At 42.5% G+C, this 72,089-nt stretch overlaps 2 protein-coding genes and 1 long non-coding RNA gene across 4 annotated transcripts; all 3 read right to left on the bottom strand.

Moving 5' to 3' along the window:
• Positions 1-25,039: 25,039 nt before the first annotated feature.
• On the bottom strand, positions 25,040-31,743 carry LOC124259483. 2 transcript variants are annotated; one of them, XM_046693615.1, is made up of 6 exons: positions 31,632-31,743; positions 30,409-30,632; positions 27,993-28,053; positions 26,458-26,630; positions 26,001-26,149; positions 25,040-25,137 (listed from the first exon to the last, which is right to left on the bottom strand). In XM_046693615.1, the coding sequence occupies exons 2-6, from the start codon at positions 30,620-30,622 to the stop codon at positions 25,087-25,089; spliced, it is 648 nt and encodes a 215-aa protein (XP_046549571.1). In that variant the 5' UTR covers positions 30,623-30,632; positions 31,632-31,743; the 3' UTR covers positions 25,040-25,086. The 2 variants fall into 2 exon arrangements, with proteins under 2 accessions (XP_046549571.1, XP_046549570.1); XM_046693614.1 differs by lacking the exon at positions 31,632-31,743 and adding an exon at positions 31,056-31,093.
• A 13,868-nt stretch (positions 31,744-45,611) lies between these two features.
• Positions 45,612-46,718, bottom strand: LOC124259479 (proline-rich extensin-like protein EPR1). The gene has a single exon (XM_046693611.1). The coding sequence runs from the start codon at positions 46,716-46,718 to the stop codon at positions 45,612-45,614; it is 1,107 nt and encodes a 368-aa protein (XP_046549567.1).
• An 8,225-nt stretch (positions 46,719-54,943) lies between these two features.
• On the bottom strand, positions 54,944-57,613 carry LOC124259484. The gene is made up of 3 exons (XR_006893849.1): positions 57,526-57,613; positions 56,308-56,531; positions 54,944-55,004 (listed from the first exon to the last, which is right to left on the bottom strand). It is a non-coding gene; the product is annotated as an uncharacterized LOC124259484 (long non-coding RNA).
• Between the last annotated feature and the right edge of the window lie 14,476 nt (positions 57,614-72,089).

Genomic DNA, 72,089 nt, shown 5'->3' with positions numbered 1-72,089 from the left:
TTGGAGAGTTATGGCGGCCTGTAAATATCAAATCTAGATTGGAGAGTTATGGCGGCCTGTAAATAATCAAGTCTGGATTAGAAAGTTATGGCGGCCTGTAAATAATCAAGTCTGGATTAGAGAGTTATGGCGGCCTGTAAATAATCAAGTCTGGATTGTAGAGTTATGGCGCCTGTAAGTAATCAAGTCTGATTGAGAGTTATGGCGCCTGTAAATAATCAAGTCTGGATTAGAAAGTTATGGCGGCCTGTAAATAATCAAATCTGGATTGGAGAGTTATGGCGGCCTGTAAGTAATCAAGTCTGGATTGGAGAGTTATGGCGGCCTGTAAATAATCAAGTCTGGATTAGAGAGTTATGGCGGCCTGTAAATAATCAAGTCTGGCTTGGAGAGTTATGGCGGCCTGTAAATAATCAAGTCTGGATTAGAGAGTTATGGCGGCCTGTAAATAATCAAGTCTGGATTGGAGAGTTATGGCGGCCTGTAAATAATCAAGTCTGGATTAGAGAGTTATGGCGGCCTGTAAGTAATCAAGTCTGGATTAGAAAGTTATGGCGGCCTGTAAATAATCAAGTCTGGATTAGAGAGTTATGGCGGCCTGTAAATAATCAAGTCTGGATTGGAGAGTTATGGCGGCCTGTAAGTAATCAAATTTGATTGAGAGTTATGGCGGCCTGTAAATAATCAAATCTGGATTAGAGAGTTATGGCGGCCTGTAAATAATCAAGTCTGGATTAGAAAGTTATGGCGGCCTGTAAATAATCAAGTCTGGATTAGAGAGTTATGGCGGCCTGTAAATAATCAAGTCTGATTGAGAGTTATGGCGGCCTGTAAGTAATCAAATTTGATTGAGAGTTATGGCGCCTGTAAATAATCAAGTCTGATTGAGAGTTATGGCGGCCTGTAAATAATCAAATCTGGATTGAGAGTTATGGCGCCTGTAAGTAATCAAGTCTGATTGAGAGTTATGACGGCCTGTAAATAATCAAATCTGATTGAGAGTTATGGCGGCCTGTAAGTAATCAAGTCTGGATTGAGAGTTATGGCGCCTGTAAGTAATCAAATCTGGATTGAGAATTATGGCGGCCTGTAAGTAATCAAGTCTGGATTGAGAGTTATGGCGGCCTGTAAGTAATCAAATCTGATTGAGAGTTATGGCGGCCTGTAAGTAATCAAATCTGGATTGAGAGTTATGGCGGCCTGTAAGTAATCAAGTCTGGATTGAGAGTTATGGCGGTCTGTAAATAATCAAATCTGGATTGAGAGTTATGGCGGCCTGTAAGTAATCAAGTCTGATTGAGAGTTATGGCGGCCTGTAAATAATCAAGTCTGGATTAGAGAGTTATGGCGGCCTGTAAATAATCAAGTCTGGCTTGGAGAGTTATGGCGGCCTGTAAATAATCAAGTCTGGATTAGAGAGTTATGGCGGCCTGTAAATAATCAAGTCTGGATTGGAGAGTTATGGCGGCCTGTAAATAATCAAGTCTGGATTGAGAGTTATGGCGGCCTGTAAGTAATCAAGTCTGGATTAGAAAGTTATGGCGGCCTGTAAATAATCAAGTCTGGATTAGAGAGTTATGGCGGCCTGTAAATAATCAAGTCTGGATTGGAGAGTTATGGCGGCCTGTAAGTAATCAAATTTGGATTGGAGAGTTATGGCGGCCTGTAAATAATCAAATCTGGATTAGAGAGTTATGGCGGCCTGTAAATAATCAAGTCTGGATTAGAAAGTTATGGCGGCCTGTAAATAATCAAGTCTGGATTAGAGAGTTATGGCGGCCTGTAAATAATCAAGTCTGGATTGGAGAGTTATGGCGGCCTGTAAGTAATCAAATCTGATTGAGAGTTATGGCGGCCTGTAAGTAATCAAGTCTGGATTAGAGAGTTATGGCGGCCTGTAAATAATCAAGTCTGGATTAGAGAGTTATGGCGGCCTGTAAATAATCAAGTCTGGCTTGGAGAGTTATGGCGGCCTGTAAATATTAAATCTAGATTGGAGAGTTATGGCGGCCTGTAAATAATCAAGTCTGGATTAGAAAGTTATGGCGGCCTGTAAATAATCAAGTCTGGATTAGAGAGTTATGGCGGCCTGTAAATAATCAAGTCTGGATTGGAGAGTTATGGCGGCCTGTAAATAATCAAGTCTGGATTGGAGAGTTATGGCGGCCTGTAAGTAATGAAGTCTGGATTAGAAAGTTATGGCGGCCTGTAAATAATCAAGTCTGGATTAGAGAGTTATGGCGGTCTGTAAATAATCAAGTCTGGATTGGAGAGTTATGGCGGCCTGTAAGTAATCAAATTTGGATTGGAGAGTTATGGCGGCCTGTAAATAATCAAATCTGGATTAGAGAGTTATGGCGGCCTGTAAATAATCAAGTCTGGATTAGAAAGTTATGGCGGCCTGTAAATAATCAAGTCTGGATTAGAGAGTTATGGCGGCCTGTAAATAATCAAGTCTGGATTGGAGAGTTATGGTGGCCTGTAAGTAATCAAATTTGGATTGGAGAGTTATGGCGGCCTGTAAATAATCAAATCTGGATTAGAGAGTTATGGCGGCCTGTAAATAATCAAGTCTGGATTAGAGAGTTATGGCGGCCTGTAAATAATCAAGTCTGATTGAGAGTTATGGCGGCCTGTAAGTAATCAAATTTGATTGAGAGTTATGGCGGCCTGTAAGTAATCAAGTCTGGATTGGAGAGTTATGGCGGCCTGTAAATAATCAAGTCTGGATTAGAGACTTATGGCGGCCTGTAAATAATCAAGTCTGGATTAGAGAGTTATGGCGGCCTGTAAATAATCAAGTCTGGATTGGAGAGTTATGGCGGCCTGTAAGTAATCAAATTTGGATTGGAGAGTTATGGCGGCCTGTAAATAATCAAATCTGGATTGGAGAGTTATGGCGGCCTGTAAATAATCAAGTCTGGATTAGAGAGTTATGGCGGCCTGTAAATAATCAAATCTGGATTGAGAGTTATGGCGGCCTGTAAGTAATCAAGTCTGATTGAGAGTTATGGCGGCCTGTAAATAATCAAGTCTGGATTAGAGAGTTATGGCGCCTGTAAATAATCAAGTCTGGATTGAGAGTTATGGCGGCCTGTAAATATCAAATCTAGATTGAGAGTTATGGCGGCCTGTAAATAATCAAGTCTGGATTAGAAAGTTATGGCGGCCTGTAAATAATCAAGTCTGGATTAGAGAGTTATGGCGGCCTGTAAATAATCAAGTCTGGATTGAGAGTTATGGCAGCCTGTAAGTAATCAAATCTGATTGAGAGTTATGGCGGCCTGTAAATAATCAAATCTGGATTGAGAGTTATGGCGCCTGTAAGTAATCAAGTCTGATTGAGAGTTATGGCGGCCTGTAAATAATCAAGTCTGGATTAGAGAGTTATGGCGCCTGTAAATAATCAAGTCTGGATTGGAGAGTTATGGCAGCCTGTAAATATCAAATCTAGATTGGAGAGTTATGGCGGCCTGTAAATAATCAAGTCTGGATTAGAAAGTTATGGCGGCCTGTAAATAATCAAGTCTGGATTAGAGAGTTATGGCGGCCTGTAAATAATCAAGTCTGGATTGTAGAGTTATGGCGGCCTGTAAGTAATCAAGTCTGGATTGGAGAGTTATGGCGGCCTGTAAATAATCAAGTCTGGATTAGAAAGTTATGGCGGCCTGTAAATAATCAAATCTGGATTGGAGAGTTATGGCGGCCTGTAAGTAATCAAGTCTGATTGAGAGTTATGGCGGCCTGTAAATAATCAAGTCTGGATTAGAGAGTTATGGCGCCTGTAAATAATCAAGTCTGGCTTGAGAGTTATGGCGGCCTGTAAATAATCAAGTCTGGATTAGAGAGTTATGGCGGCCTGTAAATAATCAAGTCTGATTGGAGAGTTATGGCGCCTGTAAATAATCAAGTCTGGATTAGAGAGTTATGGCGGCCTGTAAGTAATCAAGTCTGGATTAGAAAGTTATGGCGGCCTGTAAATAATCAAGTCTGGATTAGAGAGTTATGGCGGCCTGTAAATAATCAAGTCTGATTGGAGAGTTATGGCGGCCTGTAAGTAATCAAATTTGATTGAGAGTTATGGCGCCTGTAAATAATCAAATCTGGATTAGAGAGTTATGGCGGCCTGTAAATAATCAAGTCTGGATTAGAAAGTTATGGCGCCTGTAAATAATCAAGTCTGGATTAGAGAGTTATGGCGGCCTGTAAATAATCAAGTCTGATTGAGAGTTATGGCGGCCTGTAAGTAATCAAATTTGATTGAGAGTTATGGCGGCCTGTAAATAATCAAGTCTGGATTGGAGAGTTATGGCGGCCTGTAAATAATCAAATCTGGATTGGAGAGTTATGGCGGCCTGTAAGTAATCAAGTCTGGATTGAGAGTTATGACGGCCTGTAAATAATCAAATCTGATTGAGAGTTATGGCGCCCTGTAAGTAATCAAGTCTGATTGAGAGTTATGGCGCCTGTAAGTAATCAAATCTGGATTGAGAATTATGGCGGCCTGTAAGTAATCAAGTCTGGATTGAGAGTTATGGCGGCCTGTAAGTAATCAAATCTGATTGAGAGTTATGGCGGCCTGTAAGTAATCAAATCTGGATTGAGAGTTATGGCGGCCTGTAAGTAATCAAGTCTGGATTGGAGAGTTATGGCGGTCTGTAAATAATCAAATCTGGATTGGAGAGTTATGGCGGCCTGTAAGTAATCAAGTCTGGATTGGAGAGTTATGGCGGCCTGTAAATAATCAAGTCTGGATTAGAGAGTTATGGCGGCCTGTAAATAATCAAGTCTGGCTTGGAGAGTTATGGCGGCCTGTAAATAATCAAGTCTGGATTAGAGAGTTATGGCGGCCTGTAAATAATCAAGTCTGGATTGGAGAGTTATGGCGCCTGTAAATAATCAAGTCTGGATTGAGAGTTATGGCGGCCTGTAAGTAATCAAGTCTGGATTAGAAAGTTATGGCCCTGTAAATAATCAAGTCTGGATTAGAGAGTTATGGCGCCTGTAAATAATCAAGTCTGGATTGGAGAGTTATGGCGGCCTGTAAGTAATCAAATTTGATTGAGAGTTATGGCGCCTGTAAATAATCAAATCTGATTAGAGAGTTATGGCGGCCTGTAAATAATCAAGTCTGGATTAGAAAGTTATGGCGGCCTGTAAATAATCAAGTCTGGATTAGAGAGTTATGGCGGCCTGTAAATAATCAAGTCTGGATTGGAGAGTTATGGCGGCCTGTAAGTAATCAAATCTGGATTGGAGAGTTATGGCGGCCTGTAAGTAATCAAGTCTGGATTAGAGAGTTATGGCGGCCTGTAAATAATCAAGTCTGGATTAGAGAGTTATGGCGGCCTGTAAATAATCAAGTCTGGCTTGGAGAGTTATGGCGGCCTGTAAATATTAAATCTAGATTGAGAGTTATGGCGGCCTGTAAATAATCAAGTCTGATTAGAAAGTTATGGCGCCTGTAAATAATCAAGTCTGGATTAGAGAGTTATGGCGGCCTGTAAATAATCAAGTCTGATTGGAGAGTTATGGCGGCCTGTAAATAATCAAGTCTGGATTGGAGAGTTATGGCGGCCTGTAAGTAATGAAGTCTGGATTAGAAAGTTATGGCGGCCTGTAAATAATCAAGTCTGGATTAGAGAGTTATGGCGGTCTGTAAATAATCAAGTCTGGATTGGAGAGTTATGGCGGCCTGTAAGTAATCAAATTTGGATTGGAGAGTTATGGCGGCCTGTAAATAATCAAATCTGGATTAGAGAGTTATGGCGGCCTGTAAATAATCAAGTCTGGATTAGAAAGTTATGGCGGCCTGTAAATAATCAAGTCTGGATTAGAGAGTTATGGCGGCCTGTAAATAATCAAGTCTGGATTGAGAGTTATGGTGGCCTGTAAGTAATCAAATTTGATTGAGAGTTATGGCGCCTGTAAATAATCAAATCTGATTAGAGAGTTATGGCGGCCTGTAAATAATCAAGTCTGATTAGAGAGTTATGGCGCCTGTAAATAATCAAGTCTGGATTGAGAGTTATGGCGGCCTGTAAGTAATCAAATTTGGATTGGAGAGTTATGGCGGCCTGTAAGTAATCAAGTCTGATTGAGAGTTATGGCGGCCTGTAAATAATCAAGTCTGGATTAGAGACTTATGGCGGCCTGTAAATAATCAAGTCTGGATTAGAGAGTTATGGCGGCCTGTAAATAATCAAGTCTGGATTGGAGAGTTATGGCGGCCTGTAAGTAATCAAATTTGGATTGGAGAGTTATGGCGGCCTGTAAATAATCAAATCTGATTGAGAGTTATGGCGGCCTGTAAATAATCAAGTCTGGATTAGAGAGTTATGGCGGCCTGTAAATAATCAAGTCTGATTGGAGAGTTATGGCGGCCTGTAAGTAATCAAATTTGGATTGGAGAGTTATGGCGGCCTGTAAGTAATCAAGTCTGGATTGGAGAGTTATGGCGGCCTGTAAATATTCAAGTCTGGATTAGAGACTTATGGCGGCCTGTAAATAATCAAGTCTGGCTTGGAGAGTTATGGCGGCCTGTAAATATCAAATCTAGATTGGAGAGTTATGGCGGCCTGTAAATAATCAAGTCTGGATTAGAGATTTATGGCGGCCTGTAAATAATCAAGTCTGGATTAGAGAGTTATGGCTGACGCCTGTAAATAATCAAGTCTGATTGGAGAGTTATGGCGCCTGTAAATAATCAAGTCTGGATTGAGAGTTATGGCGGCCTGTAAGTAATCAAGTCTGATTAGAAAGTTATGGCGGCCTGTAAATAATCAAGTCTGGATTAGAGAGTTATGGCGGTCTGTAAATAATCAAGTCTGGATTGGAGAGTATGGCGGCCTGTAAGTAATCAAATTTGATTGAGAGTTATGGCGGCCTGTAAATAATCAAATCTGATTGAGAGTTATGGCGGCCTGTAAATAATCAAGTCTGGATTAGAGAGTTATGGCGGACTGTAAATAATCAAGTCTGGATTGAGAGTTATGGCGCCTGTAAGTAATCAAATTTGGATTGAGAGTTATGGCGGCCTGTAAATAATCAAATCTGGATTGAGAGTTATGGCGCCTGTAAATAATCAAGTCTGGATTAGAAAGTTATGGCGGCCTGTAAATAATCAAGTCTGGATTAGAGAGTTATGGCGGCCTGTAAATAATCAAGTCTGGATTAGAGAGTTATGGCGGCCTGTAAGTAATCAAATTTGGATTGGAGAGTTATGGCGGCCTGTAAATAATCAAATCTGGATTAGAGAGTTATGGCGGCCTGTAAGTAATCAAGTCTGGATTGGAGAGTTATGGCGGCCTGTAAATAATCAAGTCTGGATTAGAGAGTTATGGCGGCCAGTAAATAATCAAGTCTGGATTGGAGAGTTATGGCGGTCTGTAAATAATCAAATCTGGATTGGAGAGTTATGGCGGCCTGTAAATAATCAAATCTGGATTGGAGAGTTATGGCGGCCTGTAAATAATCAAGTCTGGATTAGAGATTTATGGCGGCCTGTAAATAATCAAATCTGGATTGGAGATTTATGGCGGTCAGTAAATAATCAAATCTGGATTGGAGAGTTATGGCGGTCTGTAAATAATCAAGTCTGGATTGGAGAGTTATGGCGGTCTGTAAATAAGCAAGTCTGGATGAGAGAGTTTCAGGATAAACATTGTTAATATCGATCCATGCATTTGGCATAAATGCGTTCAGTCAAAACAAGTGAGTGAGTGAGTTAATATCGTGACGTCAGTCAAAACAAAGTCACTGAGTCTGCTTATTATGTACAGCGATTTGAAAACTGTCGTGAAAAGTTATAATTGGGATCTTGGGCCAAAACATAACTGTGAAGTATGATTTCTATATGTTGTTCCTTTGGTGAGTTTTTAAGGCCTCAAATGTAAAGATAAAGGCATGTGAATAATCAAGTCTGGATGAGAGAGTTTAGGGATAAACATTATAAATATCGATCCAGGCATTTGGGATAAATGCATTCAGTCAAATCAGTCACTGATCCTGAAATCCCGATCCACCTCATAGGAAGTATAGTTTTATGAGGAACTACGCTCTTGAAATGAGTCCCCTCGATCAAAGTTCTGTGTCTGAAAAATAAATTTAAATGTGGAGGAAATCATTACGGCACATTGTTCCGGTCATCTATAAAGTACTAATATTGATCATGTTAAAACTTTTTCTGAATGGATGAGGTTGTTTGTTTATTGGCATATGTATATATTGGGACAGTTCAACCGTCCTCCGGTCCCTTTTACATCTGTTTCTCTAATTCTCAATTGAGGCAAGGTTTGAGACTTGGTTTAGTGAATGCTTTTTACAGAGTTGTGGCCTTTGATCCAAGTTTGATGCATACTGCTTGAGACTGGGACATGTTTTCTCAGAAACTACTTGAGTTACAGGAATGAACCTTTCATGCTTATCTTACAGTAAATTGTCAATACTGATGAAAATTATTTTATGAAGCCTTAGCATTTGATTGATGGTATTCCACCCAGTAAGTCCCATCTCATTCAAAGTATTTTCTTTCTCCGAATTTAAATAGTAAATAGTTGTTCCTTACACGTATGGCTGGTTTGGTAAACGATCGCCAACACTTGAAGTCATGATGTAAATCCAGCAAGGGAGCATGCACGTAGCACTGTAAGCCCTGTATTGTATCCATGTCCCCATGGTTACCAGCCTGCTTCTATATTGTATCGTTCTCTTTAACAATAACGTTTTCTGATAAAATGCTAGCTTTATTTTAACGTTTTGTTTTACTGTTTGTCAACAACAGGTTTTTATTTCTTTAAATTTTATTGATCTTTCATATGTTATTTAGTTGTTCTCGTCACATTATGGCTGAAATATTGCCGATGTGACGATATACATTAACTCACTCACCCTCACTCACTCATTCACTCATTCACTCACTCAGATAATAGAGTCTACAACTAACACGTATTCTCAGAAAATGATGAATTGTGAAAATAATGCCGTTTAGAAGGTGGTCAAATGTGAGACATGTTACATTAGTGACAACACTTTCTTATCATGGTTTCTTTTGTCCCATCCTGGACTAAACATAATTAGAAATGTTCATTATTCCCTGCAGTATTTCCGCACCATCCTGTCTAAATGTTAGAATCACATTTCACTCAAAATAATGCCAAATTTATATCATGTCCGAAGCAATGCTACGTTACACATGGAAAGGGAAGCCCTTAACGTGGCTTTAAAGGTGTTAGGAAACCCTAGGACGGGAACATCCGACATCACTTTTCATCAATGTTTAAAAACTTACGTTTATGATGTTATTGTACTGACTGACTGAGTTTGGTCTTACGCCGCTTTTAGCAATATTCCAGCAACACCACGGCGGGGGACACCAGAAATGGGCTTCACACATTGTACCCATGTGGGATTCGAACCCGGGTCTTCGGCGTGACGAGCCAACGCTTTAACCATTAGGCTACCCCACCGCCCGATGTAATTGTAACGTACGTTTACAAAGTATCACGTGTAAATAACATTGTAAACCTAATCATAGGGTGATGTAAAGGTCAGTCCAGTGAGTGAGTTAGCATTTTACGTCGCATCGTCATTATTTCAACCATAAAGCAACCAGGCCACGTCTGCACATATACACCAGTCCTTTTAAAGTAAATATTTAAAAAGAGTAACTTAAAATACATGAATGTCTTCACTGTTTATTCTATAAATTGTTTTCGTCACGATATGGCTGAGATATTGCCGATGTGACGTTAAATATTAACTCACTCACTCACTTAAAATACATATATCTTGATAAGAATATTATGTTCAAATAAAAAAGTCATAATAAGACATTTAGAAACAGGACATTTGTCACACACATTATATAATTACAATTCGTGGTATAGACCAAATTCTCTTAAGTAGTGCACAATGAGATGCCCGTTCACGCAGAAAAACAGATCTTTCTGTTTCTTCATTATATGAATAACTTGCATTTGAAAGGCTCACCCAGTCAAGCAGAATATGCTAGATGGTGAACACATCTTCGCAAGAGACACATTTACGAGGTTCATCTCCCACTGCTTTAACCAATGACAACTGTGTTCATTCAACTTACTCAACAATAGGTTACAAGTGCATCTGTATTGTACTGTCATGAATCGCGGTATAAATTTAAAGCTGCATGCTAGTTTTAAATCTCTATCTGTGTTATTCTAAGTAGTGGTATGATTTTGAAGGTACAAGCTAGTTATTAATCTACCCGTCAAGATCCGAGGTAGAAGAGGTCTTCAGCAACCAATTCTTGTCGTAAAAGGCGACTATGCTTGTCGTAAAAGGCGACTAACGGGATCGGGTGGTCAGGCTCGCTGACTTGGTTGACACATGTCATCGGTTCCCAATTGCGCAGATCGATGCTCATGCTGTTGATTACTGGATTGTCTGGTCCAGACTCGATTATTTACAGACCGCCGCCATATAGCTGGAATATTGCTGAGTGCGGCGTAAAACTAAACTCACTCACTCACTAGTTATTAATCTACATCTGTGATAGTCTAGTTATTTTACTGTCCTTTGTCAGACAACATTTACATTTATACCTATCAATGAATGACTTGTTTCGGGCACGATATGGGTGAAATAATGCTTGTTGTGAGTACGAATCTTTATTCACCCACCCACTCATGCAGCTATATGTCAAGGCAGCACTCAACAAATCTGTGACACCACTTCTGATCCCGTACTCTGATTGCAAAGCTGCTATTAGATCTTATATCCGTGATCTGATGCAAAAGAAGTGGGACACCCAAGTTGGCATAAATAAATTGCATGCTATAAAGCCAACTATCGGTTACGCCTACTTGGGTTGTCAGTCCAGATTTGAAGAGGTCATCATACGACGATGTCGTATTGGCCTCACACGATATACTCATGAGTACCTATTAAAAGGTGAGGATCCTCCGTTTTGTATCCCTTGTGATGAATGAATCACGGTCAAGCATGTCTTGCTTGACTGAGTTGAATACTCCATCACAAGGGATATCTATTTCAAATCCCGAACTATGAAGGATCTTTTTACTAATATCAGTCCTCATTTAATTATTGGTTTTTTAAAAGAATTAAATTTGTTAACAGATTTGTAAATAGCTAAATATTTTATGATTGAAAGTTTGAATTAGTAACTGAGATTGTTAGTGGCTGTATCCTCGAGGGGGGTTAAAGTACTGTAAAATTATTGTCCTCCTGAGAGGGTACGTAAGTCCCAAAACATTCAAAGTAAATTTCAACTTTCCGTTTTTTAATCGTAGAATATGTGTAATTTTAATGTATGGCTAGATATATCTCAATTGCAAACAGCTGAGGGGATGATGTAAATCCAGCTAGGGTCCATGCGGGAAGCAAATGTACTGTAAGTCCCCATGGTCCCTAGTGTGGTGATCTACCTTCAGTTGTTGGCAATCTATAGCCTGTTTTTATATTGTTTTGTCATTTATAGTTCCAATATTTTAGATTTAATTGCTAGTATTAAATGGATATCTGTGATACACTAGTAGTTTTACTGTTCTTCGACAACAGGTTTTTTTAATGTCCTACTTTATTGATCTATAATATAATTATAAACTGTTCTCGTCACTCACTCATGAAGCTATATAGTTACGTTACTTTCTACTGTTTTACCTTTAAATGAGGTGGTGAACGAGCGGATGATCGATGGCGCTGGAGTACTTGGGAGGATGAATACTAGCAGGATTGACTTTATCAACTGATTAACGATCGCTGGAGTGTAAACTCCATCCACTGTGTCAGAAAGAGGATTATCATAAAGCATTATCTGAATATTTTTCCTTCATGCAAAAACATAACCACAAGAATCTACTGACGGTGACTAGTATTATATTGCTGTTTAATGGGGTTGAAGTATCGTAAAAAGATGTCCCCTGATGATTGCATAATAGTGTTATAGTACATTGGAGACAACCGGAATTTCATTGCTTTAATTGTATTGTTTTAATGTCTGGCTAGCTTTGTAATAACTACCAGTGGCTGAAGTGATGGTGTAAATCCTGCTGGGGATTCGTGCAGGAAGCTGAAGAACTGTAAGCCCCCATGAACCACAGGCCCTCGTGTCTTTGCGAGGAGTAATGATTAAAAACATATTGTTTTTGAGATGACCCCCGACTCGAAATGCTTCACAGTACAATACATCATGACACTCCGGTGCACCCCACCCGACTGCTTGCCGATCGCTACGCTACTATCGCATGCAATCGATTAAAACTTAATGTAAACATAATCATGGATAATTGGCCTATCGAGCAGCACTCATGACACCTACCTGTTATTTATTGTTATTTCTGAAAGTCGACTGAAACCCGATTTTGACCCTCAACTAAATGATCTTGACACAAATGGCTGACGATATATCAGCACAAAACGGGTGTGTGGTCGAAGCAAGCCCCAAGTAGGAAAGGTGTATCTACCATCACTTACATTTTCATTTTGTATCCTTCTGGGTACTGATTATGTCAAAATCTGTGATACTTTGTCCATGTACGAAGTACGACATGTTTCATCCTATAACTGTATTCATTATTTACATGTAAGCTGTTCTTGTCACGATATGGCTGTAATAATGCCGAGGTTACATTTATATCATGTGTTTGTGAATCAGCACAGTACACGTGTTCACAATACGGTGCGCAATGTATTGTGCCTTACTGCTTGTACTCATCGCAAGCCCGTGTAAAACGGCACGTCCTTTCTTCACGTGCACGAAACAGAAAAGCAAACGTATTCAGAAGGAAAAAAGTTAATTGCAGGAAATAGCTCATTTGTTTATTTTGTGGCAAATTTGAAAGCGACTCCACATGTCAGCCATAAGACTTTTGAAAAGGTTTACTGAGGTCTTGAATATGGTAACCTTGGTATAAAGTGGTCGTTCTTGTATAGTTCTGTGAAACTATACCAGTTGTGCTCTTTGCAAAGTCATTTCTTCTTACCCACACACCATAAACACAGCAGAACATGAGTCAGAAGGGAAACACATAACATTGCTGAGCATGTATGGGAGGTTGATGATGGATAGGTTGAAGGTATCCGACTTGTCTTGATACAGTCTGAGTCTTAATGTCATTATTCAGCCAGTCATGGCAACCTGCTTTTAACTTTACTAATGCTACCACCGCTACACCATTCAAACTCATTTATTGGAATCCTTAAGTGAGAGATCGAGAGCAGAGTATGTTCTGAAGATCTAATTGGCGGGAAGGAGGAAGACAGAGTGAACATGGCGTAAACCCTATGTTTCAGAGTCATGCGGAAAGCAACAGTTTGTAGGTTGGTGTAAAGTGGAACAGGGCTATGGAGGATGCCCTGCCTCACCAGGATAGAAGTGCCTCCCGGGGGAAGAAAAGGAGTGATAGGAACTATCCTGACGGATGTCAAATCTAACAGTCCTTTTTAGGTAGTTTTCTTGGAGACAAAACGCAGATGGTTTTTAAGTCTTGGATCAATAAAGTGTTCATTAAAATTAGTCTTAAGTCCTCTACAATCCCATTGAATCAGGTTTTGCGGAGTCATGGTGCTTCCACCGGTGACATATCACATGAACGTGAGGAAGCATTGGAAGTACTCCTTATGGTGTCAGGTGGAGATTGAGTGATCTCCATAACCCAGAGGACGAAAGGGAGTTATGTTCATGCTGCTTTAGTCTCTGCAGTTTCTTTTCTTTCCTGTTTTGGCGCACAATTTCTGTTTCTGGCTTTGTCATTGGTTCTTTTGTTTGTGATTCATAAGTTTTCGTTTTTGGTTGTAGAGATGAAGTGGTTGAGATGGGTTGAGAAGAGCTGACCCATGTCAGATCGGTCTGGCACGAGATAGTTGTAATAGTGACGGAAGGACGGGAGACAGCAGAAGAGTAGGAGATAGTTGAAGGGACTGTAGTTGAACTGAGAACCCTCTTTTTAGCTTCATGAAAGGAGATGTTCTGTCCATGTTTGATCTTTATGATCTCTGATTCACGCTGCCACACAGGACAAGATTTGGAGGAGGCCATATGGTTACCATTACTGTTTGGACACTTCCCTTCCTACCAAACGACGGGGACACGACAGGACTTGGATCCATGTCCGAAGTTTGGCAGTTGTAGCACGGAAGTTGGTTGGGTATGTACACCTCCCCACTGATCCTACAATAACCAGCTCTAATAGAGTCGGGAATCTTTGATCGGGCAAACGTAAAGAGATAGGTGTTTGTGGGTTGAACCATGCCGTCCTTATTAATAGTGAATCGCTTCACAGCTGTGACAGACTGCTGGGAAAGCTCCTGGACAATCTGTTCCTGAGTCATGTCAGACAATGCCTCTACACGTGTTCAGTGTTTTGTGCGCTGAGACTGCAACGTTGACATTGACAAATTCTTGTATTTTGAGCAGATTCAGGGATTGCTGTCTTCGAGCACATTCTACTAGGAGAGAACCAGATCTGAGCTTGGTGACATTTCCAACCTCTCCGCAGATACCAGCAATACCTTTGCAAATGGATTTAGTTGTAAAGGTTGCTTGTCACAAGCTTCAATGATCAGGAAGCGTGGCCAGTAGTCAGGTCGGGTGGGCGTACGATCGTCAGACCAGGAGTTGTCTGTATCCATGTGTCTTCGTTTTGAACCAGGGTGTTGGGAAGCCATGTCGTTGGGAATATGGTTCTGCACCCCTTCTCCATATCCACCATGGTGCGTCAACAAGGACGATCTTATACTGCAGCGGATCTCAAGACCGGAAAGACCGAGGATAAAGTGGTGTTATACGCCAGCAAGGTTGACACGAAAACATAGCTGTCTACCAGATCAAAGGTCAGGATGGTTCGGCCCATGACAGTCAATTAGAGACGTACAGAAATCGGAGGTTAGCATCTCCAGATTGGCACTTGAACCACCGCCTTCTGTACATAGGGTTTAAACATATTCAAAAGAAGATACCATTCTGAAAATCTCAAAAGATGGTTTTATGATATCATTTTTTGGAGACATCCTCTGCCGACACAGGGGCGCAATACCTTTTTTATTACACTGAAATGAATTTTCGATATCCAACTTTGTATTTTACTGAGATCTGACTTGCAATTTCTGCACCTACTTTTTTTGGCTAGTAAAGAGTTATCCTGGCCGAATGTTCTGGCGTATTCCTCAGTGGAAATTTTAGTACACAGAGTAAAGAACTTCAATACAACAGGGTTTTTTGTACTTGGTCCAGGTGTTGGGGTAGGACTGTCTGGATAAATTACATTGTCGTTAGCGTCGAGGTAGGAGAATAACGAGGCACTATGATTCACACACTTAATATTTCGCGGTAAATCACTATCAGAATTAGAATGGAACAAGTAATCCAGGGGTGATGACGAGGAGGAACTGTGATCTGGAACCTTCTCTTTAATTTTGTTAGGTTCTATATAACAATCGGAATCGTCACAAAAGTCTAGCCTTCTTTTAGACATAGCTTATGACAATGACAAACAAAGCACTCTAATTCCACCTTATAAGCCTTAAATGTCATCAAAATCATGCACAACTTTATAATGCATGACATTTACCAGCAACACGGTCCATGAAGGAGGCGCACAAAGTTTTCCAACATACATACTCACACCTATAACGACCCACTAGTATGCTATTATCAAACGGAAGTATTACATATCAGATCCAAGACGTCATCAGTGGCTGTAGCGCAGTCGGTAAAGAGGGGCCTCAAGCTACAGAGTACCCAGGATCGTATCACATCAGATTCTGCAAGAAAGGCGAGTACACATTCATAACACTGTAAGGTAAATAGTATTCCCCCACCCCACCCCCGCCCAAACTTCTAAAAAAAAACAACAAACCTATATTAAACAACAAAACCATTCCAAAAACTTCATTATCTTTTCAGACTCATTATCTTGCCTTCAGGCACTTCAAAATGTCACTTCGAGTCACCCTATCATCTTGGACATTTTAGAAATTTACAATGATCTTTCTACAAGCCAATGTAACATCGTCCTCTGCTGGTTGCCGGGTCACGTCGGCATAGTAGGTAACACAAAAGCCGATGCTTCATCTAAAACCGCGGTGGACAAACAGTTTTCCTCACTACTGATGCCGTGTAGTGATTTCAAACCCACCATCAAAAGTTATACTCCGGACTTCATGCAAAAGAGGTCAGTCGGACAGTCAACATAAGAAGTAGTGAGCGGGAGGCTACAGCGGGGTAGGAGGTAGGTGATGAAGTGGTGGTTGCAGTCAGACTTGTAACTTTCTTTTTAGCCTCTTGGAACGAGATATTTTCCTCATGCTTAATTTGTAATACATGTATTTTATATTCTCTTTGCCACACAGGGTAGGATTTTGAAAAGGCCATATGGTTCCTATCACAGTTTGCACACTTCGAGTCCTTCCCACACTCAGAGCTCTGATGCTTGGTACCTGAGGGTAACTACACTGGGAAAAAAGTCCACATTCATATTGACTGATTGCAGGAGAGAACCGGATCGGAGCTTGATCACACTGGCAACCTCTCCGCAGATACCAGCGATACCCCTGGAGCTTGGTCACACTGGCAACCTCTCCCCAGATACCAGCGATACCCCTGGAGCTTGGTCACACTGGCAACCTCTCCACAGATACCAGCGATACCCCTGGAGCTTGGTCACACTGGCAACCTCTCCACAGATACCAGCGATACCCCTGGAGATTGGTCACACTGGCAGCCTCTACGCAGATACCAGCGATACCCCTGGAGCTTGGTCACACTGGCAACCTCTCCGCAGATACCAGCGATACCCCTGGAGATTGGTCACACTGGCAACCTCTCCGCAGATACCAGCGATACCCCTGGAGATTGGTCACACTGGCAGCCTCTACGCAGATACCAGCGATACCCCTGGAGATTGGTCACACTGGCAACCGCTCCGCAGATACCAGCGATACCCCTGGAGCTTGGTCACACTGCCAACCTCTCCGCAGATACCAGCGATACCCCTCGAGATTGGTCACACTGCCAACCTCTCCGCAGATACCAGCGATACCCCTGGAGATTGGTCACACTGGCAACCTCTCCGCAGATACCAGCGATACCCCTGGAGCTTGGTCACACAGGCAACCTCTCCACAGATACCAGCGAAACCCCTGGAGCTTGGTCACACTGCCAACCTCTCCGTAGATACCAGCGATACCCCTGGAGATTCGTCACACTGGCAACCTCTCCCCAGATATCAGCGATGCCCCTGGAGATTGGTCACACTGGCAACCTCTCCGCAGATACCAGCGATACTCCTGGAGATTGGTCACACTGGCAACCTCTCCGCAGATACCAGCGATACCCCTCGAGATTGGTCACACTGGCAACCTCTCCGCAGATACCAGCGATACCCCTGGAGATTGGTCACACTGGCAACCTCTCCGCAGATACCAGCGATACCCCTGGAGCTTGGTCACACTGGCAACCTCTCCCAGATACCAGCGATACCCCTGGAGCTTGGTCACACTGGCAACCTCTCCACAGATACCAGCGATACCCCTGGAGCTTGGTCACACTGGCAACCTCTCCACAGATACCAGCGATACCCCTGGAGATTGGTCACACTGGCAGCCTCTACGCAGATACCAGCGATACCCCTGGAGCTTGGTCACACTGGCAACCTCTCCGCAGATACCAGCGATACCCCTGGAGATTGGTCACACTGGCAACCTCTCCGCAGATACCAGCGATAGATTGGTCCACCAGCCTGCAGATACCAGCGATTGGTTGGTCACACTGGCAACCGCTCCGCAGATACCAGCGATACCCCTGGAGCTTGGTCACACTGCCAACCTCTCCGCAGATACCAGCGATACCCCTCGAGATTGGTCACACTGCCAACCTCTCCGCAGATACCAGCGATACCCTGGAGATTGGTCACACTGGCAACCTCTCCGCAGATACCAGCGATACCCCTGGAGCTTGGTCACACAGGCAACCTCTCCACAGATACCAGCGATACCCCTGGAGCTTGGTCACACTGCCAACCTCTCCGTAGATACCAGCGATACCCCTGAGATTCGTCACACTGGCAACCTCTCCCCAGATATCAGCGATGCCCCTGGAGATTGGTCACACTGGCAACCTCTCCGCAGATACCAGCGATACTCCTGGAGATTGGTCACACTGGCAACCTCTCCGCAGATACCAGCGATACCCCTCGAGATTGGTCACACTGGCAACCTCTCCGCAGATACCAGCGATACCCCTGGAGATTGGTCACACTGGCAACCTCTCCGCAGATACCAGCGATACCCTGGAGCTTGGTCACACTGGCAACCTCTCCCCAGATACCAGCGATACCCCTGGAGCTTGGTCACACTGGCAACCTCTCCACAGATACCAGCGATACCCTGGAGCTTGGTCACACTGGCAACCTCTCCACAGATACCAGCGATACCCCTGGAGATTGGTCACACTGGCAGCCTCTACGCAGATACCAGCGATACCCCTGGAGCTTGGTCACACTGGCAACCTCTCCGCAGATACCAGCGATACCCCTGGAGATTGGTCACACTGGCAACCTCTCCGCAGATACCAGCGATACCCCTGGAGCTTGGTCACACTGGCAACCTCTCCGCAGATACCAGCGATACCCCTCGAGATTGGTCACACTGGCAACCTCTCCGCAGATACCAGCGATACCCCTGGAGATTGGTCACACTGGCAACCTCTCCCCAGATACCAGCGATACCCCTGGAGATTGGTCACACTGGCAACCGCTCCGCAGATACCAGCGATACCCCTGGAGCTTGGTCACACTGCCAACCTCTCCGCAGATACCAGCGATACCCCTGGAGATTGGTCACACTGGCAGCCTCTACGCAGATACCAGCGATACCCCTGGAGCTTGGTCACACTGGCAACCTCTCCGCAGATACCAGCGATACCCCTGGAGATTGGTCACACTGGCAACCTCTCCGCAGATACCAGCGATACCCCTCGAGATTGGTCACACTGGCAACCTCTCCGCAGATACCAGCGATACCCCTGGAGATTGGTCACACTGGCAACCTCTCCGCAGATACCAGCGATACCCCTGGAGCTTGGTCACACTGGCAACCTCTCCACAGATACCAGCGATACCCCTGGAGCTCGGTCACACTGGCAACCTCTCCCCAGATACCAGCGATACCCCTGAAGCTTGGTCACACTGGCAACCTCTCCGTAGATACCAGCGATACCCCTCGAGATTGGTCACACTGGCAACCTCTCCCCAGATACCAGCGATACCCCTGGAGATTGGTCACACTGGCAACCGCTCCGCAGATACCAGCGATACCCCTGGAGCTTGGTCACACTGCCAACCTCTCCGCAGATACCAGCGATACCCCTCGAGATTGGTCACACTGCCAACCTCTCCGCAGATACCAGCGATACCCCTGGAGATTGGTCACACTGGCAACCTCTCCGCAGATACCAGCGATACCCCTGGAGCTTGGTCACACAGGCAACCTCTCCACAGATACCAGCGATACCCCTGGAGCTTGGTCACAATGCCAACCTCTCCGTAGATACCAGCGATACCCCTGGAGATTCGTCACACTGGCAACCTCTCCCCAGATACCAGCGATGCCCCTGGAGATTGGTCACACTGGCAACCTCTCCGCAGATACCAGCGATACCCCTGGAGCTCGGTCACACTGGCAACCTCTCCGCAGATACCAGCGATACCCCTGGAGCTTGGTCACACTGCCAACCTCTCCGCAGATACCAGCCATACCCCTGGAGATTGGTCACACTGGCAACCTCTCCCCAGATATCAGCGATGCCCCTGGAGATTGGTCACACTGGCAACCTCTCTGCAGATACCAGCGATACTCCTGGAGATTGGTCACACTGGCAACCTCTCCGCAGATACCAGCGATACCCCTGGAGATTGGTCACACTGGCAACCTCTCCGCAGATACCAGCGATACCCCTCGAGATTGGTCACACTGGCAACCTCTCCGCAGATACCAGCGATACCCCTGGAGATTGGTCACACTGGCAACCTCTCCGCAGATACCAGCGATACCCCTGGAGCTTGGTCACACTGGCAACCTCTCCCCAGATACCAGCGATACCCCTGGAGCTTGGTCACACTGGCAACCTCTCCACAGATACCAGCGATACCCCTGGAGCTTGGTCACACTGGCAACCTCTCCACAGATACCAGCGATACCCCTGGAGATTGGTCACACTGGCAGCCTCTACGCAGATACCAGCGATACCCCTGGAGCTTGGTCACACTGGCAACCTCTCCGCAGATACCAGCGATACCCCTGGAGATTGGTCACACTGGCAACCTCTCCGCAGATACCAGCGATACCCCTGGAGCTTGGTCACACTGGCAACCTCTCCGCAGATACCAGCGATACCCCTCGAGATTGGTCACACTGGCAACCTCTCCGCAGATACCAGCGATACCCTGGAGATTGGTCACACTGGCAACCTCTCCCCAGATACCAGCGATACCCCTGGAGATTGGTCACACTGGCAACCGCTCCGCAGATACCAGCGATACCCCTGGAGCTTGGTCACACTGCCAACCTCTCCGCAGATACCAGCGATACCCCTCGAGATTGGTCACACTGCCAACCTCTCCGCAGATACCAGCGATGCCCCTGGAGATTGGTCACACTGGCAACCTCTCCGCAGATACCAGCGATACCCCTGGAGCTTGGTCACACAGGCAACCTCTCCACAGATACCAGCGATACCCCTGGAGCTTGGTCACACTGCCAACCTCTCCGTAGATACCAGCGATACCCCTGGAGATTCGTCACACTGGCAACCTCTCCCGAGATACCAGCGATGCCCCTGGAGATTAGTCACACTGGCAACCTCTCCGCAGATACCAGCGATACCCCTGGAGCTCGGTCACACTGGCAACCTCTCCGCAGATACCAGCGATACCCCTGGAGCTTGGTCACACTGCCAACCTCTCCGCAGATACCAGCGATACCCCTGGAGCTTGGTCACACTGGCAACCTCTCCGCAGATACCAGCCATACCGCTGGAGATTGGTCACACTGGCAACCTCTCCCCAGATATCAGCGATGCCCCTGGAGATTGGTCACACTGGCAACCTCTCCGCAGATACCAGCGATACTCCTGGAGATTGGTCACACTGGCAACCTCTCCGCAGATACCAGCGATACCCCTCGAGATTGGTCACACTGGCAACCTCTCCGCAGATACCAGCGATACCCCTGGAGATTGGTCACACTGGCAACCTCTTCGCAGATACCAGCGATACCCCTGGAGCTTGGTCACACTGGCAACCTCTCCCCAGATACCAGCGATACCCCTGGAGCTTGGTCACACTGGCAACCTCTCCACGGATACCAGCGATACCCCTGGAGCTTGGTCACACTGGCAACCTCTCCACAGATACCAGCGATACCCCTGGAGATTGGTCACACTGGCAACCTCTACGCAGATACCAGCGATACCCCTGGAGCTTGGTCACACTGGCAACCTCTCCGCAGATACCAGCGATACCCCTGGAGATTGGTCACACTGGCAACCTCTCCGCAGATACCAGCGATACCCCTGGAGCTTGGTCACACTGGCAACCTCTCCGCAGATACCAGCGATACCCCTCGAGATTGGTCACACTGGCAACCTCTCTCCGCAGATACCAGCGATACCCCTGGAGATTGGTCACACTGGCAACCTCTCCGCAGATACCAGCGATACCCTGGAGCTTGGTCACACTGGCAACCTCTCCGCAGATACCAGCGATACCCCCTGGAGCTTGGTCACACTGCCAACCTCTCCGCAGATACCAGCGATACCCCCTGGAGATTGGTCACACTGGCAACCTCTCCCCAGATATCAGCGATGCCCCTGGAGATTGGTCACACTGGCAACCTCTCCGCAGATACCAGCGATACCCCTGGAGCTCGGTCACACTGGCAACCTCTCCGCAGATACCAGCGATACCCCTGGAGCTTGGTCACACTGCCAACCTCTCCGCAGATACCAGCGATACCCCTGGAGATTGGTCACACTGGCAACCTCTCCCCAGATATCAGCGATGCCCCTGGAGATTGGTCACACTGGCAACCTCTCCGCAGATACCAGCGATACCCCTGGAGATTGGTCACACTGGCAACCTCTCCGCAGATACCAGCGATACCCCTGGAGTTTGGTCACACTGGCAACCTCTCCACAGATACCAGCGATATCCCTGGAGCTCGGTCACACTGGCAACCTCTCCGCAGATACCAGCGATACCCCTGGAGCTTGGTCACACTGCCAACCTCTCCGTAGATACCAGCGATACCCCTGGAGATTGGTCACACTGGCAACCTCTCCCCAGATACCAGCGATACCCCTGGAGATTGGTCACACTGGCAACCTCTCCGCAGATACCAGCGATACCCCTGGAGCTCGGTCACACTGGCAACCTCTCCGCAGATACCAGCGATACCCTGGAGCTTGGTCGTACTGCCAACCTCTCCGCAGATACCAGCGATACCCTGGAGATTGGTCACACTGGCAACCTCTCCCCAGATATCAGCGATGCCCCTGGAGATTGGTCACACTGGCAACCTCTCCGCAGATACCAGCGATACTCCTGGAGATTGGTCACACTGGCAACCTCTCCGCAGATACCAGCGATACCCCTGGAGCTTGGTCACACTGGCAACCTCTCCGCAGATACCAGCGATACCCCTCGAGTTTGGTCACACTGGCAACCTCTCCGCAGATACCAGCGATACCCCTGGAGCTTGGTCACACTGGCAACCTCTCCGCAGATACCAGCGATACCCCTGGAGCTCGGTCACACTGCCAACCTCTCCCCAGATACCAGCGATGCCCCTCGAGATTGGTCACACTGGCAACCTCTACGCAGATACCAGCGATACCCCTGGAGATTGGTCACACTGGCAACCTCTCCGCAGATACCAGCGATACCCCTGGAGATTGGTCACACTGGCAACCTCTCCCCAGATACTAGCGATGCCCCTGGAGATTGGTCACACTGGCAACCTCTCCGCAGATACCAGCGATGCCCCTGGAGATTGGTCACACTGGCAACCTCTCCCCAGATACCAGCGATGCCCCTGGAGATTGGTCACACTGGCAACCTCTCCGCAGATACCAGCGATGCCCCTGGAGATTGCTATGACATTTTCTGTTTGTAAATAATAATGTTTCGTTGTTGTTGTTGTTGTTGTTAAAAAGAAATCATTTAAACACTAATACTTAAATGGAACTCCCGCCGTGGCACTATTCGGCGCTGATACATGGAATGCAATATTTCTTGCCACCGGTGCTGTTAGAATGAAAACATAGGAGCCATACTAAAAACAAAGTTCAAAACATTATAGCCTGAAATAGACTGTCACGCCTCTTGGTGTCTGAGACTGGGTATATTTTGGCAGTTTGTCCTTAACGCCGTACTCAGCAATAATGATGGAAAAAAACCACCCAGCAACTTGGCCTAGGAGTCTTCCCAATGTTAACATCTATTTTACAGATTTGTACCAATGTTTTTTGCAGTGGTATAACTTATGGGTTATAATTAAAATTATCAAATCTATTTACTTGGTGGCAGAAACCGAGTGGTCACCAAGTTCTCAAAAGAAGAAAGTGAGGTGATTAAAGCACAAAGAAATTGGGATAACTTTGCTTGGCTTCATACCGAGTCATTTATGTGTGGCGCTAATACCTTTTGTTATTCGGACAAATCAAAATAGATAGTGAGTGAGTGAGTGAATTCAGTTTTACGCCGCACTTAGCAATATTCCAGCTATATGGCGGCAGTCTGTAAATAATCGAGTAAGGGCCAGACAATCCTGTGATCAACATCACGAGCACCGATCTTCGCAATTGGGATGGCATGACTCAACCAAGACAGCAAGCCCGAACCCCTTAGTTTCCTCGTACGTCATGCACGTGCTGCTGAAGACCAGTTGTAACCCGGATGTTCCCCATATATCTGAAATATTGCCGAGCGTGGCGTTAAACAACAAACCAACCAGCCAATCATATTTCAAAGTTCAACACTAGCAAATCCGTGAAGGTCTGGGTTAGAATGAACCTTCAGTAACCCATGTTTGTCGTGGGATCGGGTGGTCAGGCTCGCTGGCTTGTTTGACATGTCATCGGTTCCCAATTGCGCAGATCAATGCTCATGCTGTTGATTAATGGATTGTCTGGTCCAGACTGAAATATTTACAGACCGCCTCCCTATAGCTTGAATATTGCTGAGTGCGGCGTAAACTAAACTCACTCAACGCTAGCAGATCATACATACTGTTATTGTGTGCCGCTTTGCTCAACTGAAACTCTGTGAGTGGTCTGTAGATCACTATTTGTGACTTGCAGCTCGGATTGAGTCGCCTTGAGGTTCTTCTTGGTTACATCTTACTCTGATGTCAGGTCTGATGTTGTGCTCTTGAGACTTGCTACGGTTTGTTCAAGCAAGCTGATATGTTGTGCGGGCATGGGCGTGTCAATGATGGTTTTGTCAATGATAACAGTAAACCCGGAAATAACGGTGGCAGAGTGAGACACTAAAATAAAACAGACAAATACATGTTACCTTCTCCGTCCAGTCAGCTTGAACCAGTTCTGTGGTTGCCTCTGTTGTATTTATACTAAAGGTCACATCACAGACCAGTCCATTCTGTGTGACCAGGGTCGGTTGGGTGTTATAAATTATACAGCAGATAATTCATATTTTGTATGATAGCATTTGTTACGTGTATGTATGTACATTATGTATATCCTTGTATGATTACACTCACCAGGTTTACCATAACTGTGCCAAGATTACATTGTTGGGACGTTTACAAAGAAACTATCGTGTAAGATAAAGGTGCTAGCGCCGCTATGACCAGGTCTCTCAGGTCATGTGAACCAACATGTGTATGCTACGTCGTGGCCGAAAAGACCGCAATGTTGTCACACATTCTGACACGACGTCCCCTTACTGATACATCACAAAATATACTGTTTGATTACTGTTTTTTCTTAACTAAAAAAACTCCAAAAATTGTCACTACATCCAAATCTTCATAACATGGATTTATTGTGTGCTAAGATATCAACATCATACATTACTGTTTGATTCGCTTCTGCTCGAAGAACTTCATCAAGTTCATCATATGCTGAAAAAAAATATATTAACGGCGTTTTTATTAAACCCATTAAGGATCAGTTGCTGATGGGAGAGGATATATGATGAAGATGATTAACAATTATCATCAACAATTGTCACATTTTTTTGAAGACGAAGGAATGTTTAATTCAAATTCAAATTAATATTTTGACCTGGGGCATCCTGACATGGTACTCAGTTGACACACCTGTCACCTTTCCATGACCATTGCGACACTAATATAGAATGGGGTCGAAAAAGATATAGTGAACCCGACTACATTTCCGTATTTTCAACTTGGTAATATAACCATTTGTGATCTTTTACATGTGAAATCAAATGTGTACGCAGTAATGGCCATCTTTGTTCAACATTCTAAAATAACACCAATCACAGGTTGGATTTAACAATATTAAACAAAATAAAGGCGTTTAGCTATGCAGATGTTTCACACTACCGTTGGTTTGTTTTACGTTTAATGCCGCACTCAGCAATATTCCAGGTATATGGCAGCGCTTGTAAATAATCAAGTCTGGACCAGGCAATCCAGGGATTAACAGCATGAACATCGATCAGTTGGGATACGATGACATGTGTCAACCAAGTCAGCGAGCCTGACCAACTATATCACACCAGTCCTGGATACGGAATCAACTGCTCGGAACGTCATCGATCTACGCAACTAGAATACAATGACATGGTTGTGTCCACCGAACCATCGACCCTGACCACTCGATCCCGTCACTCGCCTCTTACGACAAGCATGGGGTCCTGAAAACTAATCCCAACCCAGATCCTCACAGGTGACAAGCATGGTTGTCTGTAGACCAGTAACAACCGGGATCCTCACAGGTGACGTCCATGGGACCTTACCTCAGTAATGTTACGAGCGAGAGACTCCAGGTGGGCCCTGAAGGGTCCAGACAAAAGGTTCTGGTCGTCCTTCGTCATGGAGCTTGTCAACCTTTCCAGTCCTTCCAGAACCAGCTTCTTAAAGGAGTCTGTCACCGAACTGTGCACACCTATCAATGTAAGACAAATAACGCTTAGGAACTATATCTCACCTGGATATGGAATTGACTGTTCGGAACTCATTCATGTTGCTGTTGAACTGGATTAAATTTCTACAATGTTTCATAATTTGCATACAATGCAGTGATCAACATAGTGCGCATCGACCTATGCAATTGGGATACGTGCCCAACCACCCGATCCCGTTAGTCGCCTCTTACGACAAGCATGGGTTGCCGAAGTCTAATTCTAACCCGGATCTTCACGGGTCTCCCCGGTACCTACGGTGTAGAAGTTGATGACATAGCTGCATCCTTACCAACAATACTCTTCAGTTTTGCTAGGGCCTCGTCCGGAGTAATGTTTCCTTTAGCACCCTGTACAAGAATATTACTGACTTGGCCTTCAGCCCATGTAATCACTTGTTTCAGATCATCTCCTGCCTTGTCGAGAACCCCGTGGAGGTCCGCCTCGAGACGTTGGAACGTTGAGCTGTAATTGAATTATTTTTATATCATATAGGAGGAATATTGTTCAGCCTTATTTTTTCATTTATTTATTTCACGCCACACTCAGGCAAATCCAAGCTATATGGCGCCGGCTGCAAATAATCGAGTCGGGACCAGACAATCAAGTGACCAATATCATGAGCATTGATCTATGCAATTTTGATGCAAAGACATCAAGCATGCTTGACCACCTGCTACTGTTAGTTGCCCCTGGTTTTCTGAAGATCAGTTGTTCTTCACGGGTCTCAAAGTAGCGTTTAACTCAATTTGGTTAAAGTATGGGAGTTACGATCATCTTAGCGCTACGATCGCTTTGAGGAACGGGGCCCACATCGCCTTTATACATTACTCGGACATGTATCGTGCGCTGCTGTTTACTTACTGTAACGGCCAAAATCACATTACTTTTACATTAACAGTTGTGTTAGTGCTTTTTTCTTTAGCGGTATGCATTTTAACCTTTGAGTTTGGAGTAACCTGCCTTGAGCACGGACTTTTCAAATCTGGCAGCGCACATGGTCATTAGCACGACAAGTTTCGATGAGACAAGTTGAAAATGCCACCGCAAACAAACGGTAACTATTTTATCACCAATGTTTTCTTTGTTAATCTTTCATAAAAGTAGGGAAAGTTAGAAGTAAACTTCATTCATTTTAGCTTTCATTTTGTATTTGAACTGGACATGTGTTAGCATTGTTTATGCTATTTTTCATAACAATTTATAGGCAATTACCGCAAACTTACAAATTATGTTTGTGTAATTTCAACTGTAATGTAGTGGTAGTGCTAGTTATATTTGGTGTGAATATTTTCAGTGAAGGAAACTTTGTTTTGCCTTTTTTGTAAGAACTACCGTAAATGCCCTAAATATTTGCATCAATTTATTTTCTAAGAAATACATTTTATTTTGGGCTTTTCTTTGTTTATAAGTTGAAGACATTTTTCCAAATAGCTTTGGCATAAGGCCATTGATATTTTATTTACAATATTTCATTGCATAAGGCAATTATGTTCTTTTTCCTAATTGCATAAGGCAGTTGTAGGCATTATCATTCATTGTCTAAGGCTGTTTCAGGCTATGTTCTCATGTGACTGGATATAAACGCTTTTGGTTTTTTTTGTGTATATGATATACTATAAGTTACTATTATTGCTCATGTTAGTAATTAAGAATTTTGTTATGCTTTTTCAGTCAATCTGAATCTGTAACAGTGAAAATGAAACTGAACTGTAAGGATGCAAGGTTAAGAATGAAGAAGGAATGCAATAATAAAAAAAGAAAATCACAAGAATAAAGAAATTATAACAAGAAACTGAGTTTGTGCACTCTAGAACATACACTTACCTTAAGTCTCGCTTAGTGTTATTTCTGTCGTGGAGTGCGTTTACAGTGTTCAGAGCTAAAGCTGAAAAGATCGAAAACTAACGTTAGCATTAATCATAAAACGCCACGCCAAGTATACTGCGCTTTCCAAAGAGACGTACGACCTGTACGTAAGTAGATGTAAGTAGTCGCAGAGTTGAGGATCTGTGTAAACAATCCGTATTCCGAGACGATGTGGTGATGAGCGTGTGCTTCTTATGTTTGATTGTTTGCTGTTTACTACCCAAAGGTACTGTAAATCCCCATGGTCCCTGGTATGGTGACCTACTGCTGTTTACTACCAAAAGGTACTGTAAGTCCCCATGGTCCCTGGTATGATGGCCTACTGCTGTTTACTACCCAAAGGTACTGTAAGTCCCCATGGTCCCTGGTATGGTGACCTACTGCTGTTTACTGCCCAAAGGTACTGTAAGTCCCCATGGTCCCTGGTATGATGACCTACTGCTGTTTACTACCCAAAGGTACTGTAAGTCCCCATGGTCCCTGGTATGATGACCTACTGCTGTTTACTACCCAAAGGTACTGTAAGTCCCCATGGTCCCTGGTATGATGGCCTACTGCTGTTTACTACCCAAAGGTACTGTAAGTCCCCATGGTCCCTGGTATGGTGACCTACTGCTGTTTACTGCCCAAAGGTACTGTAAGTCCCCATGGTCCCTGGTATGATGACCTACTGCTGTTTACTACCCAAAGGTACTGTAAGTCCCCATGGTCCCTGGTATGATGACCTACTGCTGTTTACTACCCAAAGGTAATGTAAGTCCCCATGGTCCCTGGTATGATGACCTACTGCTGTTTACTACCCAAAGGTACTGTAAGTCCCCGTGGTCCCTGGTATGGTCTGCTGTTTACTGCCCAAAGGTACTGTAAGTCCCCATGGTCCCTGGTACCTGTTTACTGCCCCATGGTTGGTACCTGCTGCTGTTTACTGCCCAAAGGTACTATAAGTCCCCATGGTCCCTGGTATGGTTACCTACCTTCAGTGGCTGGCGATCTATAACCCATTTTAATGTTGTAATGTCCTACATAGTATCTAATTTTAAGTTACATACTAGTTTTAAATCTCTTACTGTGATATACTAGTTGTTTTACTGTCCTTTGGTGACGGATTTTTAATTCTAAAGTATTAACTGCTCTGGTCACGATATGGCTGAAATATTGCCAAACTGACATTAAATTTTAACTCACTCACTGTTTACTGCCGCACACGGAAATATTCCAGCTGTATGGCGGCGGTCAAGTGACAGGTCAGTGATCAACAACAAGTAAATCTATCTTCGTAATTGGGATGAGGTTACATGTGTCAACCAGCCTAACCATCCGATTCTGTTTATCGCCCCTTACGACAAGCATAGGTTACTGAAGACCAATTCTAACCCGGAAATTAACGGGTAATTCTATTTGAAATAAGGAAAGTGTTTTTCAGTAACTGAGCGAAATATTGTGTCCCCAACAATTGTCTGCCCACAGGATATCCACTGGTTGTTCCCAACTGCTGTAAAGTGGAGTACTTCTATTTTCAGCTTGTGTCTCAATATGCAAATTATTTTAATATTATTTCGTTGCTGAGGCACAGTTTTTGTCCTGAAGTGATTGTCCTGTGGTCATTGTTCATTTGTGGAGTGGTTGTTCCGTGTGGAGCGTTTGTTCAGTTGTGGAGTGATTGTACGGTGTGGAGCGTTTGTTCAGTTGTGGAGTGATTGTACGGTGTGGAGCGTTTGTTCAGTTATGGAGTGATTGTACGGTGTGGAGCGTTTGTTAAGTTGTGGAGTGATTGTACGGTGCGGAGCGTTTGTTCAGTTATGAAGTGATTGTACGGTGTGGAGCGTTTGTTCAGTTGTGGAGTGACTGTACGGTGTGGAGCGTTTGTTCAGTTGTGGAGTGATTGTACGGTGTGGAGCGTTTGTTCAGTTGTGGAGTGATTGTACGGTGTGGGGCGTTTGTTCAGTTATGGAGTGATTGTACGGTGTGGAGCGTTTGTTCAGTTGTGGAGTGATTGTACGGCGTGGAGCGTTTGTTCAGTTGTGGAATTATTGTGAATTGTCCTGTCTTGAAGCGACTTATGTTGTTGAGTAAAAGTTCTTTCGTGGAGTCATTGTTCTGTCACAGACTTATCGTTTGGTTGCTGACGCACAGTTGTGTCGTGGAGTGATTGTTCTGTTGTGTGGTGAGTGTTCACTGATTGTACGGAGTGGAGTGTTTGTTCTATCCTGAAGTGTTTGTTCTGTCGTGTGGTGATTTGTTCACTGATTGTACGGAGTGGAGTGTTTGTTCTGTCGTGTGGAGATTTGTTCACTGATTGTACTGTGAGGAGCGTCTGTTCTACCACGGAGTGTTTGTGCTCATGTGAAGTGATTATTTTGTCATACAGTCTCACCCTGAAGGCCCTGTGATAATAACTGTTTGCCCGCTGATACGCCTGCGTTGAGGAGATCCACTCCGGTTGTGTCCAACTGGTGTAGCAGGGAATGGCCGACAGTGGTGAAGAACGAGCCGAGCTTGTTACCAACATTCTTGAAGAAGTCCGTAAAGGCGTTTCCATGGATAGAGGACACAAGCGTCAACAACGCGAAGACAGCTGCACCCTTCATCGTGAATAGGCTGTAAAATACAAACTCAATCACTGGGAAACAAACGATTATAAAATACGATTTCAAGAAGCCCTCAGAGATCACACTAATTTTTTTTCTGACAAATTCAACTGAAAACACTGAACTGACTGACATGGTAGGGTAGCCCTGTGGTTAAAGCTGTTGCTCGAAGACCCGGGTTCGATTTCCCACGTGGGTACAATGTGTGAGGCTAATTCCGGTGTCCCCAATTTGATATTGCTGGAATATTGCTAAAAAAATAGTCACCCAGTGAACCGACCATCAGGTCTGTATTTTGTTACGCAACTTTCGGTAATATTCCATGTGTGTGGAGGAGGCCTGTTAATAGTTCAGTCTGGACCAAACAATCGTGTGATTCATAGTATGGGAAATAGTGCATGACGTCAGGTAGGTTGACCCTGGAGTCACCAACCGATTCCTTCCGGTAGTCAACATGGGTTCATGCCAGTGTCCCCACGGTGATGCGGTTTCAGTCAAGTCTGTAAAGTTACCCCCTGACGATCCGGGTAAGAGTTGATCTTCAGTAACCCATGCTAACGGGATCGGGAGGTCAGGATCGCTGATTTGGTTGACAGTCGTCAACCTATCCCAGTGGCATGGATCGATACCCATGCTGTTGATCACTGGATTGTCTGGTACAGGCATATTTACAGACTGCTGTCATATAACTGGAATATTGCTGAGTGCGGCGTACACCTAAACTCACACTCTCACCGTAGAGTTAATGTCCGCAAAAAGAATGAATGCAGGTTTCTAAAGACCGTACTTAACACGTGAACCCTATCCTTCATGACAAAGGAATTAATGCACACATATTTAGTTTACATCAGGAATCATGGTCAGTACATACTACAACAGAAAGATAAAATATATTTGAAATTAGAGAACCATATATTTAAATGTCCAATATCAAAGTCAGTGTCACGATTGTTGCAACCAGAAGCTTAATATCACATACAAATCGTCTACTTACATGACTGAAACCGACCTTAGATTCTCTGTGAGTTAGCACGCAGTTTATATCTCTGTTGATCTGTGAAAGCAACATATGTTGTACTTGCGATCTGCGCGGTGCAACACGGTGACTTCAGTGTTTGTCATAGTGCCATAGATAACCTTCAGACAGACCCAGTGAAATCGCTGAAAAGAACTTTGGACTATTTCGGACACCTTGTGTCTATTTAGGACCTGATTTCAAAACTATCTGTGATCATGTGTGTCGCTTAGCCAATTTTATAGCCAAAACATATAAAACACGTGATATTGTTTCAAATCATAAGTCCAAATGTAAACACCTTCTAATATTTATATTTTTTTGAGACAGTGCATTTTGATTTTGATTTTCAGCAGCCTGATTCAAAATTAAAATTATAAGCATGGGACAAATTGGTGATTTTCATTAACATGATTTCAATTACTTTTGTGTTGAATTTTGCGTATTGCTTAAATTTAATACCTTACCTGTACTGGTAACTGTATCATTATTGGCATATTATCTAGAATACCGACGCCTCTCAGCCATGATCGTGTCAATCACGTGACGGGATTCCTAAGCAACGTTGAGACGGATTTACAGAGACGGACACGGATTTACATACAATTGCATTGAGCTGAGGAATAACCAAGTGTTTAATGGTATCTGCTACTTGCCTAATATATCCGTAGAAATGCGAAAACGAAAATAAGATTATATAGAACTAAAATTAGTCAAATCGTAGTTTTTACTATTTCTCGCAATGGCGATCTGCACGGAGCTGGACCAGAGATTCCAGACAAAAGAACCATCGTTGAAAGATTCCAGATCAGTACTGTAGTACCTCGATGGGTAGGACATTTAGTAGAAATAGATTAAAGTACTGTTGGTGGCTATGCAGTAAGGCACTTTTGATATGATTGGATCAAAGTTTCATTGGCATTTTATAGTCCAATCCCACATCGAGGAAAACAGAAATGGGTATGAGTGATGGGTATGAGCGTGGCCAGTAGTCAGGTCGGAAGGGCGTACTCTTGTCAGACGAGGAGTTGTCGGAATCCATGTGTCTTTGTTTTGAACCAGGGCGTTGGGAAGCCATGTCGTTAGGATTATGTTTCTGCACCCCCTCTCCCCACCAGCCATGGAGTGTCAACAGGGACGATCTTATATTGCAGCGGATCTCCAAGCTGCAAAGACCGGGGATAAGGGGGTGTTATACTCTAGCAAGGTTGACACGAAAAGCTGTAGCTGTCTACCAGATCAAAGGTCAGGATGGTTCGGCCCGTGACAATCAATTGGAGACGTACAGGAATCGGGAGGTCAGCATCACCAGATTGGCCCATGAGCCACCGCCTTCAGTGCATAGGGATTTAAACCGATTTGCATTTTGAAAGAAATTTACATTTTGAACATGCCGAAGGGCATTTTACAATATCAACCTTTTGTATAGTATATTTCATGCACAGGGCATGGCGTGACCAGCCGATTGGTAGAATCGGGCCTATTCTATCACCCGTCTAGGCAAAGTTAGGGCGAAGTGTCATGTTGGATTAAAGAAAGCTATGGCCGGTTCCGTCATCCTCAACCACCAGATTGCCTTCCTCTGCCGACACAGGGATGCAATGGGGTGCTGCAACGGGGTGCTGTGGACCTATTCAACCCCGGGTCCACGCGGGGGGCGAAGAGCCATTAGCGTTACCCAGCACCCACCACGAGGAGGCTGCTCTTCAAGGGTGAAGTAGGGGAGCGTTTTTTGGGTCCTAGTTCTGTTCTATTTTTGTCTTGTTTTTGGGGGAACATGTGAATGTCAGGTTCACCAACCAGAAGTATTTGGAAACGAAACAAATATATTGTGCCTGCAGTTCAGTTGGAGACATACCACAGCCAACTGAATATGACAATAGTTGCCCTGTGCAAGAAATATGCTTTACAAAATTTTTACTTGATAAGTTGAGGAGTTAAGTTCGGTTTAACGTCACATCGGCATTATTCCAGCCATATAGTGACGAGACGATACACATTTTAAAAATATGTTCTAGTATATATTGGACGATGGCTTGTCAAGAGCTGTTTTAGCTTTAGCTGGGTTACCTGCTATGCCGACGTGACACGGCAACCAGCAGAGGACGATGTCACATTGGCCTGTAGAAATATCGTTGTAAAGTTCTAAAATGTCCAGGATGACAGGGTGACTTGAAGTAACATTTTTAGGTGCCTGTAGGCAAGATAGCGTTGGCCTCAGCAGTGAAAATGAAGCTATTGCTTAGGATTCTGGAGGACTTGGAGGCAACTTGGCCATCGTCCTTGGATCGTCTGTACAAATGGATCTAATGGTGTTATACTTGGAACGTAACTGGTTTCTATTCTTGTACGAACATCAAAGGATTTGTATCGGACTTTTTGAGTTTCGTCAGAGTAAGATGCACCTGTGGATTCACCATCTGCCAGAAGCTGGCAAGGTGGTATGATATTGAGATCAGTGTTAGCTGCAGATAAGAAGTGGAACCAGGCTTGCCATATTAGAAAACAGGTTTTCATAGAGAGGGTTGAAAACACAATTGTATGCTTGATTGGACTGATTTAAACGTAATTTAATGATATACTGCAGTGAAAGTTTAATGCAGCGTTGTTCAAGGGAAGGTTCGTTAGCCTCTGCATATAGACTGTCTACCGGAGAGGTCCTAAAAGCTCCCAGGCAGAGCCTTAGGCCTTGGTGGTGGATAGAATCTAATTTTTCTAAATTCCTTTTGCATGCTCCACCATAGACAATGGAGCCGTAGTCTAGTTTAGAGTGAATTTGAAACGACCTTTAGTAAGTCCAGAGCCTTCAAGCACTTGGTTTTCTAAATGTTTTATGTGTGGTAAGAATGTCAGGTGACGGTCGAATATGAGTCCCAGGAATTTGGCCTCTTTTACTACCTTGCTGGGAGTACTATCTAAAGACAGGTCTGGATCCTGCCAAACCTGGTTCCACAACTTGGAATCCGAATTCAACCACACATATCTGCAGCTAAAATTAATCTCAATATCATAGCACCTTACCGACTCCTGTCTTCGCCACCCTGGCAGATGGTGAAACCACAGGTCGACCTTACCCTCACTAAACTCAAAAAGTCCGAAACAAATCCTTTGGTGTTCCAACAGGAATACAACCAGTTACGTTCCAAGTATGACACCCATATATCCATTTTCGCAGAGAGGTCAAAGGATGATGGCCAAGTTGCCAGTGCTACAGTCATTGAATACAAGACTGTCTGCTCTTGAATTCCCGACAACAGTTCAAGTTTTACTTCCGAGGCCAGAGCTATCTTCTCAGCTTTGACCTACATTAAACAGCAGAATCATTCCCAAAACTTCATCGTTTTTACATACTCATTATCTTGCCTTCAAGCACTTCAAAATGTTACTTCAAGTCACCCAATCATCCTGGACATATTAGAACTTTATAACGACCTTTCTACTGGCCAATATGACATCGTCCTCTGCTGGTTGCCGGCATCGCAGGTAACACAAAAGCCGATGCTGCAGCTAAAGCAGCTCTTGACAAGCCCGTATCTCCACTGCTGATCCCGTACAGTGATTTCAAACCCACTATCAAAAGCTATACTCGGGACCTCATGCAAAAGAGGTGGGACACCCAAGTAGGAAGAAATCAACTGTATGAACTGAAGCCAACAATTGGTTATACCTACTTGGGTTGTAAGTCAAGACTTGATGAAGTAATTTTACGACCATGTCGTATTGGCCACAGTCGGTTTACACATGAATATCTGCTGAAAACGGATGGGGATGGACCCCAATGTGTATCTCTTGCGATGAGGTTTTCAACATCAAGCATATTCTGCTTGACTGTGTGACTAACAAATTGCCTGCAGATCTGTTCTCCCGCGTTAGCGCTCATCTGATAGTGAACTACCTGAGGGAAGTTGATCTGTATCATAAATTGTAACTGTGTAATGTAACTAAGAAATTGCCTGCTTTTAAATTTAGTGCTATGCCTTTTTCTGTCTTTAAATGACAATGTAATGAATATGTGTTTTTGAAATAAAACTCATTTTGACTCTGTACTTACAATGTTTATTAATGCAGACTTGTTTTCGTCACTGAAATAATGCCGATGTGACGTATGATACAGATCAGTTTATTTCTTCCTTGAAAGTTCACTGTGATTCAACATTAATATAACAAACATTGTAACATGTCTGTTGCATTTTTCAACTTTTCCACGGAGCTCTTAGTGTTATGTAAAAAAGCCAGATTGTAAATATTATTACAATGAAGAAAGTTAGTGAAATTCATTTAATCTTTGTTAATAGAATAGACCTGTGATTGTGCGAGGGCATGGTGTTGTTGCAATGTGGTTGAAATAATCTGTACAATTTTAACTCAGTCTCTCACTTACGTTCTGTTTGAAATTATTCTGGCTGATCGATTAGCTTCCAGATTATACAATGAATGACGCCAGGACATCAACCAATTAGCACACAGTTCCTGACAGAGGCATCTCATTTTCCTCTTGTTTGGTATGCCGAATAGTGACCGGAACAAAATGTGTATCTACTGTGTATTAAGATCAAAATATGTATTTTTGGGGTGTATTTTGACTTGCTGAGTGCAGCACAACCCAACCCAAATAAACCTATACACAAAAGTATGAATTCTATATGAGTTTAGTTGGTTCTTCCATCGATTGCTGGTTCCTTTGAACATGACGGGGTTCGAATATATCGACAATGCTGAGTACGGAATGAAACAATAAAAACAAAGATCACAGGTAGGCTATTACAATAAGTTTACACACGACAGTGAGAATTTTGTAATAGCTTACAAGGTTCTGACACGAGATACCTTAGAAACATCCAGTGAGATAGCTTTGGACAGGATGCACATTCAAGATACTGGATCACATTTAAACGGACCTAAGGCTGGTTGGTTGTTTAACACCGCACTCAGCAATACTCCAGCTACATGGCGACGGTCTCTCAATATTCAAGTCTGGACCAGACAATCCAGTGATCAACAACATGAGCATCAATCTATGCAATTGGGATACGATGACATGCGCCAACCAAGTCACCACCTGATTCGGTTTGTCGCCTTTTACGACAAACATGTGTTGTTGCAGACCATTTCTAACCAAGTTTAACTTCTCAAGTAAGCACATGATCTGAAAACAGCTTGAAGCTTCTCAATAATTTGAACATTTGAAAGATACTGTTTTGACACTGTAGACTGTTAGGGGTTCACATTGTAGTACCGTAGTGAGACCTTATGTCGGCAATTCCCAAACTGAGTTGTTCTCAAGATGATTTCTTTACCTAAGGTATTAGAAACTATGCACTATACGCCAAAAGAAACGTTACCCTCCTACCTTTATGAATTACTTAAAACTTATGAAACATATGTTAGAAGGTATTAATTTACAAGAAAGCTTAATATCACAGCTTTATGTAAATCACGAACAAGTTTTTTTTCAAATGCATTCATATTTAGGTGAAATGCATTTTTTTTCAGAAGAGTTAAATTGTCCTATGTTCGTCCGTCCATGCCGAAATAAACCAATAACAGTGATTCAGATGTCCAAAAGAAACGCTGAAATAAAATCCTGCTTTGAGACAAAGATAAACCATTTAAATTAACAATTTGTCAACTATTAAAATAAGAAACAACTGTTGTAGAGTGTGTAAAATTGTAAAATAATCATTCCTATGATTTCAGTCTTTTAAAACATTTTTCTGCTGATTTGCGTTTGTGAAAACAAGTAAAACGCGCCTTTGATATTGTGAAAAAATATTTAGGAACATCTACAATTATCTTTGCTCACATTTTTGCTTGCAAAGTAACATTTTTCCTTTTTCTGTTTACACACAGCAATATCAATCGCCAAAACGTAGCAATAGTCAAGCAGTATTTGCCTCCATGTCACACGTAGAATGATTTTGTAGGGTATAAAGAAAGCCTAGAATACATGATATGATAGACAAGTACGAACAATATGCCACGATTAACATCTGAAGAGAGAGAAAGAGCCATCGGGATGGTGAAGATGGGGTCGACATACAATGCTGTTGCCAACGCCCTCGGATGCTACCGTATCACGGTTATAAGACTTCTTCAGGGCTTCAGACAGACTGGGGTCACCGTAGAGAGACCAAGAAGTGGACCTCCACGCATCACAACGCCAGCTGAAGATAGGTACCTCCGTCACTAAAGAAGCAGGGTAATGTTTCTTTTGGCGTTTAGTGTGTATTCATTTGTATTCGCCAAAATATTTTTCAAAGATGTGCCACAGTTTACACAGAAAACATCATACAAGTGGTGGTATGTATCAAGTCAAGAAAAGAGCACTCCTCAGAATGTTGTATCTCTTAACAGCTGATCCACTGACTTTCGGAACTGTCTGAAATGAGAAGGTGTACACATTTGGAAAAATATAACTCAAATATTTTGATACAGCTCCATCAAACATTTGCATTTCTTTGCTTGCATTTGACCAAGAGAGATAATGATCGTTGAGTTGTAGATTCCCCTTGTATAAGAAATTAGTTTCTTCCGTTCCTGACCTAAATATATAAAGCATGTTGGCTAAAATATTCCAGGTTGCCTTGACATTTGTCGCTTCTTTCTCAATGTAAAGTAGGAAGTATATCATTCAGTCCCAAGACATGCCCATGGGGTGCATCATCTAATACCTGGATGGGGGTCAGATGGCTTTACAACTTGGATGCCCATGGTTCCTAGTATGGCGATCTACCTTTAGTTGTTGGCGATCTATAGCCAGTTTTTATATTGTATTGTCTAAATAGTGCTATCAGTTTTAACTTTCCACACTAGTTTTAGTTGTAATTGTGATATTCTAGTTGTTTTACTGTCCTTCGTCGACATATTCCAATGTCACATATGTTCTCGTCACGATATGGCTGAAATATTGCCGATGTGACGTTAAATATTAACTCACTCACTCACTCACAACTTGGATGATTGGCATACTTTTTGCATGTCGTTAGTGTTCTCTGATATGTTTGTCCTACTGTACAGAATGAGTTTAGTGTTACTCCGTTTTTAGCAGTTTTTCAAGCAATGTCAGGTGGACACCAGAAATGTGCTTCACACATTGCACCCATGTGGAGAATCGATCCCGGGTATTCGGCGTGACGAGCGAATGTTTTAACCACTAGATCACTCCACCACCACCCTACTGTACAGGACAATCTCTATGTGGACACGTTATTATGCACGTATTTGTGATGTTGGTTGGTTGGTTGGTTCGATGCTTAACGCCACACTCCAGCTTGATACCAGTGGTCTGTAAATACTCGAGTCTGGACCAGGCAATCCAGTGATCAACAGTATGAGCATTGATCTACGCAATTGGGATACGATGACATGTGTCAACCAAGTCAGCGAGCCTGACCTCCCGATCCAGTTAGTGAGTTCATTGTTTGAATATACGTTTCACATAGGTTAGACAATGTGGTTACAGTTTGATTCGTTCATTACGATGATTAAATCATGGAAGGTGATCACTCAGTAAGAAAAAGTCGCGATAAGAAACATAAGCACACACTCGTTTTCCAGCAATAAATGACATCTTTAGTCACTGTGGCCTGACGATGCTCATTACATCTCTTTTCGGGCTGCGTTTTGGGGCAACTGGTAAGATTTGTTTGAATGTGGTGATTTTACGTTCGAACCAGAAATCTTACCACAAAACACTACATCTGAAAGATGTTGAAAATGTGGTCCACAAAGGTATATGTGAACTTGTGTATAATGAACACGAGTTTATTGTTTTAGATATATTTATCACATAATACCGTCACTTGACATTCTTACTACACATAAAATATTTGAAAACAAAGTGCTTGACTTGCTAAAAGCCGTTTCAAATACAGAGTTGGGAGGGGATCAGACTACCCTCCTTCACCTGTACAGATCATTGGATCACTCTAAACTAGATTACGGCTCCATTGTTTATGGTGGACCATGCAAAAGCAATTTAGAAAAAAAAGATTCTATCCACCACGAAGGCCTTAGACTCTGTCTTGGAGCTTTTAGGACCTTTCCGGTAGACAGTCTATATGCAGAGGCTAACGAACCTCCCCTTGAACAACGCCGCATTAAACTGTGTGAACCAAGTCAGTGAGCCTGACATCCTGATTCTTTGGTCTCGTCCCTATATAGCTGAAATATGCCAATGCGACATAAAACCGAACTCAAGTCAACTCAACCCAACTTCTAATCCTGTTAGCCGCCTCTTACGACAAGCATAGGTTACTGAAGACCAATTCTCTCCCGGATTTTCACGGGCCGTATTTGTGTTGGGTTCCACTAGAGGGACACGAAAAAAACAGAATAAAAAAACAATTATTTCCACTTACTCTATTTGCCATCTGCGTCCATATTTTTCACGATGAGATCTTTTTTTCTTATGTTGTTTCTGTGAACATACACTTACTTGTTCAATCACAATGACAAACGAAATGCACCAATATTAAGAGACTGGGTTATGTTTTTTACCTGACAGGATGTCAAGAAGGGAAAAGTGATGATCAAGTTATTTACCCTGTTTTTCTGGTACTACCACATACTACCTCATGTTGTTTCCTTCAATGTCAACAGTCCACATTGCTTTGAAATGAATTACTTGACAGGAGTATAAACAAAACCACACTTTCTGTTCGTAAATAATAATGTAATGAAAATATATGTTTGTTTGGTTTGGGGGAGGAGATTGTTGTCCATTTTGGTATTTTTTTATCCCCTCGGCATGTAATGCGGGGGGATATAGTCGTCGCCTCGTCCGTCTGTCCGTCCGTAATCATTTTGTTTAGGCTATTTACAGATTTTGGTTATTTTTATTTTTCTCGGTTTCCATGGAAACGTTTGGGACTTAGAGGGAGGGGTGGGCTTCGTTTCCGGAGCATAACTCACAAACCGTTAGATATTTTTCTGCAAAACTTGGTGGATATATCAAACAGAACCTAAAGTGGTGCCTTTTGCTATTTACCGATTTTTGTGATTTATAACTTTCTTGGTTTCCATGGAAACGAATCGGACTTAGTCTCAAAAAGGAGGGGTGGGTTTCGTTTCGGAGCACAACTTGAAAACCGTTCAATATCTTTCAACAGAACTTGGCAGATATATGAGACAGATCTTGAAGTTGTTCCCTTTTGCTATTTACAGATTTGTGGCATTTTTATTTTTCTCGGTTTCCATGGAAACGATTTGGACTTAGTCTCAAAAGGAAGGGATGGGTTTCGTTTCCGGAGCACAATGCGAAAACTTCATAATATCTTTTAACAAAACTTGGCAGATATGTTAGCCAGATGCCTAAGTGGTCCCTTTCGCTCTGTACAGATTTTTGACATTTGTATTTTTATTGGTTTCCATGGAAACGATTTGAACTTAGTCTCAAAAGAGAGGGGTAGGTTTTGTTTCCGGAGCACAACGCGAAAACTTCTTAATATCTTTCAGCAAAACTTGGCAGATATGTGAGGCAGATCTTGAAGTGGTGCCTTTTGCTCTTACATATTTTTGGCATTTGTATTTTTCATGATTTCCATGGAAACTATTTGCACTTTGTCTAAAATCAAGCTGGACTTTAAGTAACTGTCAGATGATTTGTTCTTTCAAAGATGTTGGGGCCGGGGGGATATGTCATCTTCTGATGACTCTTGTTTAAAAAAGATGGTCTTCCTACTTGGATTATTTATGAGTGCAAACTTGATCTCGTCGCTTTATGGCTGGAATAATGCCGATGACACGTAAATCCCACCTCAACAAATCAACTCAACAACATTGAGCTGTTTCCTAGTTAAACAGTCCACATTGGTTTTGAAATGACATTTCCTTAACAGGGTTGAGTTGGGTTATTCCAGCCGTATAGTGACGAGATCAAGTCTGAATATATTCACATTTTAAGTTCAAATGAGTTTTATTTTGAATACATATATATTACTTAACAAGAGTATAAACAAAAGGGATGTAACCTTGACCACGTGCACGCATAAAGTGTTGATTGTATTTGGAAATGTTAACAATGGCATGTCAATATTTACCCTTTTCCGATTAAAAGATGCCTTCCGGGTCACACTTGGAGTCTTTGTGTTGTCATAGATATGACAAGTGAGTGTGGACACGTCATATGCAAAAGAGGAGCCGCAGTTGTATTTGTTACAGAGGTTTTCACACATCATGACGCCATATGGCTTCCTTGTAGTTATCAATGTGACGTCAACGACAGGAATGACAGACATGACGGTGAAGAGGAGACGGACACAGCAGCAAAGCCTCATGTCGTTTAACCTTGCTGTATGAGAAACTAAAACACATATGCAACAAAAAGACAAATCCATCAATATCCCTGGCAATGGTAAAATACTCCTCATGAATATGTGAACTAGTTATGTCTATGTCAAATGTTACATTGTTCTTCGCATTGATCTGACGAAAACATATATATATATATATATATATATATATATATATATATATATATATATATATATATATATATATATATATATATATATATATATATATATATATGTATATATGTATATATATGTGTGTATATATATATGTAAACCATTAATATATAAGTTTAGTGGAGACACATGGAACGGCTAAGTGCTTGAAGGCAAGATAATGAATCTGTAAAAACGATGAAGTTTTTGGAATGGTTCTGTTGTTCAATATAGGTCCAAGCTGTTATATAGCTTTGGCCTCAGCAGTGAAAATGGAACTATTCTAGAGGAGACAGTCTTGGATCCAATGACTGTAGCACTGTCAACTTGACCATCATGCTTGGATCCGTCTTTGAAAATGGATCTATGGATGTTATACTTGGAACGCAACTGGTTGTATTCCTTGGCTAGGATCCTTGTGTGGTTTGTATTTATGACAAAAGTGAATACAATTTGTTTTGGATTTTGAAAACTTACAATCATTTTGATTGGGCCATTTTTGGATTTTGTTAAGGCAGAGTTGTAACTGCCTTTCTATTGCGTGCATATTCTTACCACGACATGAACTATTGAAATCATCCACGAAAAGGGACCCATCAACTGTTCAAGACGTTAGTGAGGCTGTTAAAGTTGATGCTAAAAAGTGTGACAGACAGGATGCTGCCTTGAGGGACGCCCTGATGGAAACAATCAGACAGTATGGAAACCACCCGTACTTGAAATTACCTGTTGTTTGGAAACTATGATATGAACTGAGGTAATCTGCTCCTCAGTCCCAATGCAATCGAAATCTGTGAATTTGTAACTGCTTTATTGTCCTTTGTGAGCAAGAATTTATCTCTTTAAGGTTTTTTTTAAACGTGTATGGATTCCAACGTCACGAAAGGCTGAAATACTTTAAATTGCTGATATCGATCACTTTAAGCTTTAAATCACTCACTCACTCACTAACTTTGAGGTATCGTATTTGAGTGAGTGAATGAACGACATATGCTACTTTTAGCAGTTTACAATGCTCTCAAAGAATAACGTTTTGGGCGATTTAAGCGAATGAGTTAAAAGTTGGAGAGTCACATCAGCAGTATTTCCCCCCATATCGTGACTAAAATGTACCCTCTCATACATACCCTCTCATGAGGACAATAATACAATACTTTAACCCCTTTTGAGGATACAACCACAAACAATCTTAATTACTGATTTAAATTTTCGTATAGAAATAGATATATCTATACATAGCCCCAGGGCAGGGGACACCGACAGACATGGGGATAACAATATTACCCGCTGCCACGGTAACCGCCAAACTCCCCGCCGAGAAGCTGAAGTGCTTACAATCGTATGACGTCATAATATGACGCATGCCGTGCCCGGAGCTCGAAATCCGTTCGAACAGCTGTTTTTGTGTTCACCTTGTACAGATTTATTTTACCGACTTTCACTGCTTTATTTAACCTATTTTATACACTGAGTGGTTTGCACACTCAGCTTAAACATAATTAACAATTTTTATAGCAGTTTTATGCTTGTCAGAATATGTTTCACTGATGTTAAAAATCCAGTCGAGAGGCAGACGCCATTTTGTTTGCATGTCATATAGTCGGTAGCGATCTGTAATTCAGAAATACACTTCGCTCTACCACCATGTATAGTGTAATAAAACACACTTTTGCCCTGAACTATTATAGTTAAAGCACGAGGACGTGTGTCCGAGTGCTTTAACGTTATAATAGTTCAGGGCGAAAGTGTGTTTTATTACACTATACATGGTGGTAGAGCGAAGTGTATTTCTTTTCTAAGATGCCAAATTTAACACTTTCTAAAGATAATTACGATTAATTTAAGGCAGAAAACAAACGACGGTGTCGGTGACCTAAATTAAGAATCCTCGCACAGGGCTAACTGGCGCGCTGTTCTATTGATGTGTCTGCCCCCCTACGTTAAGACGAACGTTACCAGAAAAAGACAAATGATAACAGTTTGATGACGGTTTACGTTCGGATTAAATATCTTCTCTGAATTATTTTAATTACATCTGTCATTAACGTAAACAATATAGGGCAATATGAACATTGCATTTCTACTACCAGCGTAAGTTTAGATCAGTACATCCAGAGGAAGTTGAGTAGTCAAGCGACATTCCACAATTGCATTGTGGGAATGTAAACATTACGAACGTTACCGTGTCGCTGAAAACTTGTGTGTCGAAATGACACATTTTAACCGTCGTAAAACATAAACGTAATGTTTCCACAAGTGATGTTAGCTGCGTGAAGCAACAGCAAACCAAGAAACTGGATGCAACGGTGTAGTTTACTGTAGGAGGCCGTACGAGGCGATGACAACTGACATGCATCGTGACGTCGCTTACATTGTGACGTAATGTAAAATGGTTCGATTACGAGGGGGCACACTAGAATGGCGCAGTGACGGGATAACGTCATTCAATTGTTACGTCATCAAAAAACTATACCTTTATTGTCTGATAATGTATTTTTTTTTCGATTGTTCTAACCGCTAGGCATCTTAGAACATAAAATAAAATTATATTTTGTACATTTCACATGGCGGTAAGATAAATACGTTGTATGTTTCTCCCTCGGGTAATACGGTCTGATGTACGCCTCTTTGTAGCAGTGTCACCCTTCGCCTACCGGCTACCGGCTCGGGCGACACTGCTCCAAAGAGGCGTACATCAGACCGTATTACCCTCGAGAGAAGCATACTACTTATATTGTACACTGATTGAGTTATTTGATCTAACTTGTATCTATATGTCAGCTAGTTAGTATACTGAACATATCTGAATGTCAGTTCTAACAATAAAAGTGCTGACGACTGCATTAGCTGACTTGCCAATTCTGTTTTTGAAATGTTTCTACAATGAAACCATAACCATAAGATAATAGTTCTTTTTAAGGAAACACATATTTATGACAAGATATAGATTTTAACCAATTGTGAATTTTTCTCCAATCTAAATGATGCGTGGCACTATTTCAGGACCTTTTATTATTCTATATACGCACATATTTGAGTTTATTGACTAATTCTCGCCGCGAATAGTTGCAATATTGCCGATGCAGCATAGGGCACAAATTATTCATTCATCCATAGTTTTTTTGCAAGTTTGATAAGCAAAGTAGACAATGTAAAACAAGCATTTATCAACATTCCTTTAAAGTTCAGACACTTTATAATAGAGTACCAAAGTACCAATTTGAAATACCGCTGTGGATAAATAAGGGAGATATATTTACTACATAAAGCGTGGCCCACTACATTACTAAATGTTAATCGCTTTATGGCATTTTATTTGTGCCAGGTCTCAAAGTAGCAGAAAACAGCAACAATGTTTCTATTCCTGTTACTACTTTACCTTCAGAGATGACGATGTGTTCAAAGACGATGTCAGATGGTGTCCAGATACTGAAGGTACTGATGACCAGTCACCGGACTGCTTGGATGAAAGAGAAGAGAGGGCTGACGATCTTTTAATAGTGGACGGGCAAGCGATAGTGTATTATCACAAAATCACATCCGAAATGAATCTTGGGGTAGGGGACGTGGGGGCACAAGGAACGCTGGACATCTTCGTAACAGTTTGGGGTTGGGACGTGGGGGCACCAGGAACACTGGACATCTTCGTAACAGTTTGGGGTTGGGACGTGGGGGCACCAGGAACACTGGACATCTTCGTAACAGTTTGGGGTTGGGACGTGGGGGCACCAGGAATACTGGACATCTTCGTAACAGTTTGGGGTTGGGACGTGGGGGCACCAGGAATGCTGGACATCTTCGTAACAGTTTGGGGTTTGGGACGTGGGGGCACCAGGAATGCTGGACATCTTCGTAACAGTTTGGGGTTGGGACGTGGGGGGGTTGGGACCAGGAATGCTGGACATCTTCGTAACAGTTTGGGGTTGGGACGTGGGGCACCAGGAACACTGGACATCTTCGTAACAGTTTGGGGTTGGGACGTGGGGGCACCAGGAATACTGGACATCTTCGTAACAGTTTGGGGTTGGGACGTGGGGGCACAAGGAACACTGGACATCTTCCTTACAGTTTGGGGGTGGGACGTGAGGGCACCAGGAACACTGGACATCTTCGTAACAGTTTGGGGTAGGACGTGGGGGCACCAGGAACACTGGACATCTTCGTAACAGTTTGGGGTTGGGACGTGGGGGCACCAGGAACACTGGACATCTTCGTAACAGTTTGGGGTTGGGACGTGGGGGCACCAGGAACACTGGACATCTTCGTAACAGTTTGGGGTTGGGACGTGGGGGCACCAGGAATACTGGACATCTTCGTAACAGTTTGGGGTTGGGACGTGGGGGCACCAGGAATACTGGACATCTACGTAACAGTTTGGGGTTGGGACGTGGGGACATCTACCAGGAATGCTGACATCTAGACATCTAGGTAACAGTTTGGGGTTGGGACGTGGGGGCACCAGGAACACTGGACATCTTCGTAACAGTTTTGGGTTGGGACGCGGTGGCACCAGGAATACAGAACACCTTCGTAAAAGTTTGGGTTTGGGTTGGGACGTGGGGGCACAAGGAACGCTGGACATCTTCGTAACAGTTTGGGGTTGGGACGTGGGGGCACCAGGAACGCTGGACATCTTCGTAACAGTTTGGGGTTGGGACGTGGGGGCACCAGGAACACTGGACATCTTCAGGAATGTAACAGTTTGGGGTAGGGACGTGGGGCACCAGGAATGCTGGACATCTTCATAACAGTTTGGGGTTTGGGACGTGGGGGACCAGGAATGCTGGACATCTTCGTAACAGTTTGGGGTTGGGACGTGGGGGCACCAGGAATGCTGGACATCTTCGTAACAGTTTGGGGGTTGGGACGTGGGGGCACACCAGAATGCTGGACATCTTCGTAACAGTTTGGGGTTGGGACGTGGGGGCACCAGGAACACTGGACATCTTCGTAACAGTTTGGGGTTGGGACGTGGGGGCACCAGAAATGCTAGACATCTGGGTAACAGTTTGGGGTTGGGACGTGGGGGCACCAGGAATGCTGGACATCTTCGTAACAGTTTGGGGGTTGGGACGTGGGGCACCAGGAACACTGGACATCTTCACGTAACAGTTTGGGGTTGGGACGTGGGGGCACCAGGAATGCTGGACATCTTCGTAACAGTTTGGGGTTGGGACGTGGGGGCACCAGGAACACTGGACATCTTCGTAACAGTTTGGGGTTGGGACGTGGGGGCACCAGGAACACTGGACATCTACGTAACAGTTTGGGGTTGGGACGTGGGGGCACCAGAATTGTTAGACATCTGGTAAACAGTTTGGGGTGGGGACGTGGGGGCACCAGGAACACTGGACATCTTCGTAACAGTTTTGGGTTGGGACGCGGTGGCACCAGGAATACAGAACACCTTCGTAAAAGTTTGGGTTTGGGTTGGGACGTGGGGGCACAAGGAACGCTGGATATCTTCGTAACAGTTTGGGGTTGGGACGTGGGGGCACCAGGAACACTGGACATCTTCATAACAGTTTGGGGTTGGGACGTGGGGGCACAAGGAACACTGGATATCTTCGTAACAGTTTGGGAGTAGGACGTGGGGCACCAGGAACACTGGACCTCTTCATAACATTTTCGGTTTGGGACGTGGGGACAGAAGGAACACTGGATATCTTCGAAACAGTTTGGGAGTGGGACGTGGGGGCACCAGGAACACTGGACATCTTCATAACAGTTTGGGGTTGGGACGTTGGAACACCAGGAACGCTGGACATCTTCGTAACAGTTTGGGGGACGCGTTCAGCCGTCCAAATGTTCTATTTCCTTTTGATCTGATCTTTTATGAATATAATTCTACTTTTTCGGCAAAATCTAAAGAAGAGAATTAAGAAGAGAAGTTGAGTTTGATCCGATATTGATGAATACCCGGTATGACCCGCCCAAGAATATAGCAACCCAAACTTGTCGTAAGTGGCGACTAAGGGGGTCGGATGGTCAGGCTTGCTGACTTGGTTGCATTATTTCACAATTTTTGATTGATGTTGATCACCTCATTTTGGATTGTCAGTCCAGATTGATTTGTGTTCATCATGTCGCATTGGCCAGTCCGCATTGGCCACTCCTCCGCTGTGTATTCCTTGTGATAACAGAACCACAGTCAAGCAATAACTATTGATTGTCCTTCACAAGGGGTGAATAATTCAAACCTGCGGCAATAAAGGATTTTTTTAACGATATCAGCCCTCATTTAATTATTAGATTTTTAAGAGAGATTGAATAGTTTTGAGGTACATAGAGGACTGCCGTGTCTAGTGCAAATAGTGTAACGGCCACGGTACATGCTGAAGTGTTAATACAACCAGAACTTTTTGAGAATTTAAAAATTGTAAAAAAAACATTTTCGCTCATTACTCACGTATTAAATGTGACTATTAGCAAAACATAACTCCAGATTCAAAGACAGGTGAACAGTTCGTATTTTGTCAAGTCACCATGGGCAGCAATGCTGGCTTCAATGCGGCAGAGCATACTACTGATCAAACAAGTTAGAAAGTCGTGGTCCATGCTGTCCCAATATCGGACCACCTCTTCTTTCATTTCAGCAATATTTGTCGATTTTTCTTATTGACACTTTCCTTCATAAGTCCCCAAACATTTTCTATTGGATTTAGGTCTGGGCTATAGCTTGGCCAATCTAATAATGTTATATTTTGTGTCCGAAACCAGGCCTGTAAATGCTTTGAACGATGTTTTGGGTCGTTGTCCTGCTGGAAAATCCAAACATGTCCATAGAACACGTGAGCAGATGGAAGTAAATGTCCTTCGAGAATATCTGTGTACCACTCACTGTTCATATTCCCTTCAAATACACAGAGGGGCTGTGCCCCTAACATAAATATGCCACCCCAAAGTTAAATTTCGGACTGTACTTTGGGCGCTGATACACAGGTTTTTCAATTTGTTTGGTCCAGAAATTCAGTGTATTAGTTTTGGTAGAAAACACACCTATTAGAAGCAAAATCCTTAGGTGTTTAGTTTTGTTATGAGTATTTGGCCTTGCGACCTAATATTTAAAACACAGATGCCTGAGGGCCCTTGAAGTCTGTAATTCGAAATGGGGAGGGGATAAAAAACAACTTCTCTCTCTGTACCGATCAGTATACGCTCAAAACCGAATTTTACCTCCACCATTTTTGCTCGAGCCTGTAAGAGTAATTTGAAATTATTAGATACTAGTCACCATCAAAACCTCTCCAATTTCAAGTAATGTACGTGGCGGCTGATGGTCCCTCACTCATACAGCCCCGCCTCAAATTATCCTTGCAGTGACTCAGATATCTCCAAACAAGTCTAATCTGGCATTTAACTATATGTCCTCCTCGTTATCGAGATCGTTATCGTTATCGAGAATACAGGCATATCTTTCTACTGCAAAATTAGATCTTGAAAATATAACCCCAACCCATCTTTTGGCTTCTCCTCCATGGCAGTATATATGGCCAGAGGTAAACCTGGCATTAACGCAACTAAAAGAAATCAGAAACAAATCAAATAATTTATCCTCGACAATAAGCAGGCATTTTCTCCAAAACCATCGGCAATCATACTCACTTGTCGGCCATAGATGGCCTATATTTAACCTTTAAAATAATTTTTACCAATTTACTGCTCAGATCACTTGAATGTCAAGGCCATCTATGGCCGACAAGTGAGTATGATTGCCGATGGTTGGGGAGAAAATGCCTGCTTACTGTCGAGGATATGATTTGTAGATGTTGCAATAAGTTTTAAGACCCGTGGAATGCCGCTGCCGATCGAATCTAGCCCTACATAGGTGCTGTCAACGTGGCTGAAATTAATAAACGAATTTAAAAGGTGAGTTTTCACTGTCTTGGGTGATCCATGATTTTGGCTTGGAATTGTGGAGGGAGCTGTTTTCGGGGAGTCGTGGCGTATAACTTTTTGAAATAATGATCCGATTGTGACCATTTATAGCTCATTTTGTAGGGAAATTATGTCGCTTTCGATCCGTAGGCCTCGACGAGGCCTTAAAAATAGCTTACGTGGTGAAATCTAACTTTGATTGAGTAGGGGGTGGTTCCGTCGTTACATCTCTTTCCTTTTATATAGTACTAGGATAGGGTCTATATACCTATATGTCTTTCTAACGCTGTTTCTAAGTGTGACACGCCCCTGTGGCCGTACCCGCATGTTTCCGCGGAACGCCGGTAAGAAAAATCCATTTCATATTACCAGAATTTATCATTTATACCCCCAACTAAGTTGCTACGCTAGCCTACCCCTTTCTCATATATATAGCACCTATTATAATTAGCCCCCGTTACACTACTACAATATGTCATGTTCACATCCAATATAACTTGACATTGTTGAAGTACATAATTCTCTTGCTACTGGCAAATACGACATGGTTATTTTGTTGGTTACACAGCCATGTTGCAATTACTGGTAACACAGAGGCTAATGCTGCAGCTAAATCAGCACTCAATTATTCCGTGACACCACTTCAACTCCCGGGCAGTGATTGTTAACCTGACCTCAGATGTTACATCGAGGTTATAATGCAAAAGAAGTAGGACATCCAAGTAGGCATAAATCAACTCCATGAAATTCAACCAACTGCTGGTAACACCTACTAGGGCTGTACGTCCTTGAGCTGTACTATTTGAACAGGTCATTATGCGATGGTCTCGTATTGGTCATTTAATATATGCACATGGAAATATACTTTGTGGTGAGAATCCATCATTTTGTACCCCTTTTGATGAAAGAATCGCCGTCAAGCGTATTCTGCTTGACTTCATTGATTTTTCCATCTTAAGGGGTCAATATTTCAAATCATCATCTCAGGTCTTTTTGCTGATATTAATTCTCATTTAATTGTTAGGATTGTAAAGGAAATTGTTATTACTATCCTTCGAGGACAGGTGTTTATGATTTAAATGTATTTGTCATAAATGTATAACTTCGTTTAGTCATGATATGACTGAACTGTTTCCATTGTGACAGTATATCTTAACTCACTCATTCACCTTGTGACAGAAAGTTTGTTGGAGATTTTATCACGGCAGGGGATAAGAAAAGTCAGGATCCTCACTTTTCAGTGAATAATCTTGAGTGTATCATCCTTTGCCAATAGGACATTGTGGACTATGGTCTGTCAACACAACTGTTGGGACACCCCTTTTATTCATATGTCAATGGGGATCATTAAGATATACGTTAATGGCATGTGGTCAGTTGGTGTTATTTGGAAGAGTTTTGACCAAAGCTGGGTTGACAGACTATACTTCTAGATGCAACATGGTTACATTGGTTCAGTTTCGTGTAACTGTTTGATGCCTCATTGTATCCCCATTTCTTTCACATCAGATCTCTGTTAAAATCTAATACCCGTATTGCATCTGTGTGTGGTATCATAAGTGGGGCTGCCAGAGTCGACCATTGTATTATCAGTAATTCCAGGACGGCCGGCTAACCAACAAAACACGAGGTGGTATTGTCCAGAAACAAGGCGTTAATGTTATTCAACTATGTCAAGTAAAAGTATATGAGATATTTTTATAGCTCTAATGCACGAAAAAAAGTGTCTGAAAATATAAAGAGCTTTTTACATTTTGAGCAATTGCTGATATAATTTTGGAGCCTTTAAAATCGAACAATTATCAGGTCAATTGGATGTGATAGTTCTATATCTGGTGACAGTGGTGCAGGCAACTGTCACTATCCTTGCATCCATTTGTAAATATTGATTTGTGAGTGTAATATGTGTTCTATTACTCATCAAGTTGTTGATTTGTGTTTAATTTCTTTAAATGTCAGGTTCACCTTTGGTTTTACCTACTACAATTTGATGAACAGACAAAAGTTAGGACAATTGTTTTAAGATTTCTTTTCAGCAGAAAGAGATAGCTGTATTTACATTCCTATAGGCAGAACAAGAGACATTTGTGCCTTGTAAAGGTCGCATAAGAAGGTGAAACATGGTGGATTAGATTTGTTATGGAACCCGGAAATGCATCAGTCACTTCAGCGAGTGGGCTACATATCCATTTAATCAACTCTCTAAGGAAGCATCTCCACTGGAAGACCACTTTTAACCAGGATTTACAGGGCTGCAAACATTTGACGAGATTCTTGTGAATATATATCATCACAACAAAACGGTCAGACAATCCTGGGATTTCGTCTCCATCATGAGACCATCCGTCCCAGCAAACTGAATCTTGTGCTTTTTTTGGCATTCACGCATAAATCACGAAACATTATAAAGTTTCTTACAGATCCCATAGTGGTTCTTTCGATATTTGACATAACTTTATTCAGCTGACAAAATGCAGAATATATCGATATATTGATCCGTAAGAACAACACACAGAGAGAGGTGAGTCTTCCCTGGTGTCATTAGTGGTATCATTTCTTGAGAGACTGTAATTGACAAACATCTCTTAAAGATAGGCAGAGGTAGTTTTGCTAATAAACTGGTGGACTAAAGAGAAAATCTTAAAGTCAGTCCTCTCGCGGATTCTCAGCCAATGATTTATTAGGTCAATATGAATTCACGGACAACAGAACACAACCAAAATATGACCCAGCGTTACTGTCAATGTTTCAGACGCATTTGGTTCGACCCCACTTGCTCGCCCTTTTCCACGTGGTTGATTACAATAGCTGTAGCGTCAGACTCATACACGTTCATGCCGGTCTGAACAAAGCCAACGGAAACGGCGGTCTTTTGTGTAGACTGCATGATTTTAACATACACCCACGGGCGCTGCTGGTCCATGTCCAGCTGTGTCCAGAACATGTAGCTGTGAACTTCCCTGAAGTGATGTTCTAAGCAGACCCAGCATTGTAGAGAATGGACTGATACTCAAGTGGAACTCCCGCCGTGGCACTGTTCGGCGCTGATACGTGGAATGCAATGTTTCTTTCCACCGGTGCTGTTTGAAGGAAAACATAGGATCCATACTAAAAACAAAGTTCCAAACATTATACGCTGAAATAGACTGTCACGCCTCTTGGTGTCTGAGACTGGGTATATTTTGGCTGTTTGTCTTTAACGCCGCACTCAGCAAGATTCCAGCTATATGGCGGCGGTCTGTAAATAATCGAGTAAGGGCCAGACAATTCTGTGATCAACATCACGAGCACCGATCTTCGCAATTGGGATGGCATGACTCAACCAAGACAGCGAGCCCAAACCCCTTAGTCGCCTTTTACGTCATGCATGTTTTGCTGAAGACCAATTGTAACGCGGATGTTCACCATATAGCTGAAATATTGCCGAGTGTGGCGTTAAACAACAAACCAACCAGCCAATCATATTTCAAAGTTCAGCACTAGCGACCCGTGAAGGTCCGGGTTAGAATGAACCTTCAGTAACCCATGCTTATCGTAAGAGGCGACTAACGGGATCGGGTGGTCAGGCTCGCTGGCTTGGTTGACATATGTAATCGGTGCCCAAATGCGCAGATCCATGCTCATGCTGTTGATCACTGGATTGTCTAGTCCAGACCCGAATATTTACAGACCGCCGCCATACAGCTGGAATATTGCTGAGTGCGGCGTAAAACTAAACTCACTCACTCACTCAACACTAGCAGACCATACATACTGTTATTGTGTGCCGCTTTGCTCAACTGAAGCTCTGTGTGATTGGTCTGTAGATCACTTTTTGTGACTTGCAGCTCGGATTGAGTCGCCTTGAGGTTCCTCTTGGTTGCATCTAACTCTGATTTCAGGTCTGATGTTGTGCTCCTGAGAATTGCTACGGTTTGTTCAAGTAAGCTCATATGTTGTGCTCCTGAGACTTGCTACGGTTTGTTCAAGTAAGCTGATATGTTGTGCTCCTGAGACTTGCTGCGGTTTGTTCAAGTAAGCTGATATGTTGTGCTCCTGAGACTTGCTACGGTTTGTTCAAGTAAGCTGATATGTTGTGCTCCTGAGACTTGCTATGGTTTGTTCAAGCAAGCTGATATGTTGTGCTCCTGAGACTTGCTACGGTTTGTTCAAGTAAGCTCATAAGTTGTGCTAGCATGGGCGTGTCAATACTGTCGTCTGGCTTTGTTAACGATAACAGTAAACCCGTAAGTGACGGTGGCAGACATGTTACCTTCTCGCCCAGTCAGCTTGAACCAGTTCAGTCGTCGCCTGTTGTATTTATACTATAGTTCACATGACAGACCAGTCCATTCTGTGTGGCCAGGGTAGGTTGGATGTTATAAATTATACAGCAGATGATTAATCTTTTGTATGATAGCATTTGTTACGGTATGTTAGATAACGTGTATGTATATATATTATGTATATCCTTGTATGATTACATTCACCAGGTTTACCATAACTGTGCCAAGATTACATTGTTGGGACGTTTACAAAGAAACTATCGTGTAAGATAAAGGAGCCAGCGCCGCTATGACCAGGTCTCTCAGGTCATGTGAACCAACATGTGTATGCTACGTCGTGGCCGATAAGACCAGACAATCAAGTGACCAATACCATGAGCATCGATCTACGCAGTTTTGATGCAAAGACATCAAGCAAGCCTGACCACCCGATCCTGTCAGTTGTCCCTGGAAGATCAGTTGTTCTTCACGGGTCTCAAAGTAGCGTTTAACTCAACTTGCTTACTACCCCACTACCAAACAGCACATGGTGGTTACAATGTGTCTGATGAGGTCGACTTAACAATAAAATATCAACAATGCACGTTCAGATCGTCTTTATACATTTCTCGTCACGATATGGCTGAAATATTGCCGATGTGACGTTAAATAATAACTCACTCACTCACTCTTTATACATTACACAGACATGTATCATGCGCTGCTGTATACTTACCTTAAGTCTCGCTTAGTGTTATTTCTATCCTGGAGTGCGTTTACAGTGTTCAGAGCTAAAGCTGAAAAGATCGAAAGGTAACGGTAGCATTAATCGTAAAACGCCACGCCAAGTATACTGTGCTTTCCAAAGAGACTTACGACCTGTACGTAAGTAGATGTAAGTAGTCGGAGAGTTGAAGATCTGTGTAAACATTCCGTGTTTCGAGCCGATGTGGTGATGATCGTGTGTGGCTTATGTTTGATTGTTTGCAGTTTACTGCCCAAAGGTACTGTAAGTCCCCATGGTCCCTGGTATGGTGACCTACCTTCGGTGGCTGGCGATCTATAGCCCATTTTTATGTTGTAATGTCCTACGTAGTATCTAATTTTAAGTTGCTAGTTTTAAGTCTCTTACTGTGATATACTAGTTAATTTACTGTCCTTTGGTGACTGATATTTATAAAATAAAATTCTAAAGTATTAACTGTTCTAGTCACGATATGGCTGAAATATTGCCAAAGTGTCTTTAAATTTTAACTCACTCACTCACTCACTCACTGTTTACTGCCGCACTATGGCGGCGGTCATGTGACAGGTCAGTGATCAACTACACGTCCATCTATCTACGTAATTGGGATGCGATAACATGTGTCAACCAGCCTGACCACCCGATTCTGTTTATCGCCCCTTACGAAAAGCATAGGTTACTGAAGACCAATTCTAACCCGGAAATTAACGGGTAATTCTATTTGAAATAAGGAAAGTGTTTTTCAGTAACTGAGCGAAATATTGTGTCCCCAACAATTGTCTGCCCACAGGATATCCACTGGTTGTTCCCAACTGCTGTATAATGGAGTACTTCTATTTTTTGTAGCTTGTGTCTCAATATGCAAATTATTTCAATATTATTTCGTTGCTGAGGCACAGTTTTTGTCCTGAAGTGATTGTCCTGTGGTCATTGTTCATTTGTGGAGTGATTGTTCCGTGTGGAGCGTTTGTTCAGTTATGGAGTGATTGTACGGTGTGGAGCGTTTGTTCAGTTGTGGAGTGATTGTACGGTGTGGAGCGTTTGTTCAGTTGTGGAGTGATTGTACGGTGTGGAGCGTTTGTTCAGTTATGGAGTGATTGTACGGTGTGGAGCGTTTGTTCAGTTGTGGAGTGATTGTACGGTGTGGACCGTTTGTTCAGTTGTGGAGTGATTGTACGGTCTGGAGCGGTTTGTTCAGTTGTGGAGTGATTGTATGGTGTGGAGCGTTTGTTCTATCGTGAAGTGTTTGTTCTGTCGTGTGGTTATTTGTTCACTGATTGTACTGTGAGGAGCATCTGTTCTGTCACGGAGTGTTTGTGCTCATGTGAAGTAATTATTTTGTCATACAGTCTCACCCTGAAGGCCCTGTGATTACAACTGTTTGCCCGCTGATACGCCTGCGTTGAGCAGATCCACTCCGGTTGTGTCCAACTGGTGTAGCAGGGAATGGCCGACAGTGGTGAAGAACGAGCCGAGCTTGTTACCAACATTCTTGAAGAAGTCCGTAAAGGCGTTTCCATGGATAGAGGACACAAGCATCAACAACGCGAAGACAGCTGCACCCTTCATCGTGAATAGGCTGTAAAATACAAACTCAATCACTGGGAAACAAACGATTATAAAATACGATTTCAAGAAGCCCTCAGAGATCACACTAATTTTTTTTCTGACAAATTCACCTGAAAACACTGAACTGACTGACATGGTATGGTAGCCCTGTGGTTAAAGCAGTTGCTCGAAGACCCGGGTTCGATTTCCCACGTGGGTACAATGTGTGAGGCTAATTCCAGTGTCCCCAATTTGATATTGCTGGAATATTGCTAAAAAAATAGTCACTCAGTGAACCGACCATCAGGTCTGTATTTTGTTACGCAGCTTTCGGTAATATTCCATGTGTTTGGAGGAGGCCTGTTAATAGTTCAGTCTGGACCAAACAATCGTGTGATTCATATTATGGGAAATAGTGCATGACGTCAGGTAGGTTGACCCTGGAGTCACCAACCGATTCCTTCCGGTGATCAGCATGGATTTATGTCAATGCATCCCTGTGTCCCCACGGTGGTGCGGTTTCAGTCAAGTCTGTAAAGTTACCCCCTGACGATCCGGGTAAGAGTTGATCTTCAGTAACCCATGGTAACGGGATCGGGAGGTCAGGATCGCTGACTTGGTTGACACGCGTCATCCTATCCCAGTGGCGTGGATCGATACCCATGCTGTTGATCACTGGATTGTCTGGTACAGGCATATTTACAGACTGCTGTCATATAACTGGAATATTGCTGAGTGCGGCGTACACCTAAACTCACACTCTCACCGTAGAGTTAATGTCCGCAAAAAGAATGAATGCAGGTTTCTAAAGACCGTACTTAACACGTGAACCCTATCCTTCATGACAAAGGAATTAATGCACACATATTTAGTTTACATCAGGAATCATGGTCAGTACATACTACAACAGAAAGATAAAATATATTTGAAATTAGAGAACCATATATTTAAATGTCCAATATCAAAGTCAGTGTCACGATTGTTGCAACCAGAAGCTTAATATCACATACAAATCGTCTACTTACATGACTGAAACCGACCTTAGATTCTCTGTGAGTTAGCACGCAGTTTATATCTCTGTTGATCTGTGAAAGCAACATATGTTGTACTTGCGATCTGAGCGGTGCCATAGTGCCATAGATAACCTTCAGACAGACCCAGTGAAATCGCTGAAAAGAACTTTGGACTATTTCGGACACCTTGTGTCTATTTAGGACCTGATTTCAAAACTATCTGTGATCATGTGTGTCGCTTAGCCAATTTTATAGCCAAAACATATAAAACACGTGATATTGTTTCAAATCATAAGTCCAAATGTAAACACCTTCTAATATTTATATTTTTTTGAGACAGTGCATTTTGATTTTTGTTTTCAGCAGCCTGATTCAAAATTAAAATTATAAGCATGGGACAAATTGGTGATTTTCATTAACATGATTTCAATTACTTTTGTGTTGAATTTTGCGTATTGGTTAAATTTAATACCTTACCTGTACTGGTAACTGTATCATTATTGGCATATTATCTAGAATACCGACGCCTCTCAGCCATGATTGTGTCAATCACGTGACGGGATTCCTAAGCAACGTTGAGACGGATTTACAGAGACGGACACGGATTTACATACAATTGCATTGAGCTGAGGAATAACCAAGTGTTTAATGGTATCTGCTACTTGCCTAATATATCCGTAGAAATGCGAAAACGAAAATAAGATTATATAGAACTAAAATTTACTATTTCTCGCAATGGCGATCTGCACGGAGCTGGACCAGATATTCCAAACAACAGAAACCAACGTTGAAAGATTCCAGATCAGTCCTGTAGTACCTCGATGGGTAGGACATTTAGTAGAATTAGATTAAAGTACTGTTGGTGGCTATGAAGTAAGGCACTTTTGATATGGTTGGATCAAAGTTTCATTGGCATTATATAGTCCAATCCAACATCGAGGAAAACAGAAATGGGTATGAGTGATGGGTATGAGCGTGGCCAGTAGTCAGGTCGGAAGGGCGTACTCTTGTCAGACGAGGAGTTGTCGGAATCCATGTGTCTTTGTTTTGAACTAGGGTGTTGGGAAGCCATGTCGTTAGGATTATGTTTCTGCAACCCCTTTCCCCACCAGCCATGGAGTGTCAACAGGGACGATCTTATATTGCAGCGGATGTCCAAGCTGCAAAGACCGGAGACAAGAGGGTGTTATACTCTAGCAAGGTTGACACGAAAAGCTGTAGCTGTCTACCAGATCAAAGGTCAGGATGGTTCGGCCCGTGACAATCAATTGGAGACGTACAGGAATCGGGAGGTCAGCATCACCAGATTGGCCCATGAGCCACCGCCTTCAGTGCATAGGGATTTAAACCGATTTGCATTTTGACAGAAATTTACATTTTGAACATGCCGAAGGGCATTTTACAATATCAACCTTTTGTATAGTATATTTCATGCACAGGGCATGGCGTGACCAGCCGATTGGTAGAATCGGGCCTATTCTACCACCCGTCTAGGCAAAGTTAGGGTCGAAGTGGTTTGTTGGATTAAAGAAAGCTATGGCCGGTTCCGTCATCCTCAACCACCAGATTGCCTTCCTCTGCCGACACAGGGATACAATGGGGTGCTGCAACGGGGTGCTGTGGACCTATTCGACCCCGGGTCCACGCGGGGTGTGAAGAGCCATTAGCGTTACCCAGCACCCACCACCTTGAAGAGGTTGCTCTTCAAGGGTGAAGTAGGGTGAAGTAGGGGTGAAGTAGGGGAGCGTTTTTTGGGTCCTAGTTCTGTTCTATTTTTTGTCTTGGTTTTTGGGGGACATGTGAATGTCAGGTTCACCAACCAGAAGTATTTGGAAACGAAACAAATATATTCTGCCTGCAGTTCAGTTGGAGACATGCCACAGCCAACTGAATATGACAATAGTTGCCCTGTGCAAGAAATATGCTTTACAAAATTTTTACTTGATAAGTTGAGGAGTTAAGTTCGGTTTAACGTCACGTCGGCATTATTCCAGGCATATAGTGACGAGACGATACACATTTTAAAAATATGTGCTAATTTATATTGGACGATGGCTTGTCAAGAGCAGTTTTAGCTTTAGCTGGGTTACCTGCTATGGCGACATGACCCGGCAACCAGCAGAGGACGATGTCACATCGGCCAGTAGAAATATCGTTGTAAAGTTCTAAAATGTCCAGGATGACAGGGTGACTTGAAGTAACATTTTTAGGTGCCCGTAGGCAAGAGAGCGTTGGCCTTAGCAGTGAAAATGAAGCTATTGCTTAGGATTCTGGAGGACATTACTGTGGCACTGGCAACTTGGTCATCGTCCTTGGATCGTCTGTACAAATGGATCTATGGGTGTTATACTTGGAACGTAACTGGTTTCTATTCTTGTACGAACATCAAAGGATTTGTATCGGACTTTCTGAGTTTGGTGAGAGTAAGATGCACCTGTGGATTCACCATCTGCCAGAAGCTGGCAAGGTGGTATGATACTGAGATCAGTGTTAGCTACAGATAAGAGGTGGAACCAGGCTTGCCATATTAGTAAACAGGTTTTTATAGAGAGGGTTGAAAACACAATTGTATGCTTGATTGGACTGATTTAAACGTAATTTAGTGATATACTGCAGTGAAAGTTTAATGCAGCGTTGTTCAAGGGAAGGTTCGTTAGCCTCTGCATATAGACTGTCTACCGGAGAGGTCCTAAAAGCTCCCAGGCAGAGTCTTAGGCCTTGGTGGTGGATAGAATCTAATTTTTCTAAATTGCTTTTGCAGGCTCCACCATAGACAATGGAGCCGTAGTCTAGTTTAGAGTGAATGTGAAACGACCTTTAGTAAGTCCAGAGCCTTCAAGCACTTGGTTTTCTAAATGTTTTATGTGTGGTAAGAATGTCAGGTGACGGTCGAATATGAGTCCCAGGAATTTGGCCTCTTTACTACTACTACCTTGCCAAGTGCGTGGAATGATTCAACTTGGAATCAGAATTTCAAGCCACCACATGGGAGTACTATCTAAAGACAGGTCTGGATCCTGCCAAACCTGGTTCGACAACTTGGAATCAGAATTCAACCACACATATCTGCAGCTCAAATTAATCTCAATATCATAGCACCTTACCGACTCCTGTCTTCGCCACCCTGACAGATGGTGAAACCACAGGTCGACCTTACCCTCACTAAACTAAAAAAGCGGAATTCGTATATAATGTCCGAAACAAATCCTTTGGTGTTCCAACAGGAATACAACCAGTTACGTTCCAAGTATGACACCCATATATCCATTTTCGCAGAGAGGTCCAAGGATGATGGCCAAGTTGCCAGTGCTACAGTCATTGAATCCAAGACTGTCTGCTCTAGAATTCCCGACAACAGTTCAAGTTTTACTGCCGAGGCCAGAGCTATCTTCTCAGCTTTGACCTACATTAAACAACAGAATCATTCCCAAAACTTCATCGTTTTTACACACTCATTATCTTGCCTTCAAGCACTTCAAAATGTTACTTCAAGTCACCCAATCATCCTGGACATATTAAAACTTTACAACGACCTTTCTACTGGCCAATATGACATCGTCCTCTGCTGGTTGCCGGCATAGCAGGTAACACAAAAGCCGATGCTGCAGCTAAAGCAGCTCTTGACAAGCCCGTATCTCCACTGCTGATCCCGTACAGTGATTTCAAACCCACTATCAAAAGCTATACTCGGGACCTCATGCAAAAGAGGTGGGACACCAAAGTAGGAAGAAATAGACTGTATGAACTGAAGCCAACAATTAGTTATACCTACTTGGGTTGTAAGTCAAGACATGATGAGGTAATTTTACGACCATGTCGTATTGGCCACAGTCGGTTTACACATAACTATCTGCTGAAAACGGATGGGGATGGACCCCAATGTGTATCTCTTGCGATGAGGCTTTCAACATCAAGCATATTCTGCTTGACTGTGTGACTAACAAATTGCCTGCAGATCTGTTCTCCCGCGTTAGCGCTCATCTGATAGTGCACTACCTGAGGGAAGTTGATCTGTATCATAAAATGTAAATGTAATGTAACTATCAAATTGCCTGCTTTTAAATTTAGTGCTATGCCTTTTTCTGTCTTTAAATGACAATGTAATGAATATGTGTTTTTGAAATAAAACTCATTTTGACTCTGTACTTACAATGTTTATTAATGCAGACTTGTTTTCGTCACTGAAATAATGCCGATGTGACGTATGATACAGATCAGTTTATTTCTTCCTTGAAACGATATAAAGTTCACTGTGATTCAACATTAATATAACAAACATTGAATCATGTCTGTTGCATTTTTCAACTTTTCCACGTAGCTCTTAGTGTTATGTAAAAAAGCCAGATTGTAAAATATTATTACAATGAAGAAAGTTAGTGAAATTCATTTACTCTTTGTTATTAGAATAGACCTGTGATTGTGCGAGGACATGGTATTGTTGCAAGGTGGTTGAAATAATCTGTAAAATTTTAAGTCAGTCTCTCACTCACGTTCTGTTTGAAATTATTCTGGCTGATCGATTAGCTTCCAGATTATACAATGAATGACGCCAGGACATCAACCAATTAGCACACAGTTCCTGACAGAGGCATCTCATTTTCCTCTTGTTTGGTATGCCGAATAGTGACCGGAAAAAAAGTGTATCTACTGTGTATTAAGATCAAAATATGTATTTTTGGGGTGTATTTTGACTTGCTGAGTGCAGCAAAACCTAACCCAAATAAACCTATACACAAAAGTATGAATTCTATATGAGTTTAGTTGGTTCTTCCATCGATTGCTGGTTCCTTTGAACATGACGGGGTTCGAATATATCGACAATGCTGAGTACGGAATGAAACAATGAAAACAAAGATCACAGGTAGGCTATTACAATAAGTTTACACACGACAGTAAGAATTTTGTAATAGCTTACAAGGTTCTGACACGAGATACCTTAGAAACATCCAGTGAGATAGCTTTGGACAGGATGCACATTCAAGATACTGGATCACATTCAAACGGACCTAAGGTTGGTTGGTTGTTTAACACCGCACTCAGCAATACTCCAGCTACATGGCGACGGTCTCTCAATATTCAAGTCTGGACCAGACAATCCAGTGATCAACAACATGAGCATCAATCTATGCAATTGGGATACGATGACATGCGCCAACCAAGTCACCACCTGATTCGGTTTGTCGCCTTTTGCGACAAACATGTGTTGTTGCAGACCATTTCTAACCAAGTTTAACTTCTCAAGTAAGCACATGATCTGAAAACAGCTTGAAGCTTCTCAATAATTTGAACATTGGAAAGATACTGTTTTGACACTGTAGACTGTAGACATTGTAGTACCGTAGTGAGACCTTATGTCGGCAATTCCCAAACTGAGTTGTTCTCAAGATGATTTCTTTTGGAATCAAACACCACCACCCCTGCACCATCAGCTGCTACAAAATACACTTGTATCCCATATAATTATGCAACAAAGTGGCACTCATATTTACCTAAGGTATTAGAAACTATGCACTATACGCCAAAAGAAACGTTACCCTCCTACCTTTATGAATTACTTAAAACTTATGAAACATATGTTAGAAGGTATTAGTTTACAAGAAAGCTTAATATCACAGCTTTATGTAAATCACGAACAAGTTTTTTTTTCAAATGCATTCATATTTAGGTGAAATGCATTTTTTCAGAAGAGTTAAATTGTGCTATGTTCGTCCGTCCATGCCGAAATAAACCAATAACAGTAATTCAGATGTCCAAAAGAAAGGCTGAAATAAAATCCTGCTTTGAGACAAAGATAAACCATTTAAATTAACAATTTGTCAACTATTAAAACAAGAAACAACTGTTGTAGAGTGTGGAAAATTGTAAAATAATCATTCCTATGATTTCAGTCTTTTAAAACATTTTTCTGCTGATTTGCGTTAGTGAAAACAAGTAAAACGCGTCTTTCATATTGTGAAAAAATATTTAGGAACATCTACAATTATCTTTGCTCACATTTTTGCTTTCAAAGTAACATTTTTCCATTTTCTGTTTACACACAGCAATATCAATCGCCAAAACGCAGCAATAGTCAAGTAGTATTTGCCTCCATGTCACACGTAGAATGATTTTGTAGGGTATAAAGAGAGCCTTGAATACATGATATGATAGACAAGTACGAGCAATATGCCACGATTAACATCTGAAGAGAGAGAAAGAGCCATCGGGATGGTGAAGAAGGGGTCGACGTACAATGCTGTTGCCAACGCCCTCGGATGCTACCGTTTCACGGTATAAGACTTCTTCAGGGCTTCAGACAGACTGGGGTCACCGTAGACAGACCAAGAAGTGGACCTCCACGCATCACAACTCCAGCTGAAGATAGGTACCTCCGTCACTAAAGAAGCAGGGTAATGTTTCTTTTGACGTTTAGTGTATATTTATTTGCATTCGCCAAAATATTTTTCAAAGATGTGCCACAGTTTACACAGAAAACATCATACAAGTGGTGGTATGTATCAAGTCAAGAAAAGAGCACTCCTTAGAATGTTGTATCTCCTAACATCTGATCCACTGACTTTCGGAACTGTCTGAAATGAGAAGGTGTACACATTTGGAAAAATATAACTCAAATATTTTGATACAGCTCCATCAAACATCTGCATTTCTTTGCTTGCATTTGACCAAGAGATATAATGATCGTTGAGTGGTAGATTCCCCTTGTATAAGAAATTAGTTTCTTCCGTTCCTGACCTAAATATATCAAGCATGTTGGATAAAATACTCCAGGTTGCCTTGACATTTGTCGCTTCACTCTCAATGTAAAGTAGGAAGTATATGATTCAGTCCCAAGACATGCCCATGGGGTGCATCATCTAATAACTGGATGGGGGTCGGATGGTTTTACAACTTGGATGATTGGCATACTTTTTGTATGTCCGTAGTGTTCTCTAACAAGTTTGTCCTACTGTACAGAATGAGTTTAGTGTTACTCCGTTTTTAGCAGTTTTTCAAGCAATATCACGGTGGACACCAGAAATGTGCTTCACACATTGCACCCATGTGGAGAATCGATCCCGGGTATTCGGCGTGACGAGCGAATGTTTTAACCACTAGATTACTCTACCACCACCCTACTGTACAGAACAATCTCTATGTGGACACGTTATTATGCACGTATTTGTGATGTTGGCTGGTTGGTTCGATGCTTCACGCCACACTCCAGCTTGATGCCAGCAGTCTGTAAATAATCGAATCTGGACCAGGCAATCCAGTGATCAACAGTATGAGCATTGATCTACGCAAAAGGGATACGATATCAAGTGTCACCCAAGTCAGTGAGCCTGACATCCCGGCACTTTGGTCTCGTCCCTATATGGCTGAAATATGCCGATGCGACGTAAAACCGAACTCAACCCAACTTCTAATCCTGTTAGTCGCCTCTTACGACAAGCATATGTTACTGAAGACCAACTCTCTCTCGGATTTTCACGGGCCGTATTTGTGTTGGGTTCCACTAGAGGGACACGAAAAAAACAGAATAAAAAAACAATTATTTCCACTTACCCCATAAGCCAACTCGGTTTAGGTTTTGCACGATGAGATCGTTTTTTCTTGTGTTGTTTCTGTGAACATACTACATACTTACTTGTTCAATCACATTGACAAACGAAATGCACCAATATTAAGAGACTGGGTTATGTTTTTTACCTGACAGGATGACAAGAAGGGAAAAGTGATGATCAAGTTATTTACCCTGTTGTTCTGGTACTACCACATAAGTCTAAGTCCTCATGCTGTTTCCTTCAATGTTAACAGCCCACATTGTTTTGAAATGTGAATTACTTGACAGGAGTATAAACAACACCAAACTTTCTGTTCGTAAATAATAATGTAATGAAAATATATGTTTTGCTTGGTTTGGGGGAGGAGATTGTTGTCCATATTGGTATATTTTACCACCCCCGTCAGCCCACCCCACCCCCAACCCCCGGCATGTAATGAGGGGGATATAGTCGTCGCCTCGTCCGTCCGTCCGTCTGTAATCATTTTGTTTGGGGCATAACTCTAAGACGGTTGGATATTTTTCAACAAAATTTGGTAGATATATCAAACTGAACCTAACTTGGTGCCTTAGGCTATTTACAGATTTTTGTCATTTTTATTGTTCTTGGTTTCCATGGAAATGTTTTGGACTTAGTCTTAGAGGGAGGGATACGCTTCGTTTCCGGAGAATAACTCAGAAACCGTTCAGTATTTTTCTGCAAAACTTTGTGGATACATCAAACAGAGCCTAAGGTGGTGCCTTTTGCTACTTACGGATTTTTGTGATTTATTATTTTCTTGGTTTCCATGGAAACGATTCGGACTTAGTCTCAAAAAGGAGGGGTGGGTTTCGTTTCCAGAGCACAACTTGAAAACCGTGCAATCGCTTTCAACAGAACTTGGCATATATATGATACAGATCTTGAAGTGGTGCCTTTTGCTATTTACAAATTTGTGGCATTTTTATTTTTCTCGGTTTCCATAGAAACGATTTGGACTTAGTCTCAAAAGGAAGGGGTGGGTTTCGTTTCCGGAGCACAACGCGAAAACTTCTTAATATCTTTCAACAAAACTTGGCAGATATGTGAGGCAGATGCCAAAGTGGTGCCTTTCGCTCTGTACAGATTTTTGGCATTTGTAGTTTTCTTGGTTTCCATTGAAACGATTTGAACTTAGTCTCAAAAGGGAGGTGAGGTTTTGTTTCAGGAGGACAACTCGAAAACCTCTTAATATCTTTCAGCAAAACTTGGCATATATATGATACAGATCTTGAAGTGGTGCCTTTTGCTATTTACAAATTTGTGGCATTTTTATTTTTCTCGGTTTCCATAGAAACGATTTGGACTTAGTCTCAAAAGGAAGGGGTGGGTTTCGTTTCCGGAGCACAACGCGAAAACTTCTTAATATCTTTCAACAAAACTTGGCAGATATGTGAGGCAGATGCCAAAGTGGTGCCTTTCGCTCTGTACAGATTTTTGGCATTTGTAGTTTTCTTGGTTTCCATTGAAACGATTTGAACTTAGTCTCAAAAAGGAGGGGTGGGTTTCGTTTCCAGAGCACAACTTGAAAACCGTGCAATCGCTTTCAACAGAACTTGGCATATATATGATACAGATCTTGAAGTGGTGCCTTTTGCTATTTACAAATTTGTGGCATTTTTATTTTTCTCGGTTTCCATAGAAACGATTTGGACTTAGTCTCAAAAGGAAGGGGTGGGTTTCGTTTCCGGAGCACAACGCGAAAACTTCTTAATATCTTTCAACAAAACTTGGCAGATATGTGAGGCAGATGCCAAAGTGGTGCCTTTCGCTCTGTACAGATTTTTGGCATTTGTAGTTTTCTTGGTTTCCATTGAAACGATTTGAACTTAGTCTCAAAAGGGAGGTGAGGTTTTGTTTCAGGAGGACAACTCGAAAACCTCTTAATATCTTTCAGCAAAACTTGGCAGATATGTGAGGCAGATCTTAAAGTGGTGCCTTTTGCTCTTACCGATTTTTGGCATTTGTATTTCTCATGATTTCCATGGAAACGATTTGCACTTAGTCTAAAATCAAGCTGGACTTTAAGTAACTGTCAGATGATTTGTTCTTTCAAAGTTGTCGGGACCGGGGGGATATGTCATCTTCTGATGACTCTTGCTTAAAAAAGATGGTCTTCCTACTTGGATTATGTATGAGTGCAAACTTGATCTCGTCGCTATTTGGCTGGAATAATGCCAATGACACGTAAATCCCACCTCAACAAATCAACTCAACAACATTGAGCTGTTTCCTAGATAAACAGTCCACATTGGTTTTGAAATGATATTTCCTTAACAGGGTTGAGTTGAGTTATTCCAGCCGTATAGTGACGAGATAGAGTCTGAATTCATTCACATTTTAAGTACAAAGTATGAATGAGTTTTATTTTGAAAACATGTATATAACTTGAAAGAGTATAAACAAAAGGGATGTAACCTTGACCACGTGCACACATAAAGTGTTGATTGTAGTTGGAATGTTAACAATGGTATGTCAATATTTACCCTTTTCCGATTTAAAGATGCCTTCTTGGTCACATTTGGAGTCTTTGTGTTGTCATAGATATGACAAGTGAGTGTGGACACGTCATATGCAAAAGAGGAGCCGCAGTTGTATTTGTTACAGAGGTTTTCACACATCCTGACGCCATATGGCTTCTTCGTAGTTATCAGTGTGACGTCAACGACAGCAATGACAGACGTGATGGTGAAGAGGAGACGGACACAGCTGCAAAGTGTCATGTCGTTTAACCTTGCTGTATGAGAAACTGAAACAGATATGCAACAAGAAGACAAATCCATCAATATCCCTGGCAATGGTAAAATACTCCTCACGAATATGTGAACTAGTTATGTCTATGTCAAATGTTACATTGTTCTTCACATTGATCTGACGAAAACATATATATATTTATGTTTGAAGGCGGGTAGATTGATCCCTTCCCCACTTTGAATTAAAACGACCTTTAACAAGTCGAGTGCCCTCAGGCATTTAGCTTTAAGAGATTTAATATGTGGCAAGAAGGTTAAATGGGAATCGAAAATTAGACCCAAGAACTTGGTCTTCTTGACAACTTTGATGGGATTGCCATTTAAAGATAGTTCTGGATCCTTATGCGATTTGTATTGTCTACAAAAGTGTAGACAATTGTTTTTTTACTTAGAAAATGTAAAGCCATTTTCAAGACACCATTTATTTATTTATTTTTTTAATTTAAACACAGCTGCAATTGCCGTTCAATAGTTTGTATATTTTTACCACGACCAAAAATATTGAAATCATCCTCAAAAAGTAATCTATCGATTGAATCAGTTAAAACCTTTGATAAACTGTTGATCGTAATACTAAACAATGTGACAGACAAAATACTGCCTTGTGGGACACCCTGGTCCTGATTGTAATGATTAGACCGGATTGAACCCACTTGGACTTGAAACTGCCTGTCGGTTAAAAACTGTGAAAGAAAAATAGGTAAAGGACCCTTCAAACCAAAGTCATGTAAAACCCTTCAAAATGCCATTTTTCAAGGTGGTATCGTATGCTTTCTCGAGATCAAAGAATATCGATACAACATGTTATTTATTCACTGTAGCATTTTAACAAAGGATTCTAAACGCACCAAAGGAGCAATGGTTCTACGATTTTTCCTGAAACCACATTGAATATTTGTAATATGGTTATTGGTTCAACACCTTTTGATTGCCATTCGTTCGATGGTTTTGCAACCACAACTCGTTACAGAGATGGGTCTGTAATTAGACGGATAGGTAAGATCACAGACAGGCTTTAGTACAGGGACTACAATGGCATTATGCCACGAAGCAGGGAAATTCCCTGTAGTCCATATCATATCAAATATATGGGAAAATCAAGACATGATTTTGGAAAATGCTTTAGGAGCTGATAATGAATAATGAATATCATCAGCATCTGTTGCTGTATCATGAGCTTGCTCAAGGGCAGTATGGAGCTCATGTAACGAAAATAAATCGTTACAGTCTTCACCATTGTCTGATTTAAAATTTAATCTTTTCATCCCCTGTTGTTTCTGAAACTTTTGAAACTCAGGGACATAATTGGATGAAGATGAATGCTTGGCGAGAGTTTCACCAAGTTAAGCAATGTCAGTTTTATAAGTTAATGAAGTATCACCATCCTTTAGAACCTTTGCCTTTAATTCTTTGAATCATGTTCCACACCTTTGACATAGGCTTACGTGCATTTATTTTAGAAACATATTTTCTCCAAGACTGACGCCTATTTTGTTTAAAAGCACGTCTAGCCTTGGCATTTAAAATTTTAACTTTGTCTAGATTATGGACAGTAGTCTGTCAGCGAAAATTCTTTTCCGCTTTCTTCCTGCACTTTCTGGCCTGTTTACATTCATTATTGAACCATGGCTTACGGATGTGTCGAAATGCAGAGGAATTTAGTATAGTTCGGTCAGCAATGTTGTTCAGTATATCTGAAAATAAATGAATAGGATTTTCGCTGTTCGCCAAAAGTCATGTTTTAAGTGATCAGTACATAATGTCTCATATAATGACCAGTCAGCCCTGTCGCAGTTCCGTCGTGATATAGGTGGATCATCACCAGGGTTGATTGTTTTGAGAATGGTGGGGAAGTCATCACTCCCACAGAGGTCATCATGGACCATCCATTCAAATTCATTATAGAAGATGGAGTCAGCGAGTGACAGATCCAGGGAAGAATATGTTCCCGTAGCTGGATGTAAAAATGTGGCTGAATCGTCATTGAAAGTACATAAATTATTATCGGAAATGAATTCCTCAAGGACTTTACCTTTAGTATAAGTGTGGGCACTTCCCCAAAGCAGGGGAGGTCACCCATGATGAGACATGGCTTCGGAAGCTGATCATATAAGTTTTGAAGATCCGATTGTCGATCGTCAGAAGAAGGAGGTATATACAAGCTGCACAATGAAATGAATCAATGAAATGTGCAGGGTCAGACGAACAGCTACGGTCTGAAGATTGGTATTGAGAGATACAAGGCTAGGAATAATAACCTGGCGCACCAAAATGGTAGCACCCCAAGTTTCTTTATCTCCCGGAGGAGAAAAGGAGTGATCATCTGTATACTGTCTTAGATTAAAGTTGTCAGTATTTTTTAGATAAGTCTCTTGAAGACATAATGCTGAAGGTTTACAATCTTGTATCAACAAGTGGATCTCATTGCAATTATTTTTCAATCCTCTGCAATTCCACTGCATTAATGTCGACAATTGAGTCATGGTGCCTCAATTGGCGATCGTTCTTGTGAATCTGAGGAGGAACTATTCCTTCGTCTGTCTTGTGTAGACAGGGTAACCTCCATATATAGAGGCCCAAAACAGAACAACAAGAAATTGAACCATGCCCACATTTCTGGCATTTGTAGCAGCAGAGTGGACTTGGCACATATGTTTCCACTCCGATATTTGAATACCCTGCATTGATTGATTGGGGAAGCGATGTTCGGGCAAAAGTGAAAAGATAAGTGTTTGTTTTTATGATGACGCCTCCTTTCTTAATGGTGAAACGTTTCACAGCTGTAATACCATGCTGTTGTAACTCTTGCAATATCCTCCTCTGACATGTCGGACAGACAACGAGTTCTGTCACAGATAATGCCTCGACAAGTGTTTAAAGTTCTATGCACGGATACAGTCACGTAAATATTTGCAAATCAAATGTTCGGATTGAAAAAAGATTGAGCGTTTGTTGTCTCTGTGCACACTCAACTAGAAGCGAGCCACTACGGAGACGGGTAACGTTTTTAACCTCCCCACAAATCCCAGATACAGCTTTGGAAACAGGATTGAGCTGTATTGGGAGATAAATCCACAGCCTCTATCACTAGGAAACGGGTCCAGGAATCATCATTTGAAGACATGTTTCTGATTAATTGATCAACATTTTCAATTCGCCGTTTCTATTCATTTCTATTTGAACCAGGCAGTTGTAGTGCCATGTTGAAAGGAAAAAGTTTCAACACCCCTGCTCCCCACCCACCACGGAGAGTCAACAAGGACAGTGTCATCACAGGATCCTTTGTATACCAAATTTAAAGTCTGACTGGTTCTGCCCGTGACAAGAAATAGGATACATACTGAATTTGAGGTCAACATCACCAGAGCCACCGCCTTCTGGCATAGGACTCTAGGCAAGATTCGATTATATAGTTTTCATAAATGACATTCATTCTAATCATTCAGAATAAGTTTTTTGGTACACAATTTCAAAATGTAAGTTATCCATGCTCAGGGCATGGCATGACCAGTCGATTGATAGAACCGGGCCAAGCGAACAAAGCTAAAAACCTATAGATCGCCACCTCTTTACAGCGTTTCTTGCTAGACAACATAAATTCAAAGTTCAATCACTCGTCTAAGTGAAGTAATGGCCGAAGTGGTGTGTTTGGCAAAAGGAACACGGTTCCAGGATCCTATTGCCCTCAACCACCAGACTCCCGTCCTCCACCAAGACGTGATGAGGTAGTTTTACGACGATGTTGTATTGGTCACAGTCGGTTTACTCATGACTATTTGCTCCCGCTCAAGCGGGAAAACAGATCTTCCAGATTCTCGCATCATAATGTAAGTCCCTTGCAGTCGAAAAGTCCACACAGTCAAGAAGAATATGTTTGATGGTGAACACTTCATCGCAAGAGACACACATGGGAGGTCCATCCGCATCCGTTTTTGACTGACAACCCAAGTAGGTATAACCAATTGTTGGCTTCAGTTCATGAAGTTTATTTCTTCCTACTTGGGTGTCCCACCTTTTTTGCATAAGGTCCCGAGTATAACTTTTGACAGTGGGTTTGAAGTCACTATACGGGATCAGCAGTGGGGATAAGGGCTTGTCAAGAGCTGCTTTAGCTTCAGCATCGGCCTTTGTGTTACCTGCTTTGCCGACGTGACCCGGCAACCAGCAGAGGACGATGTCACATTCGCCAGTAGATAGATCGTTGTAAAGTTCTAAATGTCCTGAATGATAGGTTGACTTGAAGTAACATTTTGAAGTGCTT

The sequence above is a fragment of the Haliotis rubra genome, unplaced genomic scaffold (assembly GCF_003918875.1).
Source record: "Haliotis rubra isolate DU_JTF1 unplaced genomic scaffold, ASM391887v1 Scf723, whole genome shotgun sequence".
Lineage (NCBI taxonomy): Eukaryota > Metazoa > Mollusca > Gastropoda > Lepetellida > Haliotidae > Haliotis > Haliotis rubra.
Note: the sequence above shows the minus strand (reverse complement) of the source record. Positions and strands in the feature narration are given on the sequence as shown.

Coding starts and splice junctions, on each gene's coding strand:
- LOC124259483 (XM_046693614.1), bottom strand. CDS start 31,078: ATGTTGACTACCGGAAGGAATCG. Junction 28,054..30,408: donor ATTATCACAGGGCCTTCAGG/GTGAGACTGTAT, acceptor CGATCTTTTCAG/CTTTAGCTCTGAACACTGTA. Junction 26,631..27,992: donor AACACTAAGCGAGACTTAAG/GTAAGTGTATGT, acceptor ATTCAATTACAG/CTCAACGTTCCAACGTCTCG.
- LOC124259479 (XM_046693611.1), bottom strand. CDS start 46,718: ATGTCCAGCGTTCCTGGTGCCCCCACGTCCCAACCCCAAACTGTTACG.